Consider the following 66091-nt stretch of genomic DNA (forward strand, 5'->3'; position numbering starts at 1 on the left):
GAACAAACTTTTCCCTCCACAACGGTGTACATTCTTTTAACTTTGACAAAGATTTAGCAACTTGCATGATAGAGAATCTCAACATGCTGACAAAGCACAGTATATTCCCCTTTTACCGGGCCAATCCTTCAGAACACAAGCAGACAACATTCAATGGACATCCAAAACAGGGGAAGCTATGGCCAACCATTGGCTAGAACAGGGGTAGGCAAGTCCGGTCCAAGAGAGCCGCTGTCCTGCAGAGTTTAGCTCCAACCCTGAAAAAACACCCTCACCTGCCTTTAGCAATCCTGAAGAGCTTGATTAGCTTGTTCAGGTGTGTTTGATTAAGGTTGGAGCTAAACTCAGCAGGACAGCGGCTCTCTAGGACCGAACTTGCCTACCCCAGGGCTAGAACATTTAAACTGAAAGTAATAAAAAACGCAGAACCAAATTTACGTTTTATCACCAGCAGAAACAAGCATGCTTAATAAGGGACTATCCTTCATTCCATCACACTAACATACAAAAAGCAGTATATTTTGGAGCAAGAATCGACTCGGTACAAGCAGTGCCATTTTGCAATAAATCGACTTTGAAAATGAAACCCCCAACCCAACAATTACCCAACCAAATTTGGGATTTTGTATTTATTTTTTGACAGAAATGAGGAACAAGGCCTTCGACAATTACAGGATCAAGAATGTTACACCAAAGCACCACCTCCAACTTTCCAACAATCCATTCCCCGCATCAAACAAATTATACTACATTAAAACAGGGTTACATCCAACGGAAACAAGCGGACTACCTTATAGGAGAACATAATCCATGGCCAAGATGTTTTTACTTATTACCTAAAATTCATAAACCACAGGATAAATGGCCAACCCCTTTTGTGCCCCCCGGACGGAGGATTGTGGCAGTGAAACATATAGGAGAGCGGATTAGGCTGTGAGAGATTGTTTTAATCAAAACACAGACATTTCCAGACCAGATGAAGCAATTCTTCAACTATTGGAAATCAGCCTTACATGCAATGACTTTGAGTTTGCGGGCGAATATTATCTACAGATAAAGAGGACAGCGATGGGCAAGAAACTCGTCCCTTCATAAGCCAACATCTACATTGCACAGTGGGAAGAAATGGTCTTTTCTGCTATTATCAGTACCTAGATGACATATGTGGGATACGGCAACACGGCGATGAAAGCTTTGAAATCTTCCTACAAACTCTAAACAGCAATGATGAATCAATCAAAGTCAAAGTAAATACTAATGCTTCCACTATAGACTTTCTGGATACTAATATATATGAAGGCTCCGATTTAGATTGAAACAGATACACATGCCCTGCTCCACTATAGGAGTGTCCATCCTCGACACATTTGGGGCATGATTTGATCTCAGATCTTGAGATTCTCCAGAATTTGCTCTAAAGAGATTCATTTCAAAGAAGCCACAAAAATTATTTTCAGAGTCCTAAGGATAAGGAGTATTCACGATCAAGGCTTAGACAATGGTACAAGCAACATGTCCAGAGCCCTGCCTATACAAATCAGTTTCAAGTTCCAGCAATTGTCTATAATTAATGTTTAAATACAGACATCAGTAGCAGTATTAGTATCAGTGATGCTGGCCTTCATTCATAAAAAGATGCCATTAAACCAGTAATTAAAATATACTGTCTTTAAGTTGTTTCTACTTTAATTTGGAGAGTAACTCTGAAATTATTACAATATATGAATATTAAAAACAATGTGATTAATTACAGAAAAAATGTGCGAATATTATGATTTTGTAATCGACTGACAGCACTAATATTTTAACATTCATCTTGGTCTACTCTCTGCACCACCGTGCCTTTAACTAACCACTGACTGAACAATATCATCTTAATGGATATATATTGGTATCAAGGATCCATTAAAAAGATTTTAACATATTTGAATTATAAATAAATTAAAATTTAATAAAACTCAAATTCACTTGAGTAAGATGAGAAATGAGTGGCCTGTTAGTAGAGGAATTGCAGAATCTTAGGTAGGTGAGGTATAAATGTTAATGTTTGCTTCCATCTAGTGGTGATAATTTATTGGCAGGCTGGCCAAGAAAGACTGTTGACAGTCCATTTTATCGTCATCGCATTATAAATAAATTACATTGGTAGGAATAAAATACAAAAAGGTTTACTATCCATAAAAATGTTACTTTTAGTTACTTGCATAAATTGGCTTTGGCAACTTTATTAAGACTTTAAGCATATAGTTACAATATTGAGAGAATAATAATAATAATAATAATAACATAAGTTACAATTTATATATTTATTCAGCAGAAAATGTTATATAATTACATATTTAACTTTAAATGCAATAAAACTTTATAACTTATAAATTAATAAAACATTATTTTTAAAAAATATAAATAACCATATACCACTGAATGCAGAATATTTTAAATCCAATTAAAATCAGATTCAAAGGGCTTACAAGACTGACATTTTCCCAAGTAATGGATTAAGGTCTACATCACAGGGTTATTATTAACTAAACTATTAAAAACATTTCTGTTAATTGAAATAAAGCTGAAAAAAAAGGTTAGTTGAAAAACTTAAACTAAACGAAAATTAGAAAGGTTGCCTTGGCAATAAACTGAAAGTTGAATTTGAAGCACTAAAATGATTAACTGGATATAAATAAAATCAAAATCTGAAATAAAAATAAATTAAGTCTAAATAGCAATAATTAAAAAAAATGACAAAAGCACATAAAGAAACTAAAATTAACATAATTAAAATACTAATAAATTGAAAATATCAGAATAAACGCTAACTCAAAATACTAATAAAACTAAAATAAAAACACTGCTACAACTCTCCTTTCAGAAAATTATTACATGAATGCTTTTCAGTTCAGTTGAGCTACCAGGCAGATTATAAATTGATTATTTGGTTGTATCTACTGAAAGAAAAGAAAAAAATGCTCAGAAATTGCTAATAAATTTCACAAACAACAGCAAAAAAAAAAAAAAAAACAGCAAGCAACACATTGAATTAAACATGACATTTTCAAGGAGAAAAACAGAAGTAGTATTTTCTTTTATAACTGGTCTTTTATTTAACCACACTCCTTTAAAAAATCAAGGTTATTTATTGGCATATGGATGGTTCCATAAAGAACTTCTACCATCTTTCACGGTGCAGAAAAGTGAAGAGTTGAGTTGAGGATCTAAGCACAGTAATACTTTTATTAAATAAACAAAAGAAGATGATCCTAGAAGAATGAATGTTATACAATGTAAAAACATATCACAGAATAAGGCAGAACATACAAAAGTTTGGAAACATTACAATTGCACAATTGAAATATGTCTCTTCTGCTCACCAAATGCTGGATTTATTTAATTTAAAAAAAATGCAGTTAAAACAGAAATATTGTGAAATAGTATTACAATTTATATATAGCTGTTTACTATGTGAATATATTGTAAAGTGTAATTTATTCCTGTGATCAAAGCTGAATTTTCAGCATCATTACTCCAGTCTTCAATGTCACATGATCCTTCAGAAATCATTCTGATATGATGATTTGATGCTCAAGAAACATTTATGATTATTATCAGTGTTGAAAACAGTTGTTCTTCTTCATATTTGTGTGGAAACCGTGATACAATTCAAACATTTGTGGTAAGATTAAAAAAGGAGAAATTAATACTTTTATTCATCAAGGATGCATTACATTTATAAAAAGTGACAGTGTTAATAAATGCAAATAAATGATGTTGATTGAACTTTCTATTCATCAAAGAATCAAGAAAAAATATATGTATGATGGTATCCGCAATAATGTTAAGCAACTTTTCAACATTGATAATAATCATAAATGTTTCTTGAGCATCAAATCATCATATCAGAATGATTTCTGAAGGATCATGTGACACTGAAGACTGGAGGAATGATGCTGAAAATTCAGCTTTGATCACAGGAATAAATTACACTTTACTATATATTCACAGAGAAAACAGCTGATTTAAAGGATTAGTTCACTTTCAAATTAAAATTTCCTGATAATTTCCTCACCTCCATGTCATCCAAGATGTTCATGTCTTTCTTTCTTCAGTGGAAAAGAAATGAAGGTTTTTGAGGAAAACATTCCAGGATTTTTCTCCATAGTGGACTTCACTGGGGTTCAACAGGTTGAAGGTCCAAATGTCAGTTTCAGTGCAGCTTCAAAGAGCTCTACATGATCCCAGACGAGGAATAAGAGTCTTATCTAGAGAAAACATCACTCTTTTTCTAAATAAAAATTAAAATCATATAAACGTTTTAAACATAAATGCTCGTCTTGAACTAGATCTCTTCTTCTTCTTCTTCTCTATTAGAATTCCAGCAGTGTAGACACTGTTAAGTGTATTACTGCCCTCCACAGGTCAAAGTTTGAACTAACTGTTATATACTTGCACTAGCATATTGTATATGATAATTTAGTTCAAACTTTGACCTGAGGAGGGCAGTAACACACTTAGCAGTGTCTACACTGCTGGAATCTTGGATGACATTGGGGTGAGTAAATTATCAGTAAAATTTTCATTTGAAAGTGAACTAATCCTTTAATTTGTAATAATATTTCATTTTTACTGTATTTTTTGATTAAATAAATGCAGCCTTCGCAAGCATAGAGACTTCTTTCAAAAACATTAAAAAGGTTGTCAATTAGCATTGCATTATTCATATACTTTATTGTCAATAAATACCTTGAGATGGCTTGAAAAGCACACATAATAATCGAGTTTTTGTCTTCACGTTTCATCAGTCAGTGCGATTCTGCATTTTATTCAGCTGCTGTTAGAGTGAATAGCTGAATTACTTCTACGAAACCGTTTTGAATGAGAGAGCGCCCTCCGGCTTCCAGTATGAATAAAATATTACACGAGAGTGAGTGCTCCATAATGTTAATGTTGCCTCATTTTTGTTAAAAATTAAAAAGACAGGTATAGACTATCTTACCCGGAAAAAAGTGCAGGGGACAAATTTACGTTTTATTAAAACACACGTCCCGCGTATTCTACGCCCATGCTAGAAGATAATAATCTAGCTAATAATCAGATAGGGGGAACAGCACTGAAACAGCAAAGACAATAACCGTCAAGAAACAGAAGAACCTCAGGAGTACAAATACACAGGATGATAACTAACTGAACTAGAAACAGGTGTGAAACATAATCAGTAACCAATGTGACAAACCAGGGAATAATTAGCAGCCTAAGCAGCTCAGTAAACGGGAACTAAACACAGGAACGATAGAATGAAATGAAAATCAAAATAAGAGTCCTTGAACAGAAATCCTAGACATTCCATTAGATATCTTCAGATATAGAAAGTATATGAGTCAGTGTATTGACTCTCTCCTAACACAGGAGGGCACTGGTTTCCCTACTGTGTAAATAATCACCTACTACTGCACTTATTCTGTCTCGCCCTGACCAGCTAATATCTCCCGTCCCCCATTCGCCACAAAAGCAAATGACCTACTTTACTGTAATGCATACTAAGCACTTTGTTACACCTGGAAGCAAAAGCGTTTCTTTTAAAACGGCGTTCACATGTGCCTGTTGCTTGTGTAAGCACTCTCTGAACTTGACTCATTCCATAAAAGTTACTCCACATCTCTTAATACTGAGCATATGTACTGTGACTTTGCCCCTAATCTACCCAACAAATAGCCGAAGAAACATTACTAAAGGAAGGATATGTTGTCAATAAAATGAATCTATTGCCTATTGTCACAAAAGTGCAATGTGGGATTTGGGCTACAAATATTAATGCACTGTCATCCTTACGTACAGTATGTGTTTTGTAATCTGTAGAGCAATTGATCCACGTACAGTGTCTTGTTACATTTCGGCAGGCTCATGTGGAGGGCCATTTCTCCTCTGGCCACACGAAACAACATGGTGTGGTAATGATTCAGGCTGCATCACAAGTCAGTTTGTAGATTGGTATCATTCAGAATATTTCCTTCTGCTTGAAGATTGTGATACATCATGGTCATATGGTGGGGAGGGCTTATTGATTATGAGATTATGGATGCCTAGTGCCTTCCTAAAACTGGGGTTAGGATTATTGGAGTACATTTTGCAAGAATATACGGTCCCACTTTATATTAAGTGGCCTTAACTACTATGTACTTACATTTAAATTAATCATTTGATACAATGTGTACATACATGTTTTTACATTGTACTAATATTTTGAAAACACCTGCATGTAATGACATCTGTAATTAATTTCTGTAATTACATTTATAATTACACTGTTGACCCATCCCTTAACCCTTACCCCTACCCTTAAACCTACCCATACCACCGACGCTTTCCATAACCTTTCCCGTTTCCCACCTCAATAGCAGAAATAGTGTTTTGCAATTCAATATGAACCCAATACGCACATTGTACTTATTATTTGATGTAAGTACATAGTAGTTAAGGCCACTAAATATAAAGTGGGACTGAATATACAATCAAATCTTTCTATGTTGTTACTTTGTACTTGTTTAATTCAATGTGTTACTTGCCATTTCTTTGTAGTTATTTGTGAAATTTACTAGCAATTTCTGAGTGAAAATTGTTTCTACACCCTTTTTCAGTAATGACAATCTTACTGTATCACTCCACAATCTAAAAATACCTAAACAAGGTTCTATTTAATATTCGGTTGTTAAGTCTGACGTCATGCTTCCGGGTCCAAACGCTCCATCTCATACCACAAGAAAACAACAAATGGTGCTTATATACACGCACAATGTGGAGTAATACTACCAAAAAATTATAATCATAACCTTTATCTCCATACCAAAATCCCAGATGGCCAGACATTGATTTATATTTTATAAATCATTAAATTATTAATGTCTGTGATGCTGTGAGCACTGATGTATAGACTATAAGTATTTTAAATGTTTAACTTTAAAATGTTAAATGTTTAATATATAAATGACTGCGGAGATGCCATTCTCAAGTGAAACGAGTCAAGGCTTGGACCCAGAATCGTGTTCCTTATGTCACGACTTAACAAGCCGATAGTCTCTGATGTCATTATGTGTCATAAGCTCTTCTGAACAGCTCTGTTGGCCTGAAAATGGCAGGGTACAGGAGTAACGTGAACTATTAAATTTCAGATCAAATATCATGATTAGAAGATCTGGCATATGTCATATCATCAAGTACTAAGTGAGATATAAGGAACGAACCCCTGCCAGGGCATCTTATTAATCTGATGTATAATTTACATTCACAAAATTCACCATCAATGTATCAACAATGAATCATAGAGTGCAATGAGCAAGTTCTGTGGTTTTGAAAATGGACCATTTACTTAAGATTTGATGAGCAAAACCAGTAATTTTCTTGCCTGTAGCAACATCCGGTGAGTGAACTAGTAAGGTAACCAACACAAGCAGTCCAACTGAAACTCCAACTGAAACTATGCAGTGTCTAACGCCCACTTCAACCTCTGAAGTAATGGACTCCAACTGCTCCTTCTAATTTATATGATTTCACATAGGAAAATGACATCATACTGTGTGCAGCTGATAGTTTAATTATATTGTTTAATTAGGATACATACCAGCAAGAGCTATTCTAGACCACAGCTTGGGAGAAAATGCCTTTGCTCACACCGACAGGCTCCTTGGTTTCCATAAGGGCTCATTATTATCAACAGGGAACCTGCTACCTTTCAAGAGTAAATGTGTATATAGTAACAAAGGAGTAAACACATTATCACTGCAAGACTAACAGGAGGCATTTTGTACCATTGTCAAATTTCATAGCTGCTTTGGACTGCTGGCAGAAGAAGGTGGCAGGCAGGGCACTTCAAAAGCTGTTTGTCAAAGCTATGGGCTATAGTTGCTTCTCTCTATTTCCCAGTGTACAATTCTCTAATACTTTTCATGTGTGCACTCACACAAACAATTGTATCTCAGAATTCTCAAAAATACACCCTTTTGTTTATAGTATTTCAACAATTTGCAAAGACATAAACTCCTATGCATGTCTTCTAAATACACTTAAGGCCAACCTAATTTGACTTTTACCTTCTTTAAATATGAAGTGTCTAATTTTTCAGGGTTTACATACTTTCTCCTGTCCCACTTTAAGGTGCGGTGAACTACAGCATTGTTTGGGTCTGATTCAACAACGCAAGGATCTTTACGACACTAAAGCAACATCAAACTATTTTCACACAGTGCTGGTTTAGGTCCATAGTGCACACTTGCGAGTGTGATATTGCTTTTGTATGTCAGTTTAAAAAACAAGTACAAATACAATTAAGTATGGTACGAAAAACCAAACAAGCTCCCCAAAATTCCAACCTTGCACATCAGAACTTTAACCCTCTGGAGTCTGAGGCTGATTTGGGGCCTGGAGAAGTTTTGACATGCCCTGACATTTGTGCTTTTTTCAGTTGTTCATAAACATATTAATGACAAAGGTGTCATTACACTGTATTCAGCACAAACTAGGCATCAATAATATGTGAGGAACATGTATGCACATGTTTGTGTTTTTGAAGGAATAACGTTTATATGTGGTTATTGAAAAAACAAACAAAAAATTAAGTCACTGAAATAAGGCTAAAAATATATATTAAATCTGTGTTTACAAGACTTGTGGTTATTGGAGGTTGTAGGCTAGAGTTTTCGCTTCAAAATTATGTAAACATTATAATGCCTACTTGTTCATATAAAACAATATATTGATTTAGTTTTTGTAAGACTTTTTGTCAAGAAACAGAGTATGCGTGGAGGCGTGAATCATCATGAATAATGGCTCATTTACACCTGAGAAGACAAAAGCCTTTCAGTCAGGGGTAGGCTGTGAAAAAACCCCTCTGTAATCATGTCTCAGCTCAATTTAAAATAATGGTATTCTATTATATTCTTTAAAATATAATGTATTTCTGTGTTGCAAAGAGTCTGAATATAGGTTTTTAGTTTAAAAGCATGCACATTTGGAGAAATATTGATGGATTCTCATATGTTTATGTCAATTTTCTATACAGAGGAGTTATATTAATTATTATTCATTGTCTTCACTATGAGCACTGGTGTTCCCTTTTGATATTTCACTCGTACTGCGTATGGGGGGAAAAGTCTCCCTTTTTCCCCGCCACTGAAGCCTTTTCAATAACGCAGTGTAACTGCACCGTCATTGGTTCACTCATAGACAAGTTGTTGAACCAATGGCGGCGCGGCTCAGCTGCGCGGCCTATGAGAGGAGAGCGTGCGCACATTCCCGCCAAAAGGGGCGGGGTAATGTGCTATATAAGTGAGCGAATCGCCATAGGCCATCAGTCCTTTCTCCTTCAGCGACGACTGAACTTCTCTTCGCTGATCCTCACCGAAGCCTGCTCGCCGGGAAAGAAGCTCGCCGCCTAAGAAGACGCTTCGCCGCCGTTGAAAAGGCCCTGCAGCGGACCCAGCCGACTTGCCGGATCCCCGCAGCGCCCGCGCCCTCGCCGACTGCCGCCTTCGCGCTGTCGACGAGCCGCCGCCTCCCGCTTGCTGCGACCGGCCGCTTCTCAGCAGGTCTCCTGCCGCCATCCGGCGCGCCCTCTCTGCGTCCTCCCGCGGTTACAGTAACCGCTCTCAAGCATTTTTCCAGCGGTTTTCACCGCTTCGAGCACCGGCCCTCGCCGTCAGAGCCTCCCAATCGCCGTTTTCACGGCGCACAGCATTTCTAAATGCCACACCACTCCTGTGGTATGTGCAGAGCCCCTCTGCACGAAGAAGACGGGCACAACGAGTGCGTGGGATGTCTGGGCAAGTCTCACGCGGATAATGCGCTCGTTGGCGGCTCATGCTCGCACTGCGAGTCCATGAGTCTATCGTCTCTGCGCTCACGGGCCGCCTTCTTCAATCAAGAAGACCCCGCCGCTCGCGCCCTCCCGTCCCCCTCTCCTGTGAGGAAGAGACCGCGGGGCAGAGCGGTTCAGCGCATGGAAATGGGCGAGCCCACGTTGGCTCAGCACCCGCGTGCCTCGCCCTCTCCCAGCAGAGAACAATCCCCCGTCTTGTTCTCCCGCCCTGACCAGCGTCCCTCAGCAGATGCGAGCGACCTCGTCTCATTTGGCGGATCCGACGAAGAGCCCCTCTTCGACTCTGTGTCTATGGCAGCCTCTGAGCCAGAAGCTTGGGTTGGCGAGTCGGACGACCCCGCCCCCCTGCCTTTCTTGGAGCCCATTGACCACGGCACGGGCATGGACGCCGAGCTCTTCTGTGTCCTGTCCAAGGCCGTCGATGACCTCGACCTCGACTGGGCCCCTCCAGAGGAGCCATCGCGGAGCCGCCTGGACGAGTGGTTCCTCCCAGGTCGTCGTCAGGCCCCTCGCCAGCGCTCCGCTCCCTTCTTCCCAGAAGTCCACGAGGAGCTCACGAAGTCGTGGCGCGCCCCTTACTCTGTCCGCCTGCACACTTCGCACCGCTCAGCCCTCACCTCTGTGGACAGCTCGGAAGAAAAGGGCTATGAACACCTGCCGCCCCTGGATGAAGCAGTGGCTGCTCACCTCTGTCCTCCCGCGGCTGTGGGATGGAAGACGAAGAGAGCCCTCCCGCCCAAACCCTGCAGGACTACCTCCGCACTGGCAGGAAGGGCCTACGCCTCAGCGGGCCAAGCCGCTTCAGCGCTACACTCCATGGCCATTTGCCAAGTTTTCCAGGCCAAACTCCTCCGCTCATTGGACGAGTCCGGCACTGATGCGCCTGCTTTTCGGGACCTCCGCAGCGCCACGGATTTAGCCCTGCGGGCCACGAAAGCCATGGCCCAGGCCATTGGCAGATCCATGGCCAGCCTCGTTGTGCTGGAGCGCCACCTGTGGCTTAACCTGACGGAAATTAAAGATCAGGACAAGACGGCCTTCTTGGATGCCCCCGTCTCCCCGTCAGGACTCTTTGGGCCAGCAGTGGAGGGTTTCACGGAGCGCTTCACAGCTGCACAGAAGTCGTCTCAAGCCATGAGACACTTCCTACCCAAGCGCTCGAGCTCTGCGTCTGCTTCTAGCCGCCCCAGGCCTGCGCCAGCTCAGCAGACGAAGCCCGCTCCCTCCGCTTCCCAGGCAGCGCTTGCGCCCTTCTAAGCGCCCACCCTTCCCTAGACGCCAGGGACCCCGGCCCAGGATTGCGCTGGACCCGGCGACTCCGAAGTCATCCTGATCTGCTAAGGAAGAGGACTGGGGCATGTCCCGCTGCGGCCGGACCACCCCAGAAGCTCCTTCGTGCAAATTCCCCTCCGCCTCGTTCATTTCTGGGCGCGGGAATAACACAGCTTGCTGTCACGGGGCCCACAAGTATTGTGCCCCCTCCAACCGCCGTTTTCACGGCGACCATATTTTTAAATATTTCACAAAAGAGCAAATTTCCTCTTCCATCCCTCCCGGTGTCCGGTCCGCCCTCCCTCGGGCCATCACCAGACGTAATCCTCGCTCTTGCCACACGGGCCGAGGCTTGGAAAGCCATCCCCGGGGTGTCAAGATGGATTCTAAGAGTCGTAACCCAGGGCTACTCGCTCCAGTTCACCAGAAGACCTCCGCGGTTTGGAGGGGTCATCCAGACCGTGGTACAAGCAGACGACGTTCACGTCCTCCGAGCCGAGGTCTTAACTCTACTCAGAAAAGGGGCTATAGAAACAGTTCCTTTTCCGGAGAGCGAGTCGGGCTTTTACAGCCGTTACTTTCTGGTACCCAAGAAAGACGGCGGTCTCAGACCCATTTTGGACCTCAGGTTGTTGAACCTTTCCCTTATGAAGCGAAAGTTCAAAGTCCTGACGCTGAAACAAATTCTCGCGCAGATTTGCCACGAGGATTGGTTTTGCTCGCTGGATCTGAAAGACGCTTACTTTCACATCCAGATAGCCCCCCTTCACAGGCGATTCTTGAGATTCACATTTGATGGTGTGGCTTATCAGTACACGGTCCTCCCCTTCGGGCTCTCCCTGGCCCCCCGCACTTTCACAATGTGCATGAATGCGGCTTTTTCCCCTCTGAGACAGATGGGAATACGAGTTTTGAATTACCTCGACGACTGGCTCATCCTGGCCAGCTCGCGTTCGGAACTAGAACAACACAGATCCGTGCTCCTCAGCCACTTACAGTGCCTGGGTCTCAGGGTCAATCTAGCCAAGAGCTCACTACTCCCCACTCAACGAATTTCTTCCTGGGTGCAGTGTTCGACTCGGTCGGCATGACGGCCGTAGTCTCACCAGAGCGCGCTCTGGCCATTCAGCAGCTCGCGGCTTCCGTCAAGAACAAGGCCTACCTCCCTCTGAAGCTCTTCCAGAGGTTGCTAGGGCTCATGGCTTCTGCCTCCCCAGTGCTGCAGCTCGGCCTGCTTCGCATGCGGCCCCTGCAGTTCTGGCTGAAAACCCAGGTATGGTTCACTTTAGGAGTACCCCTGCAGGCAGTAACACGAAGGACAGTTCTCTCGACAGACACATCCAACTCAGGTTGGGGCGCACTGTGCGAGGGCAGCCTGGCTTTCGGCTCGTGGACACACGAGGAAAGCCACCTTCACATCAACTGCCTCGAATTATTGGCAGTGATACGAGCCTTCCAAGCCTTCCATTCTCGTCTGACGGATCGCCACGTCCTAGTCCAATCGGACAGTATGACAGTGGTCTCATATATAAATCGCCAGGGGGGTTTTTCGTCCAGCCGCTTATGCACTCTGGCGAAACGCCTCCTGGAATGGGCTTCCCCAAATGTTCACTCACTCAAAGCGACTCATTTACCTGGGAAAAGCAATCTGGGAGCAGACATGCTGTCTCGGAACAACATCCCCTCATACGGGCGGATGCTCCACCCCCAGACTGTTCAAATCATATGGGAGTTCTTCGGGAGAGCAGAGGTGGACCTCTTTGCCTCAGGAGACAACTCTCATTGCCCAACTTATTTCTCCAAGAAGGATGACGCATTTGCCCACGTCTGGCCCAATACCCTTCTTTACGCCTTTCCTCCGATCGCCCTGATCCCTCAGGTCGTCAGACGGATCAGAGAGGACAGACACAAAGTTCTGTTGGTGGCCCCACTCTGGAGGAGCCAGGTTTGGACCTCGGAGCTGTTTCGGCTTTCCACAAAAGCCCCATGGCCAATTCCCCTGAGACGGGATCTCCTCTCTCAGGCGAACAGAGAAACTGGCGAACTGTTCTACACACAGCATAGACCCGGAGGGATGCGAAGTATCTTCCATACTAACTTTCCTCCAAGAGCGACTGGACTCGGGACGAGCCCCTTCCACGCTCAAGGTTTACGTAGCAGTCATTGCGGCGTTTCACTCACCCAATCTGTAGGGCGGAACGACTTGATTATTAAGTTTCTGAGGGGTTCCAGGCGATTGCATCCTCCTCGTCCCCTCACCGTTCCCCCCTGGGACCTCTCTTTGGTCCTCAGGGCTCTTAAAGGTCCTCCTTTTGAGCCATTAAGTCTAGCAGGCCTCAAGCCCTTAACTTTTAAAACCGCTCTGCTACTTGCATTGGCATCGGTTAAACGCGTAGGCGATCTGCAGGCACTCTCTGTGAGCCCTGCATGCCTTGAATTCGGGCCTAACGACTCTACGGTCGTGCTTAAACCAAGGGTTGGCTACGTTCCCAAGGTGCTCTCTACGCCGTTCAGAGCACAAGTGATCTCACTCTCTGCGCTCCCCCGTTCACCGGACGAGCCAGAGCTAGAATCACTATGCCCCGTTAGGGCTTTGCGCGTCTACATCGAGCGATCACAGCCCTTCCGGCAATCTGATCAGCTATTCGTTTGTTTTGGTGTCCGCACCAAAGGGTCTCCGGTCTCGAAACAGCATCTATCACGATGGATCGTTGAAGCCATAGCCCTTTCTTACTCCTCTGCAGGCGCTACATGCCCCATTGGAGTTATAGCCCATTCCACTAGAGGCATGGCTTTATCATGGACCTGGTCCAGTGGAGCCTCTATCAAAGACATTTGTGAGGCGGCCGGCTGGTCCTCACCGTCCACTTTCGTCAGATTCTACCAGTTGGACTTTCCGACCTTGCATGCTCGGGTCCTTTCAGTGTAAAATTGCGGGCCCTTAATATTCCGCTTTTTGCACATCACAAACTCAGGAGTTCTCTCCTCCGTAGTGTAACAGGGTACGACGGCTTCGGCCTTCACTTGTCCTCGGCCCCTTCTGGTGCCTGCTTAAGTTCTGTCGCTCCCCAGCCGTGGCACGGCGTGGTTGAATTCGCTCCCCCATACGCAGTACGATTGAAATATCGAAAGGGAACGTACTCGGTTACTAACGTAACCTCGGTTCCCTGAGATATGGAACGAGTACTGCGTTACTTGCCGTGCCACGAGGCTGCGGCTTAGGTCGTCGCTTCAGTCGATATGGCCTGATGGCCTGTGGCGATTCGCTCGCTTATATAGCACATTACCCCGCCCCTTTTGGCGGGAATGTGCGCGCGCTCTCCTCTCATAGGCCGCGCAGCTGAGCCGCGCCGCCATTGGTTCAACAACTTGTCTATGAGTGAACCAATGACGGTGCAGTTACACTGCGTTATTGAAAAGGCTTCAGTGACGGGGAAAAAGGGAGACTTTTCCCCCCATACGCAGTACTCGTTCCATATCTCAGGGAACCGAGGTTACGTTAGTAACCGAGTACGTTTTCAATTCATACTTGGAATCGGAGGGCGCTCTGTACACCTTTAGTCCACAAATTATTCAAATAATTAAGAAGAAGAGGACATATCAGGAACTAACGGCATGTCTTCCAGAGGTCGCTAACCATGGCTTTTACATACAGATAAACACAGATAAACATTTTTCAAGACAATAAATACATTATTGAGATGATGTATGCCTGTATTGCCTCTGAATTTGCCTCTGAATAGTGCTGGCTCCGTGGGCGTGGCCGCATTAACGGATAATGAGCTGAATCACGGATTTCTGACATGGCTCTCTTTTCAAACAGATTAAATAAACACAGAATGTTTGTTTTCTATATGACTTACATGATTTAAAACCTGACATTTCAACGTGTCTTTAGACATAAGTCTATTTTTTTGTGATTAGTATTCACTAAGTTACAGTTCATTTTCTGAGAACTATCAGATTAAACTTTGTTCAGAGGGAGAGGACTGATCATGCATTATTTTAGTTTTCTTTATTTTGCAAAAAGCACAACATTGTGTTTTTACTCTGAGTGTATACAAATAAAAGAAGATATTCTATAGTTTCAATTGATATATTACTCATGTCTCTATGACAAAAAATGACGGAGTATTTTAAGTCTGTTTTGCTGCAATGTGAAAAAAACCCTGCAAAACGCGCCAGCGCGTTTTCAGACCTCAGGGAGTTAATATTGAGTAACTTATAATAAAAACATAGTAACTTATAACAAACATAATTTCAAACAAATTCACAGATGAACCGTTACAAAGCAAAGCAACGCAGTTGTGTATTGTTCCTGAATGAATCAGAGTTTTGAAAAAATCTGTTGAATTCATTATTCAAATAATTCACTCTTAGACTGTCAATGTCACCACCTACTGACTCATCGATGTAAAGTGCAAAAAGAGTCACTGTACCAGTGGTGGGTAAAATACAAAGAAGCCCTGCTGATCTGAGCAAAAACATTAAATAATTTAGAATGGAAGGGGATAACCTTGTGGAGAACCGATCCTGCAGGAACTCTAGCACTGTACCAACCAGGCAGTTAACTGGGTCCAGCTGACAATTTCTGCACCATGAAATGAACACTCTCCACTTCAGGGCATACAGTTTCCTCTTGGTGGGAGCTCTGAAGTGAGTACTTCAGTTGAGAGACCCGAGTCTATGAGTTGTGCATCCTCAGAGGCCAAACCCACAGCTTCCATAACTCTGGGCAGGGGCGTACATTTGAGACCCCTGCCTGAGACAGAAGGTCCCTCCTGATTGGAATCTTCCATGGAGAGCCATCTAGTAGTAACACAATATCTGAGAACCACACTCGGGCTGGGCAGAACGGGGCTACCAGCAACAAACAGCCCCGTCCTGACGGACTCTCTCCAGAACTCCAGAAAGCAGAGCAATCAGGGGAAATGCATACAGACGCAGCCTCGGCCACATCTGCATTCAACCCCAGAGGGAAGCATGATGCATGAGGGAGAACCAGAGTAGACAGTGTGTCATTTCCAGAGATGCAAATATGTCCATTTTCGCCTGGCTGATCTCCCTCCATATTTGCTCACCACCTCAAGTGGAGGTTGCATTCAATGGGCCTCAACCTCAGCCTCGACAGGATGTCTGCCTTCATCTCCAGGCAATTTATGTGCCACAAAAGATGATGTCTCCCCCACAGAACTTCTGTTGACCGACCGTTCATGATCACTCCCCAGCCCATGAAAGATGCATCATAAGCATTACACGATGACAAGAAGTTCCCAGCATTGAAGCCTTTGACAAGAACCAGTGTTTCTTCCACATCACCAAGGTACAAAGACATCTCCTCATAGCCTTGATCAAAGCAGAACAGGTTGCCCCTTGGGGAAAACCCCTTGGTCTTAAGCACCATTGCAAGGGTCTCATGTACAGCAAGCCAAAGGTTATCACGTTGGGTCCTGCTGCCATCAGACCCAAGAGTCTCTGAAACTCTTTGACAGTGAGTAATTGACGGCCGGTGCTGCTCCTGCCCAGCAGCCCCTAGAACTGAACCTGGTGACTGAGGTAGTGCTGGAACGCTACTGCTTGCTTTTTGGTCTCCTGGAACCCCTCAACGATGGTATTAATGGCATTGCCAAAGAGGCCAGAAGGTGACAGTGGAGCATCCAGCAAAAACAATTTAAATGTTTCTTTCAGGTTGAACAAATTCAGAAGGAGAGATGTCACTCTATAGCCACCAGGGCTGCCATAAAAGGCCGATGGCTGTGGCCATCTCTTTAGTGGCCCAGCGCAACTCCTTAACTGTGTCCGGACCTACTCCCTCGCCTTTGTCTAAGACTCAAAGCAGGTCGGCCTGTTACGCCTGCAACAAAGCCATTGTATGCAGACACGCACCAGCCTAACCTGCTGCCGTATAAGCCTTACCCACTAAGGCCTAAGTTGTTCTACATGGCCTCGTGGGTAATGTCGGGCCTTGAGGGAAGATGCCGTGTCAGGGGACAGATACCTTGCAAGTGTATGTTCCACCTTAGTCATTGCCCCATACCAGTGCTCTTTCAACCCCCTTATATTGAATAATTGGGGACTTGGTGACTGAAGAGTCAGGATGAAAACAGTCTCTTCCAAAAAAAAAAAAAAAAAAAAAAAACGCAGGCCCCAATGTGGAGGTTGTGATTATATAAGGAAACTATTTTGCTTTTGGGATGAACATCCTGCCTCTCTGCCAGCTAGTCAGTGTATAGCTAGGTCATGGAATGACTTATAACCTCCACCAGCTCCTCATAAGCAAGAGAGTGAGGTGGCGAGTCCTCAATCTCCCCTGCCTCAATGCTGAGCACATCCACCTTGGATAGCTGCAGTACCGAGCTCTGACTTTAGGTGGATGAAACCGCAGCCCGTGCCCCTGAACAGAAAAGTCAGAGACAGTTTCACACAGAACACCTTCTGAAGGCACAGAAGCTAACACTGTTCCAGATTAACTTTCTAACTTCCTGGTCATGACGTCACCCGCCTGTGACATGCCACCTTGCCTTTGGACTGATTTCACACGTAGCCCAATCACGCAGAGGCGTTCCCACAGCATGAATTCCCTCAAAAAGGGAATATACGAGAGAAGTGAGTGTAAAAACAGTGGCTGAGTTTTATATGACGACCTATGAATTCAGATACAATGTCTAGATTGCATTTCATTTGGAATGAGATCCAATCACAATGTGTGGGACACACAGATCAAATAACATTCTGAACACAAATCCATTTAAACTTTTCAATGCATACATAGATAACGTTCAGAGACAGGTTGCATGTTAATATATAATATGTAACAAGCAACACACAGACAAGTGGAGAGGTTCAAACAATCCGAGTGTCATATCAGCACTCAACTAATATTTGAGGACTGGAACGATTGTATAAACCGCACTCTTAAAAACAAAGGTTCAAAAAGTGGATTTTCGCAAGTATGCCATAGATTAACCTTTCAGCCTTTTAGTGAACAGTTCTTAATTCTTCATCAATGTCAATAAAGAACCTTTTTTTAAGAGTGTAAAACAGCAAAATTATATTTATCAGTCATGGGGATGCATGAAACTGGCTGCATACTGGCTTAGGCCCAGCATTGTCACAGGGCCCAGCTGACCAATCGCATGTAAAAACAGCACAGGAATAGATTAGTGTGATATACTACACCCCAGTCAGATGGTACACCCATAGAGGCACTGGAGCACAAAGAGATTAGGATAATAAGCCAAAGCCAAGAAAGAGCTTTCAAGAGAGAACGTATAAGATTGCAACCTGCTATCAGGTTGGCTCTGGTTCGCCCTGGATGACATTGTGAAAGGTGTCAGTCTGTAGACTGAGTTACACGCTCATTTATATTTACTGTAACCTCAATTCTGTAACCTCATTTTTTGGAAGCAAATCATGCAAAACTTTTAGCACAAAAAGAAAAAAAAAGTTATATACAGTGGCCAAAAGTGATGTCCAGAGGGTATATTTGTTTTTAATGACCATAGAAGTTCAATAAAATCATCAAAATATGAGGAAAATATTTTAGATTTTTTAAAAATATTTTAGATATGAGGGAAGAACAAAACACTAAACTAAAAAAGGCAAACTACAGCTACATGTTTAATTTTACTATGCACAAATAAATGCATAGAAAACAAAAAGCTGATAGGAAAAAGCATTCATTGACTACAGCATTCACTTGTGGTCAGAATTATTGGCACCCTTGGTAAATAATATCAAAGATGGCTGTAAAAAATAAATCTGCATTGTTTTTCCTTTTGATCTCTCATTCCAAAAAATCGTAAAAATCTAACCTGTTGAAGTAAAAGAATTGAAAGTGGGGGAGAAGAAATCACATTATCGTCACACTGTCATGTTCTGTTTGTTTTGGTTTTCGTTCGTCACATGTTCCTTTGTTCTAAGTTCCCACCACTCATTAGTGACCATGGACACTAACTCATCATCACAGCTGTTCATCAGTGGTTCATCTTCTACTCTGTTTATATCAGTTCCTGCTTGTTTTCAGTTCAGTGTCCAGTCTCGTACATGTCATGTGTGTGTTGCTACCTGTTCCCGAATTATTGTCATTAAACTTCGTATTGGAATTACCTTTCCTCTTCTTCGTCTGTTTGCCAGCAACCACGCGTTACAATTATGAAAAAAAAAAATATATATATATATATATATATATTCTACAGAACACGTTGGCCACAATAATTGGCACTCCTAGAATTTTTTATAAGTAAAATATCTCTGGAGTATTTTCCCATTCATTTTTTAAATTTTTTAGCACAACATGGTGACTAGGAACATGAAATTGTCCAGCCATTACTTCTTGTTCCACAGGAGAATAAACATGAGGAAACACAAAGGCCAAATTCCCGTAATCATTCTTCACAATGCGAAAAACCAAAGAATATAGTTCTGATGTGCAGCAAAAGATTGTTGAGCTTCACAAAATAGAAAGTGGCTGTAAGAAAACAGCTAAAGCATTGAACAATTCCCATTTCCACCATCAGGGCAATAATTAAGAAGTTCCAATCAAATAAGATGTTACAAATCTGCCTGGATGATGACATGTGTCTATATTGTCCTAATGCGCGGTGAGGAGGAGAGTTTGAGTGGCCAAAGACTCTCCAAGGATCACAGCTGGAGAATTGCAGAAATTAGTTGAGTCTTGAGTCTCAGAAAGCCTAAAAAAATGATCAAACAGCACCTATATCACCACAAGTTGCTCGGGAGAGTTTCAAGAAAAATCTTCCTCGCTCATGCATAAATAATATCTACAGCATATTCAGTTGTCAGACAAGGCTGGAACTTCAAACAGCTTCTATGGTCAGATGAAACTAAAAAAAAAAAGCAAACCCACCAGATGGGTTTGGTGCACACAGGAATAAAAAGTATCCCATGCCCATGGTTAAACATATTGCTGAATCTTTAATGTTTTAATGTTGTGGGCTTATTTTTCTGCTGGAGGTCTTAATCAGATACATGGCATCATGGATTCTATCAAATACCAACAGATATAAAATCAAAACCTGACTGTCCCTGCTACAAATAATATAATGGGCCATGGTTGGATCTTCCATCACATCAAAAATGGGTCACTGAGCAAAAAATGAAGCTTCTGCCATGGTCATCCCAGTCCCCTGACCTGAACCCTATAGAAAATGAGTGGGGGGAACTGAAGAGAAGAAACACCAACATGGATCTGGGAATCTGAAGGATCTGGACAGATTCTGTATGGAGGAATGATCTCTGATCTCCAAACTCAACAGGCGTTATACTTGAAGAGCTGTTACCTTGGCAAAAGGAGGTTGAAAAATGTATTGAATAAAAGGGTGCCAATAATTGTAGTGTGATGCTTTGGGCAATGTTCTGCTGGGAAACCTTGGGTCCTGCCATCCATGTGGATGTTACTTTGACACGTACCACCTACCTACCTACCTTGTTGAGACCATGTACACCCTTTCATGGAAACGGTATTCCCTGGTGGTTGTGGCCTCTTTCAGCAGGATAATGCTCCTGCCAAAAAGCAAAAATGGTTCAGGAATGGTTTGAGGAGCACAACAACGAGTTTGAGCCTTCAAATTCCCCAGATCTCAATCCAATCTGCATCTGTGGGATGTGCTGAGCATCCAAACAACTTTTTTTTTTTTTTGCCAGGCATTTATCAGTGTATTTATCAGAGGTGATTTTCAACTTCTTTCAACCACATGAGACTTTGATGACAGCAATGAAATCATCAGTCATGACAATAAACCACTCAAAACCTCCAATAGGCACACTATTAGGACACAATGTCCACTGCATTACAATGACACCATAACATACAGTTTGATCGGTATTCAAAGAAACATGAATATTTCAATATATAAAGTATTAAGGTTATGCAAAATGCAATAGAACATTAAAGAGGAGGTCTTATCTACTGTATTCTATATTCTACTGTATATACAAAAACCTTATACAAACCAAACATTGTGGTAGAACTGTGTTTATTCAACATATATGATTGTCTTTCATTGTCTAATGATGCATAAATGTCTGTCAAGACAATACGAATGAAGCTACCTCATTGTGGATGACGCATGCAACACTGATTGGCACCACTTAATAATTTATACCATTTCACTGGATACAGGCAACTTTAGACCTTAAACGTATACCTTACAAACAGCATGTCTTATTTATGAGCTGATTACTTTAGTTTGACTTTTCAAAAGCGCTTGTATTATGTACTATCTACTAAAGCATTGTTGATGGAAGAGACACAATGCAGATGTTTTGCTTCTACATTTTATCATTTTCAACATGGTAACAGAAGGCATCAATTAATGCATCGGTGAAATGTAGACTTAGACATACCAGTAGAAACTGACACACATTTTATCTTAAAAAATAAGTTTTTTTTTTTTTTTTTGTATTTTGTATTATTATATTTCTTTATAATTTACCTAAATTATTTTCAATATTTTAAACAATTTTTTTCTGGAATTTCCCGAATAAGCTGAACCAGTATCACATTTCAGTACATTTGCATTGTAGATTACCACATGACACTGCTGGTTTGCCAAAGCTACATGTCGTCAGCTAGTCTGCAAGTTGCAGTTGGAACAAGACATCATCAATTATTGAAGCCAGAGTCAGTTTGATTTGTATCCTGACAATTACACATGCTTCTGTTCAAGTATCTTACAGTTGATGCAGACAGTTTTGAGGCAAAATTATATTTGAAAGAATGATTCCTCAAATCATGTGTGTTGTTGAGCAGAGTGTGCTGTTACTAAGTGATCAGACCCACCATTGTCACCTTGTGGTTCATATAACAGGTTACTTTTCTCAGTGCAGATGAGGATATTACACTCTCATGCTCGATTATAAAAGCAATGTGTTTGCAAGATAACACATTGTATTTAACTATTCTACATAGACTGATTTCCAGTTATTTTCAAGACCCAGCTCTTGTGTTTATAGGTTAAAACAATGATATTTTTAATTGAAAAAATGTACAAAGTGAGAGACAAAAAAGGAGTAGAGAATCCTTGGTTACACTATTTTAAGGTGACTTTGTTATACTTTTAAGTACAGAGTAATATTAATTAAAACCTGTACTTACTATAGGGTTAGGGTTTAATTGTTATTTAGTTGTTAATACAGTAATCACGGTGATATTGTGAAATGTGAATATTTTGTAAAATGTAATTTATTCCTGTGATCAAAGCTGAATTTTCAGCGTAATTGCTCCAGTCTTCAGTGTCACATGATCCTTCAGAAAAATATGAAGCAACACTACTGTTTTCAACACTGATAATAATCAGAAATGTTCCTTAAGCAGCAAATCAGCATATTAGAATGATTTCTGAAGGCTCAGACTCTGAAGAGACTCTTTCAAAGAACATAAAAATCCTACCAATCCCAAACCTTTGAACAGTAGTGTATATAAAAGTAGTGTATATCAGTACAACATGTTGCTTCTGCAGTTTACTGTTTAGTTGCTTTTTACCTGGTTTGTTACTCTGAGGATATGGCGTTATATAGTGGTGGCTTGTCAAAGTCCCACATGATCTCTCTCATCAGGAACTAGTTCTAGTTACCAGTGTCTCGGGTTCAACACTCATACACTATTCATGGCCATATCACATCTCTCCTGACCATCTTCAGGCTTAGTCCAAACCAGACTCTTTTTGAGTTACTTTTGTGGCCTCTCTGTTTCTGTCATCCAAATGTCAATAATGAGTATGTAGGCAAGTTATTTTAAAAGCATCTCAACATTGGAATCAGTTTGTTCTTCCTGCAAACTCCTAGATGTGATTCAGAAGAATCAGGAACCAGCTGCATTGGACGGTAAGTTTGCAGTCTCTTCAGACTTTACATGTGAGACGTTTGTATGCGTTGTGTGTCGTGGAAAACCAAACATTGCAACCCTAATGGCTGTAACATGGCTTTCAGATTTGGTATACCTGTTTGTGGTGTTGGTGTATTAATGAAAACATTAAACATAAAGGGAAATGTATTCTTATAAAAAGTTAATTCACATTTTTAGGATTCACAATTAGGATATTTCAGTGAAAGGGTATAGTTAAAAACAGTAATATTTAAATGTATCCAAAAATGCCTTCATATTGCAATGGGATTATTTCCTTTAGGGTATAAAATCTTAATTTATAATTGGTGTTTAAACTATTAGAAGTTATAAAAAAAAATCTGTAAAAAGTATTGGTTTGTTTATCCCTGTAGCTCTAAGTATCCATAGTTCTCAGAGTTGAATGTGTAGTTGGTAATAACCGTTGTTGTTCTTTCTGTCTTTCTTGCTAATTTTCAACATTCAGCATTTTCATTGTTTGTTTTAAAAACATTAAATTCCTCATGTATCTGCTAAATATTGATGGGTTAGTTGGGGTAATCAACTTTATTGAATTACTGAAGGCAAATGACCTGGTTATTGCTGTTGTAAGTTAAATCGAAATGGAATGCATGAGAGAATAAAGCAACACAAAGAGATTAACGTTACATTTAAGATGTTTATGACAGATGTTTAACTTTTATTTTCCATTTCTTATGTTCAATACGATCATATATCCAGAGGATAACTCAAATTCATAACAATGAAGCGTAGCAAACATCGTGCCTCCAAGGAAGATGGCAAAGGTCAAGGTGAAAGCTTTTATCAACTGAAAATGTTAAAATTATCATGAATTCTTTAACATTATTATTTAAGTGTTATTTATAGTGGATAATGTATATATTGATATCATTATATAATATTTTAATAGGATTATATTTAATAGATTATACTAAGCATTTTATGTGTGAATGCAGTAAAAAAAAAACAAAAAAAAAAAACCCATAGTGTTGTTCATAATGACATTTCATCATGTTTGACTTGTTAAGATGAGCCGGCCATTCTTGAGACCGAGGATATGAGGATGCCAGACCCGGATACCATCTCACTAGCATCAGTCACTGCTGTCACGACCAATGTCTCCAATAAGAGGTGACCAAAAATTATTCACATAAATATCAAATATGATATTCTACATTACATTTATATATTATTTATGATATGTTCTAACATGATATATTAGTATATTCTAATGTAGTAGGTCAATCAACACTGTATTTTCTTCATCCAAAAATGCTCTAAATATTTTAGATCAAAGCCTGACATCAAGATTGAACCTAGTGCTGGGAGACCAATGGATTTCCAAGTATGTAAAACAGAAAGAGAAATAAATAAATCTCATCAAACACCCAATTAGCCACTCTTACAAATGTCAGTTACAATTTATTTTGTCCCCTTTATACATTCTGTCAACTATAAGTAATGTAGCACCAACAGGTCATCTAACTCATTAGTGTATTAGTTGAGCATTAGTAGACTGTTATACTTGCAAAGTTACTCATAATCAGTAGAATGTCTGTTGGGGGACCATTTAAATAAAGTGTTAGCAGATATTTAGCACACAGTCTACTAATACTCTAAGGAGAGTTAGTTGACGTAGTAGAAGTAGAATGTCTAAAGGGGACCATCAGAATAAAGTGTTACCCAAATATCGTCTTAGATTACAACTGTAACCATGGTTCCCTGAAAAGAGAGCGAGGTGATGGGTTGGAGTATCATCACAATGGGAACACTGCTGCATGTTTGCGTCTTGAACATCGTGTGACATCATGACCAGAAAGCTCTATAAATTGCTCCTGGGCCAAACAATTGCAGTTTCTTATAGGCCGAAGCTTGTCGGTCACAGCTATGCAGGAAGTGTGGCTGCACTTCATTCCCTTCTCAGGGAACCATGGTTACAGTCGTAACCTGAGCTGTTTCCTTTCGAGGGAACCCACACTGTATTGGAGTAGCAACACAAAAGGGACATTAATACCCTCTCCACCATATTAACAAGTGCCTGTCTAGTGAGAATGATTTGAGGACAACTAAGACATGAGCTCCCGGGATCCCAGTGTGGAGTCAATATCCAGGTCATAAAACCTCACGAATGTGTGTGACGATGACCAACCCACCGCATCACACACTTTCTGCAGGGATACTTCTAACCATAAAGCATTAGAAGCCCCCATACTTCTGTGCCCTGACAGCCATAGGTGAAGGCACACCTCATAAGCAGGAAAAATAGCATCGACTATCCACTTACTCATAGTTTGCTTGGTTGCTGGAGAATCCTTCCTAGGCGACCCAAAACACACAAACAGCTGATTAGATTTTCTCCACGGAGCAGCTTTGTGGACATACACATCTAGTGCTCTCACTAGGCACAAAAAATTCAGCAAATTAAGAGGGTGCCACGAGAGACCCCTCCACAAACTTTGTGTTGAGCGACCCTCTAGGATCACTCTCCAGCCCATGAGGGCGTCTGATGTAAGCGTTCTGCGATGGTCCGACATCTGAAATGGAGGAGGACAAAAGGCTTGCAAGGTTATTGATCGTGCAGAAATGATTCTGGTGCCCAGGGATGTACACTGCCCTCAGGGAGAGCAGCTTGCCACAGGAGGATTTATGTGCCAAGAGAGATGATGACCCCCTCCACGGACTTTGTGTTCCCTCTAGGATCGCTCCCCAGCTCAAATACCAAGCCGTGACTTTTACATGGATTGCAGGCCTCAATCTCATGGCACCATGTAGGAAAAGAAGGTGTCTTCCCAATGACTCACCATCCAAAAGTATGTGGTAAACAGCTATGGCCTCCATGTACACCTTTAGAGTGGAGCCCTGCGGAGAACCAATCCTGAAGGAACTCCAGTTAACTGGGTCCAACTGGTGATTTCCGCACCACAAAGTGAAGACTGTCCACTTCAAGGCAAATAGTGTCCTCATGAAGGGAGCTTTCAAATGTGGAAACAACCTCAGTTGAGACGAGAGTTTAGGAACTGGTCCCCCTCAGGGGCTAGACCCAAAGTTTCTACAGATTTAGGTGGGGGTGAAGGATTGTGCCCCCTGCCTGAGATAGAAGGTCCCTCCTAATAGGAATCTCCCAGGTTGAGCCATTGAGGAGAGACATCAGATAAGTGAACCACACTCAGGCTGGCCAGAACGAGGCTACTAGGAACTCTGTCCTGAGGAACCCTCTCTAGAACTCCTGCGATTGGGGGAAAAGCATACAGACGTAGTCTCGGCCATGTCTGTACCATGGCATCCAACCCCAGCGGGATGCATGAAGGAGAACCAGAGCAGACATTGGGTTGTTTCTTCCACCTGGTCAAACTCCTTCCAGATCAACTCCACCACATTGGGCCTTAGCCCCTGCCTCAACAAGATGTCTGCTCCCTAATTCTGGTGCCCAGGGATTTACACTGCACCTCAGGGAGAGGAGTTTGCCCTGAGCCCACAGGAGTAATTATGTGCCACGAGAGACCCCTCCACGAACTTTGTGTTGAGCGACCCTCTAGGATCACTCTCCAGCCCATGAGGGCATCTGATGTAAGCGTTCTGCGATGACAGGTTTGGCCCGAAGATCTAAAAATGGAATGCAACACCCTTCATTTTTTTTTTAACAAAGAAATACCACAAAGAACAAAGAACAACCGAACTGACTCCTCTATAACCCTCCTCGGAGGGAGGGAGTCAGTGGTGCAACATCTTCAGGTAGACACTGACAACCGAAGTCACTGGAAACCACTGTGCCCTGATGCACCAAGGATGGCAGGGTAGGCAGAACAATCCCCTGAGGGCACTGAGGCGAAGCAGGCACCGTATGATGAGGTGTGAGCCCTACAGAGGGGGCTGCCCTCAGAGGCATCACCTCTTAGCTGAAGCCTTCTACTGATTTCACACATGCTTCAAGACACAAACATGCAGAGGTGTTCCCATAGCATCACTACTCTGACGCAGCGCAAATTCTTTTAAAAGGAAACTGCATGTCATTGCATTAGATATCAAAGCATATCAAAGCAGGGGCATTTATTGTAAATAAAGAGAAGTTTGTTCGATTTGAAATGCTAAAACAATAGATGTAGTGCTGAAAATGAAGGAAGTCAATATTGTGTGATTTTTGCATTGGTGAAGCATTAGTGGAATAGGTATATAGTTAATGTGATTTAAAAAAAAAAGTGATATACTACACCCGCAGATACAGATACTTGCTTTAATATTTTGCATGTTTCTAATTGTGGTGATTTGGGGCCATTGTATATGTAGATACGATATACCACATACAGTATTTTGTAAATTTGTGTTTTGCCCCACTTTCCAGGTTAGTGTCACTGTTATTGAGGCTAGACAGCTGGTGGGGTTGAACATGGATCCAGTGGTGTGTGTGGAAATTGGTGATGATAAAAAATACACTTCAATGAAGGAGTCGACCAACTGCCCTTACTACAATGAGGTATGGGATTGTAATATTGTCCAGTGGAAATTTAATGACTAAAGCAATAATTGGTTTGTAACAGTCTACTGAACTGTAATGGTTATCTTAGCATTGTAAATTAAATGTTTTGAGAAAATTCATACTAAAACATTATATTATATGCATACTTTTTTGTAGTATTTCGTTTTCGACTTCCACGTTCCTCCTGATGTCATGTTTGACAAGATCCTGAAAATATCAGTAAGTATCGTAGAATAACAGTTATAGGGTAGTTAAAGCCTCACCTTGTGAAAAGACAACAAATGAAAGACTAGAACTCAAGCAAAATGGTGACAAAAAAAAAAAAAAAGACTGAAAACTAAACAAGACAAATTTAAAGGGGGGGTATCACACAGTTTCTGCCAATCTCATGTTAGAGCTTTTGCATAGAGATCGTCTGCTAGCTGCAACATCATTATAAATAAAAAGGGAACAAAAACATTAATGTTGTTTACATTATATGCATTTGCGCACCAATTGCCAACAAAACACAGACATGCCGCTTTACTCACCACCCGCGATCTGCAAATCCAGTGCCGAACTGGGACTTGCTTACAAAGCATTCATCACCGAAATCCCGGAAACAAACAAACATACTTCTAAGATCTGAAGTACACTACAAGTGCACCTTCAATACAATTAAGCACACTTCTTTTTCACAAGGGTGAGCTTTTTGAAAAAAAGTTGATATTTTTAGTTTAGCATTAAGCTTCATTTTAAACTTGTTTTAAACTGTTTCAAAATAATGTGTCCTTTCAGGTTATTCACTCCAAGAATCTTTTGCGAAGTGGCACACTGGTTGGGAGCTTCAAGCTTGATGTGGGCACAGTATATTCACAACCTGGTAACTGGTTTTACATGTTTCTATATGAAGCTCTCAATTTCAGTAAAGACTACAGATTTTCAGCATTTTTGTTTTTCCTTTACAGAACATCAATTCTTCCACAAATGGGCCACTTTATGTGATCCTGATGACATCACTGCAGGATGCAAAGGTTACGTCAAGTGTGACATCGCAGTTGTTGCAAAGGGTGACACAATCAAAACTCCACACAAAGCAAATGAAAGAGATGAGGATGACATTGAGGGGTAAACACCCTATCCTAAGTTGTTAATGTTATTATTAGTGTTGTTTTCTAAGGCTAGCATCACTGTTACTGTTTCTTACACTGAACAGACTCTAAACTCCAGTATTCCCAACTTGTTTGGACAGTCCTATGAACTAAAAATTTACTGCATTTTAAACATACATTTGTATTCAATTTAATTCAGCTTTGGCCATCAGTGGTGAAAAACGTTCAGAAAACCTTAGCAATGCCCTGGCAATCGTGGCAGTGACTTTTTCACCATTCACAATTTCTGCAGGAAATGTGAAATACAAGTTTAGTATAGTATTATATCTGTCATACACGATAAAAATGCAGAGGTCTCCCAGATATTTCCATATAACAGTAAATTTAAAGGCAATTCTATTTGCAGAAATGCATATCACTTCTTTTATTAATTTCTCTTCTTGTTCCAGAAACCTTCTGTTGCCGGAAGACGTCCCAGCTGAGCGGCAGTGGGCAAGATTTTATGTCAAAGTATACAGAGCCGAGGGGTTACCCAAAATGAACACCAGCATTATGGCAAATGTCAAAAAAGCTTTCATCGGAGAAAATAAGGACTTGGTCGATCCTTATGTCCAAGTGCTATTTGCAGGACAGAAGGTGGGCAGAATTCTTATTAATATACAGTGTATATACACACATTAAATTCTGTATTTTTTCCATCACAGCTGATTCACTATGTCCTTCTTGTTAGTCAGGTGGTATTAGAGGGAGGGATATTCTTATTCTAGAGAACATTTGATTGAACAACAACCTAGTTCAAAATGACCCTTGTGACAAAAGAAGTACACTTAATTGTACTGAATCTGCACTTGTAGTGTACTTCAGATCGTAAAAGTATAAAACTGTACTAGCAGATAATATAATATTAATGAAATAAAGGCCACTTAAGTGTATGTGAAGAGAGTACACTTTCATGACTGTTTCATAACACACTTAAATTCACTTTTAAAAAGTGCACTTTGTAGTAATGTAAAAAGTTTTAATTGAAAGTACATTTTAAATCGTTGTGTTTTAATAATATTTTGTCATGCTTTAAATAAGTACACTTATTTGGATGTGTTGACTAACATACTAAAGCACATGTAAAGAAATTGGTTATAATTTTAACTGTATAATGTGTTATTTGACTACATTTAAAGTTAAGGTTACACTTTATTTTATAATTACATGATGTACAGTGTAATTAAACATTTAGGTACCAAGTAATAATTAAATGCATGTACCTATAGGGTTAGGATTAGGATTGGGGTTTAGTTTAGGATTGGTTGCATGTAATTATGCATCATTTAATGTGTAACAAGGACATTGTAATTTGGTAACACTTTATTTTACAGTGCCATAGTTACATTGTAATTACTCAAACAAGTACAGAGTACAATTAATTAACTACATGTACTTACTATAGAGTTACAGTTAGGGTTAGGGTTTGGTTTAGGGTTAGTTACTTGTAATTATGCATAATTTACTGTTATTACTTTAATAATTACATGTAGTAATGTGTAACTACAGCACTGTAAAATAAAGTGTTACCCATTATTTTACAGTCCTGTTCCCCATGTACATACTATGTACTTATTATAGTAATTGCAATAACGGTAATAACTAGGTACTAACCCTTAAACCTAACCTTAACCAATGTAGTTACCTTATATTACCCAGTACTTTCTTAGGTAAGTACACTGTAAATACATGTAAGTGCACGTACTGTAAAATAAAGTGCAACTGTAAATTTTAGTGTTACCAAAGTTAATATATTTTAAATGTACTAACTTGCAACTTCATCTTTATAAATGTGTAAATACATGCCACAAGTTTCAATAGAAATTACATTAAAGTATATTTTAGTTTACCATAAATATTTGAGAGTACATTTGACATTTTTGCTTTAACCAAATTTCAAAGACAATAAAAGTAATTATGAAATTACATATAAAAATGTACTTAAGTCCTACTTAAGTGGGACAAAAACACTCCTTTTACTTCTTTTCACAAGGGCAGGCATCAGTATCATTGGTCCACTGTCCTTTGAGAGAAAGTTAGGTTTTAGCCAATATGCACAATTAAAATGTAGTCTACATTTTAATTGTGCATATTGGCTAAAACCTAACTTTTAAAAGTACACTGATATTTAGATGACATCAAATCTAACAGACAGTTACAAAACTCAATTTCATGGGGTCTTTATTGGGCCAGGTGGACACAGGTGATGCAGACATAAGAACTGATATTTTAATCTGTCCTCAATGCAGGGAAAAACTTCAATTCAGAAGAGCAGCTATGAGCCGATCTGGAATGAGCAGATCGTTTTCACTGAGCAGTTTCCACCACTGTGCCGGAGAATGAAACTCCAGATCCGCGATTCAGATAAAGTGAACGATGTGGCCATCGGAACGCACTTCATTGACCTGCGGAAGATTGCTAATGATGGAGACAAAGGTAACAAGTCAGCAGAAGTCTGCAAAATAATATTTCCTTTGTCTGCCTTATTACATTTTGCTTCAGATGCTCAATCACAGAAGCCATCACTACACTGCCGTTCAAGATCATTATAAAATTATTGTAATGCAGTAAAAACACTGACACTATCGGATGAGAACAAAACTGTATTGAGCTAAATAATAAAACTATTGTTTTCTGTACAACTGTAACAAAAAAATATAACTGGTTTTATTCGAGCCAAAATATTATTTAATATTGCTGAATCAACCTAAATACATTAATTTATACCAACAAAATGGATTCTTATAGGTTAAATCAAGTAAAAAAAAACATCTATTGATAACAGTTGCAGGTTACCACTTTTTGCAGTGTAGCTGAATCGAATTAGTTTCATAATTGAACTGAACTGAATCAACATTGATCTGGATTGAACTGAATAATAGAGCTGCTTTACAACTAAACTGAACTCATTTTATAATTGATGAATTCTAATCTAGTTATTGAACTGACTATACAAAAAGTGACTTGACTATCATCTAGAAAAGTAATTGAATGTTATTGATCAAGAGGTCAAAGAAGGAAATATTAATCCTGCTTCCATTCGTAGGCTTTCTTCCAACTCTGGGCCCGGCTTGGGTCAACATGTACGGTTCCACACGCAGTTACACGCTCATGGATGAGTACCAGGACCTGAATGAAGGACAAGGCGAAGGGGTGTCGTTCCGGGCTCGTCTGCTGATCAGTCTGGCTGTAGAGATACTGGACACCTCCTCTCCTGAAGTAATGACCTCCACTGAGGTACAGGTGGAGGGGATATCCAACATCTCAGATGTAAGTGATCCACTGACGGGGAGGTTCAACAGGCCAATTACAGTGAATAATTAATTGTCTTTATTTATCTCCCTTCATTATTCATTTAGCAGTAATACTCATAGTAGTTCTTTGTGTGCAAGATAATCATCTGCACAGCCAAAGTTAGGCTTCATTCTGCATGTGACTTGCTGTTAAAAATTAATCATTCGGAGAAAAGTTTCACAATTCCTCCAGAATTATTTATGAGCACAATGACTTTTTTTTTTTTTTTGTCTAATCTTAGGAAGGCCCTCATATGCACAAAACATTATTTAATCAATTGTTTGTTGCTTATATCTAGAATGCCACAGGAAAAATTGAGGAATTCTTCCTCTATGGATGTTTCCTTGAGGCCACTATGATTGACAGGAAGATTGGAGACAAACCCATCAACTTTGAGGTTACAATAGGTAAATCTATGGTAGACTAGTTATCCGCCTTTAAAGTTATATGTATGAATTTGGCAGATGCTTTTTTCTGAAGCGAATTACACTGAATTGAAGGTCTATACTTTATCAGTTAATGTATTCCCTAGGAATCAAACCCAGGACCTTGACGTTGCTAGCGCCTTTATCTACTCATTGAGCTACAGGAATAGCTATTGCAATAATCTGCAGTCAGAGTTGACTACCGTTCTGAATGTTACTGAATTGAGCAAGTAAACAGGATGCAGAATTAAACAGAAAGTAGAATTAAAAAGGTATTAATTATTTAAACGAAATTTAGTTTATGCAGTTTATAGTCAATATGAATGAAACAATCTTTATGTTTTGGTTTATTCAAAACAAATTCAAACTCATGAATAAAATTGTTTACATGCAAAGAGCATTAATTGGCACTAACTAAGACAAACTAAATATATGCATTGTTGTTCATCCAGCTTATAAACAGATTTGGAATGTTAATGGAAATGTTACCAAATATCATCCAAAACTATCATATCTAGTCACTTATTTACTCGTGAGAAATATTGACCATGTTAATAGGGAGAAACTAAGAACAATAAGTTTGTCTTGATATCTAGGGCCCTTTTTTATCCTCTTAGGGCATGTCCAAATCCTCTTTTGCTAGTTTAATGATGGAAAATTTTTTGACGCGCCAGGTGCATGGTTCAAAAGGGTTGTACCTATTCTCTTAATGAGTCATGGGTGTATTTTGGGCATAATGTGCAATAAACCAATCAGAGTCTCATTTCTCATTCCCTTTAAAAGCCAGTTGCGCTCGCACCATGGTGGATTCTGAGTTTTGGAGTGGGAAACCTGTTTGAAAACAATCATAATTTTTTGTGGCACAGAAATGATACACTTCACCTTTATGCAAGTAATGAAATGAATCTGGGAAATGTGTCAGATACCTACCTCTTTAAACTATCGTCTCAACTCAAGGAAACTACGGCAGTGACCTTGATACTCCAACCAAGCCAAAAACAAAGAAGAAGAAGGGTGGCGATGGCGATGAAGAGTCGGAGCTCATTCAGGGCTCGAGTGACGAGGAGATGGATGATGGTGAAGACATCTCTTCAGTTTCCTCCACCCCTCCAATGAAACCAGTCATCACCGACAGGTTTAGTCACTGATCCTGCTAATCCAAAACTCATCTATTTTATTTTGCCTTTTGCTGCAAATTCATTTATTTATTCTGCAGAAATTATTTCCACCTCCCCTACTTTGAGAGGAAGCCCTGCATCTATATCAAGAGCTGGTGGCAGGACCAAAGAAGACGGCTTTATAATGCAAACATCATGGACAACATTGCAGACAAATTGGTAAAAAACAATGAATATGGGTTATATTAGTGGCTGAAATATTGATATTTTTACTGTTTTTACTTTTATTTTAATCTTAAGGCAAGCTTCTAAAAGACTAAAAATATTTAACTTAACTAATTTAACTAATTAATATCACCATACTTTCATACGTGCATAAATAAAATAGTTTTGTATTCCAATTTTTCTGAAATATGTTTAAATGCAAATTAGACACTAAATAAATATGCAATAAGTTTCATAATGTGTATAAATTGAAATCTATAGATTAAAATAGACAGTGTAATTAAATAAACATTTAAATGTGTATTTTTTTTATATGTTTTATTTCCACTAGTCTTAAGGAAGACATGTTATGGAAGCAAAATCTCAAACTTGACCAGTGCATGAAAAAAACAATGGTTTTGCCTGTGGTGTCTTGCCTTAAATCTAATTTTCATTGTAATATATAATAATAATCCTGGTTACAGTTAATCTGTGGAAATACATCCATACGTTTACATTGCAGCCTTGCTCTGTATCATTTTGTAGGAAGAAGGGTTAAATGATGTGCAGGAGATCATCAAAACAGAGAAGGCCTATCCTGAGCGCAGACTCAGAGGAGTCCTGGAGGAGCTCAGCAACGGCTGCAGGTTAGCAAACATGTTTTTCTGCAGATCATGAGCCAGTTATAAGTTGCTCTCTGGAAATGGTGTCATTTGTGCTTCATTCCTGTGACATGTGGACTTAATAAATTCTTATCTTGAGCAAAATAAGCAAGCTGACATTCAGTACAATCTATATATTTTATTTTTAATATATACAAATGCCATTTACATCTTTTAGTTTGTCAAGAGATTTAAAGTCATCATGAAATCAAAATTGATCCTATTTACTTTGTTAGTGCATATTACTAGTCTTGTGGTGAACAATTAATCTGTGCAAGTTACACAGAAAAAAAAAAAATAGTTTGTCATGGTAATCTTTAATCAAAATCTGCTTCCGATCTGGAATGGCGTTTCTTCTCTGATGACGTCAGTTTGACGGCTTGGGTTGAAAACACGTTTTAAATTGTCTTTAAAAACTCTTTTGTGAGGAACTACTTCCTTCCACCATGGATTCAGATCTCAAGTTGACAGTTTAACAGTTGAGCCCAAGATCCGTTACTAATTCTAAAACGTCACTTCAGAACTAATGAAAGAGCATTGAGTCTCTTCATTGAAACTCATTGTAATATTTAGAGTATTATGGGAGAGAGATTGCCTGAATGAGTACTTTACCTGCATCTAGATGATATTCTTCAGGTCAATCTTATATTCATAATCACAAAATAAGTTTGAATGTCCACTGAGGAAAGCGATATCTTTGTCTTTGTCCTTTTAACATTTAAGAGGATTTCCCATGATAGCGCTAGTCAGTGCATTTGTCGGTTGAGTCTCGTAAGATGTTTAAAGTAAAAACAATGTCATTGTTTCCTTGTTTCAGTCCATTTCAATATAAAAGTCTTTGCTACTGACTGACTCGCTCATAAAGACAGTCTTTGCCATCATCCATCCAATGGCGTATTAATGAAACTTTCACTGAAGTCGAAATCACAAATTCTTTCTCAATACCAAAAAATACGGTGTTATTTATATAAAATATAATTTACTGAACAATAATATTTAAATTAACAATAGCCATTATAACAATATAAGAAGTAAAATAGGAAATAAACACAAGAAAACAGTTCAGTCAAACGTACAAAAGCAGCGCTTTAGTTAGTACAGGATTTAATTTCAATGTAAATAAAGTTATGAAACTTAATATAGCCCATAAGCCAAATCTATTAGCTCTGGAACAAGTAATAGATTAAAATCAAAGATTGCCCCGGTTTGAGACACCCAAAATGAATTATACATCATGTTTAACTACTATCTACATAAGAGCAAGGGGGTGGATGGCTGGAAAGACCACTTAGCCAATCAGATTTGAGAACCAGAACGAAATGTTGAATAAAAATAAATAACTAATAGTACTTTGCATGGCTTTAACCACATATTTATGATTGGCCATTGGAAAACCCATATTTGTTGACCACAAATCTTGGGTCAGCTATATTGAGGAAATTGCCTCCCCATATTTTTACATATACAGTAGGGCTTACTTGTGGTTTTCTTTGGTACATTTTTAAATGAAATCCTGAAATTTTGAGGCACAAACGGCACCTGATAACGTTTCCTGAGAACAACTGTTATATTTTCACAAAACTTTATCATTGCACAATTTTTGATATCTCTAGAGGAAGGATACATTAATAGTGAATTTCATATCTCTTTCAGTACCTTTGTAACTTTGGCAAACAATGACCAGAATCAGGCCGGGAAGACTAAACTGGACAGGGAGAGGGTGAAATTATGCATGCAGGAACTGGTAAAACACTCAGCAGCTGTTACAAATAAATGCTATTAATAACTAATGTTAAAATATGACTCTGATGGCTTTTTTTATGTCTGTTGCTGACAGGAAAATATGGGCCAGCAAGCAAAGACCATGCGGTCACAAGTGAAGAAAAGCAACGTGAAAGACAAAATAAAACTTGCACAAAACTTTCTCCACAAGCTGAGATTCTTGTCCGATGAGGTTGTGCACAAAATGTTATATGGGCATATAGATGAATTGAAAATCACAGTAAAAATATTAATGTAAATTCTTTTGGTTTTTCGTCATAGCCACAACATAGCGTTCCAGATATTTACATATGGATGATAAGCAACAGCAAACGCATTGCATATGCCCGCGTTCCCTCCAAAGACATCCTCTTCTCTTCTGTCGAGGAAGAAACCGGAAAGGACTGTGGGAAGGTCCAGACAATCTTTTTTAAGGTTGGTATGAATGTGCTCTGAACATGTCTTAAAAACTGTAGTTACCACATTATTATGCCAGAACACTTATCCTGAAAGGGGCCATATCATGGGTAATCCAGTTTTCCTTCATGTATTATAAGAAAAACAACTCAAGACTCACTCCCCTATTGAAGCTAAGCTGCCGAAACAGCTTTTGATGAACGTATCAGTGTTTGATTGCATTACAACAGGAATCAGGTGATCAGAAACGTGTCCTGTTCAATCACAGTGAGCTAATAATGAATAAATATGATGCACGGTATTATTCTTTAACAACTGATACGAGTGAAATGAGGTAAAGAGTGTTAAAGCTTGTGATGTTCCCGTCTATGTGAGCTGCTGCCGCTCTGTAGATCCTTCTGAAGAATTCAAATGTTACAAACTAGCGACTCGAGTGTACTTGCAATAAGATTTCTGATCATTAAGTGAGTGTGACATCACAAACCCTAAAATTTGCATAAACCCCGCCCCCAAGAACACCCAACAAAGGGGGCGGGGCCATGTTGGGCTGCTTTAGAGAAGAGGAAGAGTTGTTGTAGTAGAGTGTTGTTGTCATGCCGTCATTTTAAGCCGGACTGCTTCACAAACGAGGGTCAGTTCAACACAAAAGATGAACATGACGGCACATGCTAGTGGATGAGTTGAATCAACTCCACAGCAACTACATCAATTTATCCACTAACCATTCAGAAACGTCTAAAAGTTGTAACTTCTTCCTGAGTCTCTCCATCAATGTCGACTCCGGTTCGAACAATGTAAGGCTGAACACCGTTACTGACAATCCTCATTTTGGCTGCTTGAGATTCTCCAGCTTTGTTGTTGTTGAGCTGTTAAAGCTCCACCCTCTTCTGGAAAGTGGAGCTCATTTGCATTTAAAGGGACACACACAAAAACGGCGTGTTTTTGCTCACACACAAATAGGGGCAAATTTGACAAGCTATAATAAATGATCTGTGGGGGATTTTGAGCTGAAACTTCACAAACACATTCTGGAGACACCTTGTAAAAGAGGCATGATAGGTCCCCTTTAATATTTCTTTTTATCAGACTTTATAACTCGCAATTGGAACTATTTCTAATTAGACTATTACTAATTCTGACTTTATTCTCAGAATTGAGATTCTGACTTTATAACAAAAACAAAAAAAGTTAGAATTGCGGTTTATAATATTGCAATTGATTGGAAAAAGTCAGAACTGTGACTTTATTTCTCGCAATTCTGACCTTGTTTTTCAGAATTGGGATTCTGACTCAATTGTGAGTTTATGTCTCACAATTCTTAATGAAAAATCTGTGAGAATTGTGAGATATAAACTTGGAATTGTGCAATAAAAAGTTGCAATTACCTTATTTATTTTATTTTTTTTTATTCTGTGGCGGAAACAAGCTTCCATAAAAAAAGGCAACATAAAACAAGCCATTTAAATGTAAAAGGAAAACAACATAAAAAATAAATATATACGGCCTAATCCTAGCTTAATCTAAGCCCTGTCTGTGGAACCAGGCCATACCTTAGCATCAAGTACTAATTTACTCTGCTCTTCCTCTTTCTAGCTTCCTGGTAAGAAAAGTTTTGGACCTGCAGGCTGGACCGTTCAGGCTAAAACTGAGCTGTACCTGTGGCTCGGCCTGAGCAGGCAGCGCAAAGACTACTTGAGCGGGCTTCCTAATGGCTTTGAGGAGAACAGGGCAGTAAAAGGGCCTGGCGTACAGTCCTCGCCCCCCATCAGCCTGATGTACACCAGTAAGACACTGATGCATTTATATGATTGGATTCAGATTGTCTAGGTAATAGATAGTTGATGATAACTCTTTTATTTTATCCCAAAAGTGAAGCAGATCTTCCAGCTGAGGGTTCACATGTATCAGGCTCGAAGTCTGTTTGCGGCAGACAGCACAGGCCTGTCAGACCCGTTTGCCAGGGTTTTCTTTTCTACTCACAGTCAAGTCACAGAGGTGAGAGAAAAGATTCATAGCAATTTGTCAACATGCAATTGACATTTTACCTTAATGTGCAAAGGGGAAGTGTTAAATGCTGTATGATAAAATTAATATTAATAAAACTACACTTAAAAAAGTTTAATTAAATTACAATTCCACATCGTGTTTGCTACGGTACATCAACTCAAGTTTCATATTCAGGAACCGAAATCGAAAAATAGATTATCAATTATGTTCCTAATGGTGCGAAATTGAACTGTTTGAGATTTGATGTAGTACATCACCACACCAAGTTTAAAGACATTCGAAGGAAGATGTAATAGCTGATTATTTCTCTCAGATCCTGAATGAGACGTTGTGTCCTACATGGGATCAGCTGCTGGTGTTCGATAATGTGGAGCTCTATGGCGAGGCTGGTGAACTGAGAGACGATCCTCCTATAATCGTCATCGAGATCTATGACCAGGACACTGTCGTGAGTGTTTTTCATTCCCTTCTGCTTTTCATGCTGTAACGTTCATAAATGTGCTCCAATCTCATTCTGCTTCTCAAGGGAAAAGCTGACTTCATGGGTAGGACATTCGCTAAACCTATAACCAAGATGTCAGATGAGCATTACGGGCCGCCACGCTTCCCTCCTCAACTGGAGTACTACCAGATCTACCGTGGAAACGGCACTGCAGGAGAAATGCTGGCTGCCTTTGAACTGCTACAGGTGCATCTCACAGTGCCAAGAAACCTTAGTCTGTGTGTGTGTGTGTGTGTGTGTGTCTGCATATATATCATGTACTGTGGAAATCTTTCAGATTGGACCAGCTGGAAAAGCTGACCTGCCTCCAATAGATGGACCTTCAGATATTGATCGTGGTCCAATCCTGCCTGTTCCTATTGGCATAAGACCCGTCTTGAGTAAATACCGAATCGAGGTGAGTTGCTCGTAGTAGTACAGCTACTGCACAGGAACCATTCAGAATCTATTTCTAATTCTTAAATATTATTTGTACACATCTTGTAAAATATGAAATAATATTGTAAAGAGTTGCACAGTCATGCATGACCTAATTTCACCAAGTACATCATGTTCCTGGAAAACAACTTTATTGATCCTGGAACAACATTCCAATCAACCAATCAGATGCGAGGGACAATTCTTAGTTTATGTCAAGTTTAGGTTTACAACCAGGGTTAGGTGCTTCTACATAAGTGTTATTTATCTATAATTTCCCTCTGATTTTAGGGATAACTTATAGGTATGGTTAACTTTAGGGGTAGGGATATGGTTAATACTACATTTTTGTAGCCTGTCGTGGTCATACTCAATTCTAGTCAGAATATGAGTCTGATACTGCTCCATTGGGCTTTGATTATGGGGGCGTATTTCAATCGATCCAGGAAAGACCTCAATTGGATAGACTTACAACCAATCAGAGCTACAGAGTAAGTGACGTATGTTGAGCGACGCATAGTTGTCAACAGAACTCTTCTTAACGACCATCGGGGCCAGCTGATAAATCAAACTTTTTCCGAATCCCGTAGGAAGGATGGCAGACATATTTCCCATCGACAAATGGCTTGATCGCGGTCCTCTGTTCCTCTTTTAAAATTAATGCACTGTCGATATCTTCTATAACGGACGCGATGGCGGAATCTACACATCTCAGTTCTTCAACAGCCATCATTGTTGTAAACTAATTGACCTTTCGCAAAGACTCGTCCGCCTTAGTTACTGTTGCTTTGTCCGACAAGCCGTGGCGCTGTCACGCCACACAGAGTGGAAAATACATTGCGGAGCAAAGAAAGACTGACAACACATCGACAGACGAGACAGAGCAGGTTACTTATGATATTAAACAAAGTCACAGCTTTCAAACTGTGTAGTTATTAAAAAAATTCAAACAATAAAAACCATTTTGTGGCTCTTTAATGTGTTGTGATCATGATCGTGACAGATTGCTGTAGCGCCTCAGCTCAAGAGGCTCGTTAACCGATCATCTCTAACTACGAGTCCATTTATAGCATCAAATAAACATGAATGAACATGAGAATGAATGTTGTTTCAAATGCGGAAAGACGTCAATATGCACAATTTTTCAAGTTTAACTCCACAGATGTTAATCTTCTAACTCCTGACTGCTTTGTCGGACAAAATAGCGGATGCGGCATTCTGATTGGTTAGATCGCTTGTCAATCAAACTCCCCGTCTTTGATGACGTGGCTGATGACGTTTCTGGTGATAATCTGTCAATCATCGCCCTGACAATGTGATTGGTCCGAACAGTTTCTGTTCGGGCATAATTACTCCTCTACGGATCGAGTCTAGACCGAACTCCCCGACCTCAAAATGTTGTGGGCGGGGCTAAGTTCGGCTGGCATCCAGGCTAGCATTTTTGGACAGGAATGTTGTTCCAGGATCAACAAAATATGTTGACCCAACCAAAGACTATAGAATAACACGTGTCACTCGTGTTATTTTGAATGGGAGAAAGTGTAACGCGCAATATGGCGGAATAAGTCCCGCCTTCTAAATAAGAGCCAATCGCCGACTGCTAAAGCCATCGCGTCACTTCAGCAGCCGTTAGAATCACCGGAGAGTAGCGCATTTAGGTCTGCGCATGCGCATTAGCTTGATCCAGCCTGAAGAATACAGTTTTTTTGTCATGATTCGAGCGTTTGGAAACTAAATTTATGAGCCGGTTGTTGTTAGATTTCATTGGTGATTTCAAATATGAAATTAAATTGTAAGATTGGCGAACAGTTTTGGAGAATTTGATGTTTCCCCATTCAAAGAGATTGCATGAGGCCCAGGATGCCCGAGAGGCGTTTCAAAGATGGCTGCCGAGTGAAATGACTTGTCTTAAAGGGGCTTTGACCCAACTCAGCATAATAACTCAAGATGTGCCACAGTTATTATGAGATGGCACAATATATATATATATATATATATATATATAAATGGATATAAAAATAAAAGTTTTCGGAAAATAAAAGTTTCCGGTTATCATTCACACAAATAGCTGCACCAACATATATCTATATATGTGTAATTTCGAAGCCTAGGCAACTTCCAAAGGACAAAAAATAAATGTTATGTTACACGATTATTGTATTTAGGTGCAAAATTCATTGCCTTTTGGTGAATTTCATCAATTTGAAGCCAAAATATGTCAAATCAAGTAAAAATTATCTGTGTAGCGTTTTTTTCCAATACACATTGCTTCAAAGTAGCTTTATAGAAATCATGATGGTGAAGTCAGCATAAAACATCTCAGTTACGTATGTAACCCTCATTCTATGAATTGGGATCTCAACAGAGGATCATGATGATCAGGTCGTGCCTACCCTCGGATTTACACTCTACTGCATTGTGATGTGCGGCAAAAATTAGAAATGAGAGTGTCTACCACGACATGGGGGAGATCACCTAAGTCCTCCGCATCACATTCAGAGACCAGACATGGAGATTCCAGAGGTCTGGACACGGGTGCCATAGGGTGCCCCGTCTTTAAGAAAGTGGGTCCTTCCTCAGAGGAATGCACCAGCAAGGGGCGGTCGAGAGGATCATGAGTTCTGGAAACCAGGTCTGGTTGGGCCAACAGGGCGCAACTAGCAATACCTGCTCCTCGTCCTCCCTAACTTTGCACAGTGTCTGTGCAAGTAGGCTCACTGCGGGAAACGCATACTTGCAACAAGAGCACCCTTGGGTCAGGGAGTAGAACAACTGGCAATGGGACACCAGGTCTACTTGTGTGGCTCCAAAGTATCTCCATATCAGCTGGGGATGGAGTCTCCATTCTCCCTGAAACATAGGCTCTCATGAGAACCGTCACTGGTGCCCACTTAAGAAAAAGTGAGGTGCACTCACATACAAACATTTTGGATATATAAATGAGCAAAATCTTTGTGCAGGTTCTCTTCTGGGGCCTGAGGGACTTGAAGCGGGTGAACCTGGCTCAAGTTGACCGTCCCCGCGTGGACATCGAGTGTGCAGGGAAAGGCATTCAGTCAGCGCTCATTCAGAACTACAAGAAAAATCCCAACTTCAGCACTCTGGTTAAGTGGTTTGAAGTGGTGAGTTTTCACACTTTTATATCTCATGATTTTCATAATGATGTTGATTGCACTACAAACATTTGATAACACTGATGATTTTTCCCTAGGACCTTCCTGAGAACGAGCTTCTCCATCCCCCTCTGAACATTCGGGTGGTGGACTGCCGGGCGTTTGGCCGTTACACGCTGGTCGGCTCTCATGCCATCACATCTCTACGCAAATTCATTTACAGGCCGGCGGACAAGAGTGTCAATAGCTGGTCTGCTATGGGTGTGTGTGCAAGGCTGAGATGAGAGCTGTTAAATATGCATCTTTAGTTGATAAACTCATAGCATCTATGGCATAGATGTGAACCTTCGTCTAAGAGCATTTAAACAATAATACATTTGTCATGTTTGTTAAATAACGGAAATGGAAAAATGTTTGAACCTAGATTTAGTAACTTCTGTAATCCACTACAATCCAGGATATGGACTGCGAGAGGCTGCAGCTAAGGCTGCAGATCCAAACTAAAATACACTGATAAATATGTGCCCATATTTAACAACTGAATATATACTAACAGTTACAAGTTTGGAATAATTAGGATTTTTTTTTTTTTTTATGTTTTTAAATTAAGTCTCTTCTGCTCACCAAAGCTGCATTTATTTGATTTCAAAAATACAGTAACAATAGTAATATTGTGAAATATTACAACAATTTGAAAATAATTTTCTTTTATGTGATATCCCTGTGATCAAAGCTGGATTTTCAGCATCATTACTCCAGTCTTCAGTGTCACATGATCCTTCAGAAATCATTCTGATATGATGATTTGATGATCAAGAAACATTTATGGTTATTATCAATGTTTTACTGCTTCATATTTTTGTGGAAACTGTGATACAATAACATTCAAACTTTGCGGTAAGATCAAAGAAAAAAGAAAAAATAATAATTTCAATATATTTCAAATAAATGTTGTTGTTTTGAATCCTGAAAAAAATATATAATTCACAATATTGCTGTATTTATTTAATGCATTTTTGATCAAATAAATACAGCCTTGGTGAGCAGAACTTCTTTCAAATATATATATTCCAAATAATTATTCCAAACTGATAGTAGTGTATACTTTTATATTCCTTATTTCTCAGCTACACCAAGCACAGCTAACATTGTTTTTCCTCTACAGAGGAGGTTGTGATCCACACAGAGCCAGAACCTGCCGTGAAGAAGATTGAGACAGTGGTCAAACTTGACTCAGTAGGAAACTTTACAAAAAGTGTCTATTAACTATCAGTCAAATATTTGGACACACATATAAATGTACTTTTTTTAAGGTGTTGGATTGAATAGTGACACCAAAGCATCCAAGTTTGCAGTGATGCATATTTCTTCTTCACTATTGTTTATACCATCAGATAAGAGATAATCATTTGTGTCACATGTTTTCATCACTACATCATGCAGACTTTTTTTTTTTTTTAATGACTGCACTATTAGATATTATAAACAATAAGTAGTTGTTTCCAAACTTTTGGCTGGTACTGTAAATCATATTTGTTCATAATAGGGATTAAAAAAAATATATTGTTTAAATTTAAAAAGAGATTTTGCTTTTGAACTTGTTCATTTTATTGAATCTGTTTCAGGCGTCTGATGCTGTGGTTAAAGTTGATATGGTATGTATACAGATATCAGATGTGTTTCTTTCTTTCTTATTATTTTCAGTGCCTGTAACATCACCAGCTAACAAAAATATGTTCAAAGAACATTTTTCTAATGTTCCCATTAAGTTATGAAAACATTATTTCTGAAAACGTCCAGTTGTCATTTCCATTTTATCATTTTGCAAACATTATGTGAACGTTACTTTGGAATGTTCTCTGAACTTTCTGAAACAAGTAACATTTAAAAAATGTTAGAAGAACATTCAACTAAATGTTTTTGTGCAAACGCTTTGAGAACGTTATTAAAGACCAGATAACTTTGAATGAACGTTTTATTAATGTTACTGGAAGTTTGTTCAGAACTGTGAGAGAACCTTTGCTACGAACATTCCCTGTTAGCTGGGAAAACATTAACATTCATAAATTCATTATTTTTGTGTAAAAAGGGCTTTTTGAATTGTGTGTCTTGAACATTTTGACAGCCAGATGATGAGAAAGGTGGGAAAGGGAAAAAGAAGCGCAAGAAGGGTGAAGAGGTTGAAGAGGAGGAACTGGATGAAAGCATGCTGGACTGGTGGTCCAAATACTTTGCCTCGATTGAAACACTGAAAGAGGTGAGAGCTGTAGAAGAATGGCATTATTATAAATAAATTATGAATCCATAAAAATGCATGATTGTTTTTTTGAACTGAGAAAACTGTATACTATTTTATGAACGATTTAGATCATCAAAGCACAAGAAGCAGAAGCTGAAGAGAAGGAAGAGTTTGACTCTGGAGAGGGTGGAGGTAACTGAAGCAGTGTCTCTTATTATATCTCTAACACAAGACACCTGTAGAAATATAATAACATCCATCAATTTGCAATGCATCAAGTTTTTTTTGTTGTTGTTGTTTTTTCCCCCTAATGGAACAGTTTATCGAACCTTTAGACAAAATATTAAAAAAAAAGAAGAAAGTTTGCATGTTTATATTGCTCATACTTTGTTGAGTATCATATTCAAATCAGGCTTTTATAGCTCATATAGTTTGATATAGTGCGAATATGGAGGGAAAAATAGCTTAATTTTATTCAGAGCCCCAAACTGTGCAAAAATATGCAATTTGGTGCAGATGCTGATATTAATATGGATAAAAAGTAAGAGGAAATTCTGATACTTGGTAGTCATGTGCCTCAACAAGTAAAGACATAACATAATGATACATTTTCAAATCATTAGTTAATGATTAATTAAAACAGACAACTGGAAGTTGAAGTACATGGCTTCAACCCTTTGTGGTAGTTAACACATTAAATTACACTATTAGTTAATAAAATATGTTATTAAGGAATTAATACATTATGACACATTTAATTAATAACAATTCATATATTACTTAATCTATTAATCATATAGAAACTTTATTAGTTGCTGATACAGTAATCATTAATTAATGGTTTAGTTCTTCTTGAGTCTTACATTAACACATGATTATCTGTGCATTAGTTAAGCATGAATTAATGCATATTAGTGCACCCATATTGTAAAGTGTTACCAATATATTTATGCATAAGACAATTTATTCTGTAAGACATATCTACATATCTGAAAAATATATTTTTTTATAATTCATAATTTTTTAGTACTGCCCAGATATGTTATTTGACAGATATTAACATATAATCCATATTTACTACATAAATAGTCCTGTAAATAAAAGTTTGTATGCCCTCTATTGAAAATCAATGCTTGTTTGTTCTCTTCTGTTCTTTACACTGATGACCAAATATGTTCTTATCGCCTCTGATTTGAAAGGCAACAAGAAGAAGAGAGGAAAGGGAAACAAGAACAAAGCCATGCCCGGGGAGGGTGCACCAGAGAAGAAGAAGCACAAAATAGAAGAGCTGAAGGTACATTTGTGGTTAGGTCTTTAAAAACAAAAGTACTTTTGAAAAGAGAAGGCAGAGGTAAAGTTGTTCACCTCTTTAGAGAGCAGATGGGTAGGGCCGTTCCAGTCTGATTTTTTTTAATTCAGATTCCAGGTTCTGGAATCTATGGGCTCGATTTCAAGAATTGATTCCTCACTGTTGTTTGTGATGCTTTCTTTGCAATCAAAAGATTAGAGAAACATGTTTACATAATCTAGCCATGAACACAAGATAGGAAGGTCATAGAAAGTAGCCTTCTCCTAATATGAAGGCTCACAAAAAAGAAGATAAACGATACACTTATTCAAGGACGTGAATTTAATGCATGGATGGTGCAAGAACATAAAATCTTCTAAAGTCTAAAATGCATGTGCACAGTTCAGTTTAATGATAAAGACATATATTATGTCTTCATGTAGTCTGAGCGACATTCAAAACCTTCAGTTATGGACAACATAAACCAGATTCACCACGTAACACTAAATCGTTGAGTTTGTTTCCTTTGTTTCCTCTACAGGTGTACAACAGAGAGCTTGAATACGAGTATGACACCTTTGAAGATTGGCTTCACACCTTCAACCTGTATCGAGGGAAGTGTTCTGATGATGCTGATGTTGAGCAGAATGCAGCAGATGAAGACAGACTTATTGGCAAATTCAAGGTTTGTCATCACCCATTGCCCAGTGCCATCTTTTCATTGCTATTTCTCCATGTACATTTAGACACATCTACTGCTTTATTATTGCTGCTGATTTCTACATGTTACATTAATAGTAACTTAATCGAAACTATGAAATAACACAGAATGGAATTATGTAGTGACCAAATCTAATCAGAACAAATGTTTTATTTGAGCTTCATCAAAGTAACACTTTAAAATATGGTCTCATTTGTTTATATTATTGCATTAACATGAACCATGAACTTTTTTGATCTTAAAAATGTATTAGTAAATGTTGAAATTAACTAAGATTAATAAATGCTTTAGAAATACTAAATAATTACTAAATAATGTTCATTGTTAATTACACTTACTAGGGATGTGCACAATTTCTCTGCAATGACAGTAATAATCGGTAATGTAAACACTTATCAGTGATGTGATGTGACTTTTGCTGAATTCAAAATTCAGTAACAACTACAAAAACAAGTCAAGATTTTCTTCACTTCTTTCTCAAGAGAATCTCTGTGAATCTGGCCCCAGATGATTTCAATTTCAACAATATGAAACTGTATATCAGTGGTCTATGAAACAGATGTCTTTTCCAGTTTGATACAGTAAATGTCAGTCAAATTTTCATACGATTTGTAGTTCATTCAGTTCATTCTACCATACAAAAAGAGTGACCCAAAGAGTTTATTTGCTGTGTTTATCGTAGGGCTCCATGTGTATCTATAAAGTCCCTGTATCAGATGAGGCGTACAGAGAAACGGGATTTGATTCCAACATGGGCATGTTCCAGAACATTCCACATAACGATCCGATTAACGTCCTCGTCCGGGTCTATGTCATCAGGGTATGTAGTACCACAGACCTCAGAGCAATGCATTGAGTCTTTTTCTGTTTGGCCATTTGAATAATTGTTATGTCTTTGTCTCAGGCAACAGATCTGCATCCCGCAGACATCAACGGGAAGGCCGACCCATATATCGCCATCAAGCTCGGAAAGTCAGACATCAAGGACAAAGAGAATTACATCTCTAAACAACTCAACCCTGTGTTTGGAAAGTTAGTACTGATTTAAAGTCTCCTCATTCATTACTAGGTAACATTAAAGCTAACATCAACTGCTTTCAAACTCCCAGATCATTTGATATTGAAGCGACACTCCCCATGGATTCTACCCTCACTGTGTCCATCTATGATTGGGATTTGGTGGGAACCGATGACCTGATTGGGGAGACGAAGATCGACTTGGAGAACCGTTACTACAGCAAACACAGGGCAATATGTGGTATCAGCTCCAGCTATGCAATGTATGCAATTCTTCTTTTAAACACATTGACACTTGGTGACTACTGATGGGGGTCGTGTTCAGAGGTGTTATTATATTAAAGTTTTTATTAACATTTTAATTAGTTTTTATATTTTTGGTTTAAAATGTTTGTAATTTTGTCATGTTTTTGTCTTTTTTTTTTTTTTTTGTCTATAAATTTCAGTATTATTTTAGGGATGCACCGAAATTTTGGCAAAACAGCTCTTTTCGTTTTTTTTGGCTAAAATAGTTTTGGAGGATGACACAGATGTTTAATTAGCACTTAATTAGGCATGTTTTGACTGTGTTCAGTATCTATTTCATGCACACAACGTGGATAAGCTACAACAGTTAAACATGTCAGCTGTTTGGACACTAGCTCTGGATTGATATTAATTTCTCAATTTTAATTGGTAATGATATGGTTTCTTAAACAGCTGTAGCGCCTCAGTTCAAGTGACAGCACGGATCATTGCTACTAGTTACAGCAAAAAATAAACATGGGTGAATATCAGAAACAATCAGCGTTTCAACTGGAGAAAGACGTCAATAAAACAGCTCGGAGACTAGACTTTCATTTAACATCACATTTACCTCAAGAAAGCTATTCAGTGTCCATAAACGCATTAGCTAGCTGGAAAAAATAAATCTAGAGAAGAGCATTTTGCTAAATGTATGCACTGTATTGATATCCAATTTCAATATATATAAATACTCAATGAAACTCAATTATACTAAAATAACTCTGTAATAAATCTTATAAATCACTTATAAGCATTATTATGAAAGGGAAAATGTCATGATCTGAGGTAACAATATTGCTTCAAAATATGATGGGTGGATAAAACTTTTCCTACTGTTTTTCTTTTAGTCATGGCTATAATGTGTGGAGGGACCCATTGAAGCCAACGCAAATCCTTGCCAAACTCTGCAAAGATGGAAAAATGGATCCGCCCCAGTACGGCCCAGGAGGAAGAGTGAAAGTTGCGAACAGAGTTTACACAGGACCCACTGAACTCGAGGATGAAAATGGTATGTACGTTTTCACAAAGCATTTCGAAAGGGAACAAGTATAATGGTGGTCATCTTGGTAGATTAGCAACAATCACCTTGTTCTGAATCGCTGAGTTCCCATCGGAGAGCAGCACATCAGAACAAATGCACATACTTTTCTACGGCAGGACTGAAGAAACAGACGGACGAGCACCTGGCTCTTGCTGTACTAAACCGCTGGGAAGAAATTCCACGAATAGGCTGCAAGCTGGTTCCAGAGCACGTGGAGACAAGGTCTCTCCTGAATCCTGATAAACCTGGGATTGAGCAGGTCAGGAAAAATGTCCCAAAAGCATCGCTGTCAGATAACGAAATGACGATAATGAACCGTTAGTGAATGTGAGTGCTTGTGATGTAGGGGAGAATTGAGATGTGGGTGGACATGTTCCCGAAGGATATGCCTGCACCGGGACCAGCTATTGATATTTCACCTAGGAAGCCAAAGAAGTAGGAATCACGTGGTGAAAGTTTTTGGCCAAATAAAGATGACTATTTTATACTCAAAATACGTTTTCGTCATTGACAGATTTGAGCTCAGGGTGATCGTGTGGAACACAGATGAAGTCGTTCTGGAGGACGATGACATTTTCACAGGGGAAAAATCGAGTGACATATTTGTTAGAGGGTACGGGATCTTTTTCTCTTTTTTCTCTGAAAAAAATAAAAGAGCTGACTGTGACTTTTTATTAATAATTTTGACTTTATTTCTTGCTACTTTTTTTTCTCAAAATTGCGAGAAAAAAAGTCTGAATTGTTAGGTATAAACTCACAATTATATTTGCAAGTTTTCATTTCAGAATTTTGACTTTACTTTTGAGTTGTGAGAAAAAAAATAATTGCAAGAAATAAAGAATTGCGAAATATAAACTCGCAATTCATAAAGCTAATTGTGAGCTTATAACATAACATTTCAGACTTTTATCACGAAATTCCAAATTTTTTATCTTACATTTCTCACTTTATTTCATGCTATTCCGACCTTATTCTATAAAAGTCTGAATTGTTAGGTATAAACACACAATTACATTTTTAATTGCGAATTTATATCACAATTCTGAAGGAAAAATAAGTAAAGTCAAAATTGCGCGATATAAACGCGCAATTAAAAAAGCTAATTGTGAGTTTATACCTACCAATTCAGACTCTCTTGCAATTCTGAGTTTATATCTCAAAATTCAAACTTTTTTCTTGTAATCACCAGTTTATATCTTGTAATTTTAACTTTATTTATTGCAATTCTGAGTTTCATTCTCAGCATTGTAAGATATAAACTCAAAATTGCAAGAAAAAGTCTGAATTGTATGAGATAAACTAGAATTTAAAAATGTAACTGCGAGTTTATTTCTTGCAATTCTGAATGTTTTCTCAATTCTCTTATGCTCACCAAGGCTGCATTTATTTGATGAAAAATGCAATAAAAACAGTAACATTGTGAAATATAAATGTCACGTGATTCTTCCGAAATATATATAGCGTTTATGATCAGAAGGGTACCAACTAACTGTGCCATCACTATGCAACTTGTGACCAACAGATGGCTGAAAGGCCAACAAGAAGACAAGCAGGACACAGACGTCCACTATCACTCGCTGACTGGAGAGGGCAATTTCAACTGGCGCTTTGTTTATCCCTTCGACTACCTACAGGCCGAAGAGAAGATCGTCATCTCAAAGAAAGAGTCCATGTTTTCTTGGGATGAGACCGAGTATAAAATTCCTGCCCGACTGAATTTGCAAGTGTGGGATGCAGATCATTTCTCTGCAGATGACTTCTTGGGTGTGCTGTTGTGTTTTACTAATCTTTTTATATTCAGGCTCAGTCTTAATGGCCTTCATTTATATGGTCACATGTGTGTTTGCTTTTTGTTTCAGGTGCAATCGAACTTGACCTGAATCGATTTCCTCGAGGTGCAAAGACAGCGAAGCAGTGCTCCATTGACATGGTCCTTAATGAGCAAGATATGCCCATGGTCAACCTCTTTAAACAGAAGAGAATTAAAGGCTGGTGGCCGTTTGTGGCTCGAGATGAAAATGATGAGTTGGAAATTACAGTAAGTGACCTGCAAATAAAATGGCTGCACATAGACAGGTGTTGCTGGGGAGGAGGAGGATGAAAGTGATGTGAACACAGTGACACTAGTACTAGACAATTTAAATGCATGCAAGTTCATTGGCTGAAAGATCACTAATAACACGAGGCAGTTGGCTGGTAGATTTCACATGAAGCATGACTACTATATGTGAAATATTTCTTGTTGAAATTTTCCCCTTCCATGCTTTCAAATGCCAAATCTTACACTTCTGCATATTCAAACTCAATTGCATGATACACAACATTCTGAACAACAATGCAAATCATATGGACTACAGTAATTATACTTTTTGACATTTTTGGAGCTTAGTAGTAAAAATCATCTTTCAACTGTGCTTTGAACATTCTTCAGAGTATCTTGCTTTGTTTCAGTAAAAGAAAGAAAATCATACAAATTGTAAATGCATGAGAGTGAGTAACTTTTTTTCTCACCTTTTTTGCATGATATTAACCTGTGAATGACAAAATGTTACTCCTAAACCATCAGTGGGCACTGGCAGCATTTTTTGCTCAGCTCTGATGTCTAGTTTAATGGGTTTTTTATACCTTAAGGGAAAAGTAGAAGCAGAGCTTCACCTGCTGACAGGTGAGGAGGCAGAGAAGAGTCCTGTTGGCGAAGGACGCAATGAACCAGAGCCTCTAGAGAAACCAAAGTAAGATCAGCATTCACACCAACTTTTACATCCACATCTACAATATTTCAGTCATTTGCCACTTACAGTTTTTCACTTTCACTAGTCTACTAGTCAACTTTTTGTTTGTTGAACTACTCATTATACATCACTTTATATTTATAATGCTGAAATATTATATCATACAATTTTTTTAAAGAGATTTTTTACCAAATTACCCCCCCCCCCCCCCCAAAAAAAAAGTCATTATAGTTTGTCAATTGCAACGGTTTGATGGGTTTTGACTTATTTTGATGAGCTAAAACATTATGTATGACCAGTCACAGGTGAAGCAAATATCGTTGATCATCTTCTAACAGGGCCACATATTAAGGTCTGGTTAGATTAGATGGTCAGCAGACAATCAGTTCTTGTAATCAACATGTTGGATGCAGGAGAAATGTGCCGGAATAAAGATCTGAATGACTTTGACAAGAGCCAATTTGTTATGGCAAGGCTACTGTGCCAGAAATGGCAAGGCTTGTGTGTTGCTCCTGGTCAGTGATGAGAATTTACTAACAGTGTCCAAGGAGGGACAAACCACAAACCACCAATCATCATCGATGCATGAGGCCACAAAGGCTATCCCGTCTGGTCCGAGCCAACAGAAGGTCTACTGTGGCACAAGTCGCACAATATTTTAATGATGGTTATGGGAGGAGTGTGTCACAACAATCAGAGTGCCTATGATGACACTGTCCACCGTTGATAGCACCTACAATGGGCATGAGCGTTGGAACTGGACCTTGGAGCAGTGGAAGAAGGTGCCCTGTCCGAAGAGTCCCATTCTCTTTTACATCACATGGATGGTCGTGTGTTTGTTGCATTTAGCTGGGGAAGTGATGCACCAGGATGCACTGTGGGATGACGACAAGCCGGTGGAGGCAGTGTGATGCTCTGGCCAGTGTTCTGCTGTACATCCTTCATGACAGTGGTGTTCCCTGGTGGAATCCTTTCATCACACTGCACTCATTGTTTAGAAATGGTTTGAGGAAAATGAAGAGATAAAGGTGTTGCCCTGGCCTCCAAATTTCCCAGATCTCAATCCATCTGTGGGATGTGTTGGACCTACAAGTTCGATCCTTGGTTGCTTCACCTCACAACCTACAGGAATTGAAGGATCTGCTGCTCATGTCTTGGTGCCAGAAACCACAGGACACCTTCAGGGTTCTGGTAGAGTCTAGGCCTCGTGAGTCGGCAGTGTTTTGGCAGCACACGGATGACCAACAGCATTTTAGGCAGGTGGACATAATGTTTTGGCTCATCTGTGTATATGTTAGATTAATGTTTTCCTGTTATTAGCATACATCATCATCACGTCGCATGAGCAGCCAGGGCTGGTAGCACCGATCTCGTCATGCGAAATGAATGACCACGGCCAATGGCAAGGTTCCATTCATTTAGGAGGGAGGAGATGGATCCGTCCCCAATCTGATAAGGGCGACCAGGTGGTCTGCTTCAGCTGGTGGGAGCATGTCTTTTCGGTGTGGCGGGCAACAGTGCTGGCTAGGTCAGCATGGGCAGGAGTATGACTTTCAAGCCGGGCCACATCCAAACAGAGCCATGTGGTGACAAGTAATTATGTCTGTGATTGTTGACAAACCGGTGTGTAGGGTGACAGCCACATTTGTCATGAATTTGAACCAGCAAACACAAAGAATTTGACATTGGCAGCACATATGAAATGACTGTAGTCTTCTGGCGTCTTGCAATTGAAGAGTCCAAGTCTCGGAACTGTACAGAAGGATTGGTAACATGAAGGTAGAATAGAACTGGAGTTTTGTACTAAGCTGGGTCTTCTGTTGACACCAAAGGTTCTGAAAAGACCTCATTGCTGAAGCAGCCAGACTGATTCTACGTGCAGCCTTGCACATTCCATCTGATTTTTGTACACTACCTATATACATGAACTGTGTGACATTTTCCACCTGCTGACCCCAGACAGTGGTATTCCCAATATTGGATCCACTGCCCAAGCTCTGCAGTTTTTTTGTTTTTTTTTTGCCATGACATGTGTAGGCCCAGGTGGGAAGCCTTTCGCTTGAGATGCTCAAGAGATGTTGCCTCATCTCAGCAAGACTCATCAAGCAACAAGACATCATCTGTATAGTCTAGGTCAGTGAAGTCATGCTCTGGCAGCTTAACAGCATTCCGTGATGCTATTCGCTCAAGGATCCAATCCATGGCTCTGCAGAAACGTGCTGGAGCCAGAACACAGCCCTGCCTGACTCCAGAGGTGGTTGTGATTTCTTCAGAAAGTGAGCAGTTAACCCTCACTCTGGCAGTAGTGCCTTAATGGAGGTCCTTGAGATCTAGCAGGAAAGTTGGTATACCGATGCCCCAGTGCGCTCCATGGTGCTTGATGATCAACAGAGTCACCTGCTTCCTTAAAACTGACATAGGCTACTATGAGTGGATGGATGAACTCACAGAGTATTTCTGATAGAAACCAGGATAACGTCTGTTGTAGATCTGCCTGAAGTAAAACCTTATTGTTGAGGGCAGCGTTGAGACAAAAGAATCCTTGCTAACAGGACGTGAGCTTTCCAGGAACTGACAAAAGTGTGATGGGCCTATAACAGAAGCATTCATTCCTTGGCCCCTTACCCTTGTTCAGAGCCACAATAATTCCTTCTTTCCACTGAGCTCAGAAGACCACACCTGCAAAAACATTTTTTTGGAGAGAGTTGATGCTGCATTTCAGTCGTTCTGGTGGAATTCCATCTGGGCCAGCAGCACAGCCATGATACAGCTTTTGAATAACTATGTGGACCTCGTCCAATGTTAGAGCGTGAGGTGATATACTTGAATCATCGAGAGCTGAATCGGATTCAGTGGTCAAATCCAAATAATGGTATAGCTGGTGGGTGATTTGGTGCATTTGAGAAGTATTCCTGCCATCGATGCAGGATATCAGATTGACTAGAATATATTGAGCCATCTGCTTTAAGGATCGAGGTGGTGCCTTGAGTCCCATGTGAACCCTGTATCTTGCTGATGGTCCTGTATGCTGCCTTTAAATTGTTCTGATGTAGCCCATCCTCTACTGTGAAGCATATTACCAGTCCCTAGCAAATGAGGCAGTGCTTGGCCTTAAAGATTCCCTGAAGCAACTCTGCCTTGTTACCGGCTAAACGGACTCAAACTTTCGCATCAATTGTATCCATTGCTTCATGGGATAGCCACAGTTTCCGATGAGATCTTCTGTAGCCAAGGATGTCTTTGGCAACTCTGCGGATATGAAATGACTGTAGTCTTCTGGCATCTTGCAATTGAAGAGTCCAAGTCTCGGAACTGTACAGAAGAATTGGCAACATGCAGGTAGAATAGAACTGGAGTTTTGTACTAAGCTGGGTCTTCTGTTGACACCAAAGGTTCTGAAAAGACCTCATTGCTGAAGCAGCCAGACTGATTCGACATGCAGCCTTGCACCTTCCATCTGATTTTTCTACGCTACCTATATACATGAACTGCATGAAATTTTCCACCTGCTGACCCCAGACAGTGGTATTCCCAATATTGGATCTTTGAATATTGGAATTAAAGTTATTAAAGTTTGTTTTTTTGCCATGACATGTGTAGGCCCAGGTGGGAAGCCTTTCGCTTGAGATGCTCAAGAGATGTTGCCAGTTTTGATGCAGACTCATCTAGCAACAAGACATCATCTGCATAGTCTAGGTCAGTGAAGTCATGCTCTGGCAGCTTAACAACCTTCCGTGATGCTATTTGCTCAAGGATCCAATCCATGGCTCTGCAGAAATGTGCTGGAGCCAGAACACAGCCCTGCCTGACTCCAGAGGTGGTTGTGATTTCCTCAGAAAGTGAGCTGTTAACCCTCACTCTGGCAGTAGTGCCTTAATGGAGGTCCTTGAGATCTAGCAGGAAAGTTGGTATACCGATGCCCCAGTGCGCTCCACGGTGCTTGATGATCAACAGAGTCACCTGCTGCCTTAAAACTGACATAGGCTACTATGAGTGGATGGATGAACACGCAGTGTATTTCTGATGGAAACGAGGATAACGTCTGTTGTAGATCTGCCTGAAGTAAACCTGATTGTTGAGGGCAGCGCTGAGACACAAGAATCCTTGCTAACAGGAGGTGAGCTTTCCCGGAACTGACATAAGTGTGATTGGTCTATAACAGAAACATTCATTCCTTGGCCCCTTACCCTTTGTACAGAGCCACAATAATTCCTTCTTTCCACTGAGCAGGAACATGCTCAGAAGACCACACCCACAAAAACTGCATTTCAGTCGTTCTGGTGGAATTCCGTCTGGGCCAGCAGCACAGCCATGATACAGCTTTTGAATAACTATGTGGACCTCGTCTAATGTTAGAGCATGAGGTGACATATTTGAATAGAGTCTTTGGCAACTCTGCGGATAGTATCACTGATTGTTGCCCATGCAATCTCAACATCCTCTGATAGGTCATCCAGCACTAAGAAATTATACTTGATGGTGACATCATAGCACTGGGCCATCACAAGCTTGTCTGTCAGCATCTGCACACTGAATGTTGGCTGTGGCTTATGCTTGTATATGGGTCTAAAAGGATTGCAATAGCCACAATAAGCAGGTGGTGATCACTATTTGCTGGCGCCTTGGAAAACTCGGTAAGATCTAACAATGTCGAGAGGTCATGCCAGGATGCGATCTAGTTCCTTCCTTGTGCAGCTATCATTGGATGTCCATGTAAACCTGTGGATAGCTCGTCTTCAAAACCACGACCCAGTGGCCATTATGCCCTCAAAGGAACACAGAGAAAGAAGATGGCCTGAACTGTCATTTGTAGGACCCACACCGAATGGTCAGACATCATCTTCGAAGCCAGCAGTCCGTGGCCCTGTGTTTGCATTCACGTTGTCAAGAATGAGCACTTCGTTGTGTTTTGGCAATGACTGTATTGTGGAAGCCAGCTGATGGTACAAACCGTCCTTTGCCGTGGCATCAGCATTCTCTGTTGGTGTGTAGGCAAGTATAAATGAGAGTTGTCCTTGCCGATGGAGAAGCCGTGCATACAGGAGTCTCACAGGACTACACTACCTTTGTGTGATCAATGCCGCACGAGAGCAGTATGGTAGCGCCATTGACCATTCGCTGTTCATGGCCTGCCAGCCACGCCTTGGTAATACCGTCATTGACAAGTGCCACCTGGTAACCAAACAGTTCAGGGTGATGATGTTCCAGATTGCAAAGTGGGTAACTGATTGCAAATCGACTTTTGGAGCTCTCTGCTCAACCTTCATCCGAGAACTGCCATCCCAAGAAGGACTTGACGGTCCACTTCATAAAGGTGCGATCTTGCAGAATTGATTTAAAGAGTACAATAAATCTAATAAATAAATAAATAAACAAATAAATAATAAATAAATAGAAATATGCCAAAAAGCCAAAAATATGGCTTTGCATATTCTGATTTAAAGGTAATCTCTCCTGTTATTAAAGGGTTAGTTCACCCAAAAATGAAAATTATGTCATTAATGACTCACCCTCATGTCGTTCCAAACCCATAAGACCTCCGTTCATCTTCGGAACACAGTTTAAGATATTTTAGAATTAGTCCGAGAGCTTTCTGTCCCTCCATTGAAAGTGTATGTATGGTATACTGTCCATGTCCAGAGAGGTAATAAAAAACATCATCAAAGTAGTCCATGTGACATCAGTGGGTTAGTTAGAAGTTTTTGAAGCATCGAAAATTCATTTTGGTCCAAAAATAACAAAAACTACGACTTTATTCAGCATTGTATTCTCTTCCGGGTCTGTTGTCAATCCGGGTACACGACGTAAGACGCTGCTGATGTGTTATCCGGTGCGCCCGAGCTTCGTTTACAGTCTGAGGGAGACGCACGCTGTATTCAAGCTATTCTACACTGTTTGTATTTTGGTATTGCTATTTTTTATTTATTTTTTTACTTTTTTAAATGGTGCGTAAGTGTGCATGTCGCGGATGTCCTAATCGCCAAAAACAACGACGTAAAAGTGCATTACCAACGCCAACAGATGAAAGGATTCAAATTAATCAATTCAATGGAATCAATTCAATGGAAAGGATTCCGGAAGGTCTTACGGGTTTGGAACGACATGAGGGTGAGTCATTAATGACATAATTTTCATTTTTGGGTGAACTAACCCTTTAATACCTTCAAGAAAATGAATGATACTCCACCTTACATTAACATGCGTGTCCTGTTTTTTAAAACAAAATTAGAATCATACCCCTTTCAGGTTTTAAATGATAGATCCCATTTTCTTTCATTTGTCACAAAATCTGTAAAACATGCATTTTTAAGTAAATTCTGTCTCCCCAGATATCAGCCTGCTACGAAGTTTGAAGCATTTGATTATGATATACTTTAAAAACGTTACCTAACACTAACCTTCTACCCAGAAACCTTGAGAAGCAGCTGCCAATTTAATTAAATTCACTTTACATTCCAGTTTATTTGTAAACCTGATTCTTAAATGGGAGGTAAGTTTATACAGGAATCTGGGGCCTCATGTATAAAACGTTGGGAGGAAACCATCCTAAATTTGATCTTACAATAATTTCTCCCACGTGCGTACATGTAATTCATGGAATGAACGTACACACAGAAAATGAGCGTACGCCTCCCTATTTAGATTTGAAATCTATAAATCACAAATGAGCTTGAACTTGCGTGCAGCTGAATGTTTTCAGTTCTCTGCGTTTTAAACAACACATAATTAAAATAATTTACATATAAAAGATCACCATTCATTGTCCAAATCCTTGGCGAGCTGCAAGAATAGCTTAGATTTCCAAAAACCTGCAGTAATCTGACCAGGAAAAGTGTGTACGTCTGCTCAGACCCTGATGTGGCTCTAAGCACTTTTCCACGTCAAGGACGTTTTTATAAATATGAGCGTTGGCGTTGATTTAAGTGTATGCACACTAAGATCAAATCTGTGCGTACACACGCTTTATAAATGAGGACCCTGGTTACTATATAATGTGTCTTGTGATCAGAACAGACATGATTATTTTTGTTTTGTGGGTTAGCAAAAGAGTTTTATTGGCAGTCAGTATAATGACAAATTTTTTAAAGCTAATATGTGCTTGTTTTCAATTTTTATATTCATTGACAAGGCTTTCAATAAATTTTGGGCTAGAGGGTAAAATGGAAAAATATCTGAATATATTTATCAAATGACACTAAACGTGTGGACAGTGTTAACTGTCTGTGCATCATAAATATTATATAATATATAAATAATATCTTGAAATATATCACTGCCATTGTTTCGACTCAAGATTCACACCAATAATGTTTTTTTAAAGGCACATTTATAAAAGCTACTTAAATGTCTTAATTGAACAAAGGCCTAATCCTGTGAAACCCTGTCTGTGACACTAGGCCCGGATGTACTTAAATCACTTTAAGTAAATTAAACATTTCAAGGGGAGCTGTCTGTGTTGATAAACCATTTGGTTATGCTATTTACAGAAACATTATAATAATAGAAATAATAAATCCCCCATTAAACATGTCTGAATAAGTTGAGAATAAATCCCAACGCGTAAAGACAGCTAAAGTTCGCCCTCTGCTGTGCCGCAGACTTTTACCATGAGTTTTTCTTTGTCCCACCAGCCGTCCTGACACAACCTTCCTGTGGTTCCTTAGCCCTCTAAAGGCAATCCGCCATCTCGTCTGCAACCAATACAAGTGGCTGGTCATCAAAATTGTGTTGGCGCTGTTGATATTAGCAATGGTGGGCTTGTTTCTGTACAGTATGCCAGGTTACATGGTGAAAAAGCTTCTAGGTGCTTAAAAAGCTTTCCCAATGCCTGCAGTATTTGATAATATTTCAATGTTATTTCACATGGAATGATGTATTTGTTTGTTGAAGTCATTTGTTAAAAATCCTTACTGCTTTAATGGGCAAAGCCCAACTGAGAACAAAGTTCATCAAACTCTTTTTGAAGACTTTTTGGGAAACGCTATAAAAGCATTTGCAGTTTTGGCTTTTCAAATTTTAAGTGTTACTTTCCAACCATAGTTGTTAGCTTTTTGTGTTTCAAAAAACATTTGACTGCATAGCCAATGCTGATGTAAAATGTTTTTTGCTTGTTTTTTTTATATCAATTAGTTCGTTTCTGGGGTTATCAGATTGTTGGAAGTTATTTCTTCACTGAAAGATGTGTTATTGTGTGCTTTGGCTGCTACTAATAAATCAACAATAAATAAATAAATAAAAACTAAACGTGCATTTTATTTATTAACAATGAAAATCTTGCCACTTTTCATGCTACATTTTCTGCACCTATACTCAAACCAATCCAATCGTGAATTACCAATATTTTGCAATAAACGGGCACATTTAAAATCCATTTGTAAGCATAAATTGAACAGCCATCCTTGTTTTCCATTCGAGATTCAACCTTTTGTTTTGTTGAACAGCTACTCAAACACTCGAGCTTATGCATGAGCACTAATGTGCACTATTACACATGAAGGCATTTTAATTACTGCTCTGAACCTGCCAAAAGTGCATGCCATCAGAGAGACATGTAAAAATTGCCTATGTCCACAATATTTAAAAGCATGTTCAATGGTTTTGTCCCACCAGCCGCCCTGACATTGCATTGCTGTGGTTCCTTAGCCCGCTAAAGGCCATCCGCCATCTCATCTGCAACCAATACAAGTGGCTGGTCATCAAAATTGTGTTGGCGCTGTTGATATTAGCAATGCTGGGCTTGTTTCTGTACAATATGCCAGGTTACATGGTGAAAAAGCTTCTAGGTGCTTGAAAAGCTTTCTCAATGCCTGCAATATATGATATTACTTCAGTGTTATTTCACCTAGAATGATGTATTTGTTTGTTGAAGTATATATAGGGTGAATTCAGGTTGACTGGGGCACTTTTTCCAAGTCATCTCAATGGCAAAAAGTGTCCCAATCACCCTGAATTCACCCTACTTATTTTGTTAAAAATCATTACTGCATTAATGGGCAAAGGCCAACTAAGTTCATACATTTTTGGGAAATGCTATATTTGCAGTTTTGGCTTTTCAAATTTTAAGTGTTACTTTCCAAACATAGCCGTTAGCTGTTTGTGTTTCAGAAAACATACACAATCTAAAAACATGTCTCATTTCTCTGCATTTCCAATGCTGATGTAAAATGTTTTTTTTTTTTTTTTTTAAATATCAATTAATTTGTTTCTGGGGTTATCAGATTGTTGGAAGTTATTTCTTCACTGAAAGATGTGTTATTGTGTGCTTTGGCTGCTACTAATAAATCAATAATAAAAAACGAAACTTGCACTTTATTTATTAACAGCTGGCGAAAATCTTTTCATGATTCATTTTCTGCACCTATTGGAGAACCAGTCCAATCATGAATCATCTGAGCGCAATTCCTGTCTATTCAATACTTTGCACTAAACAGGCACATTTAAAATCCATTTGTAAGCATAAATTGAACAGCCATCTTTGTTCTTCTTTAGTGATTCAACACTCAAGTTCTAGGCGGTTTCCTTGAACAGCTACTCTTGAACACTCGAGCCCATGCATGAGCACTAATGTGCACTATTACACATGAAGGCATTTTAATTATTGCTTTGAACCTGCCGACAGTGCATGCCATCAGTGAGACAAACATGTAAAAATTGTCAATGTTCACAATTTTTAAAAGCTTGTTCAATGGTTTTGTCCCACCAGCCGCCCTGACATTGCAATGCTGTGGTTCCTTAGCCCGCTAAAGGCCATCCGCCATCTCGTCTGCAACCAATACAAGTGGCTGGTCATCAAAATTGTGTTGGCGCTGTTGCTTCTGGCCATTCTGGCACTGTTCCTCTACAGTATGCCTGGTTATATGGTCAAGAAACTCCTGGGGGTCTGAGAGGAGAAAACAGATTCATTTAGTAGCTTAATGGAATAGCTCCCCCAAAAATAAAAATTATCCCATAATTTACTCACCATGATGGATGGGATGGGATGGGATGGATGGATTCAAGCTTTATAATGGAAGCCCAAAAAAAGTGCATCCATACTGCTACAGGTGGTTAATAAAGGCCTTCTAAAGTGAAACAATGAGTTTTTGTAAGAAAAATATCCATATTTATAACTTTATAAACTAGAACCACAGACTTCCATCCGTGAGTTGATTCCAGTGGAAGAGCGACCTCTAAGCTGATGCATGATGTATTGACAAATGCAGAAGGGCAGAGGATAGAGCAAAACAAAACACTGGTCACAAATATCTATCAGTGTCTAAAATGAGAAATTTTAATGAGAAATGTTGGAGGAGCTTGAGTTTGTTGCCCAGCCATATTTGTTTAAACCGAAAGAAGCATCTACTCGTACGCCGGAACTCGACTCTTTCGTGAACGCACGTATAGCTGTTACCAGAAGCTAGTGATTATCGTCTATAAAGTTATAAATATGGATATATTTGTCTTATATAAATGCATCGCTTCAAAAGACCTTTATTAACTCCAATTGCGTTTGGCTGAAAGAAGAAAGTCATACACCTAGGATGGCTTGAGGTTGAGTAAATCATAGGATAATTTTCTTTTTTGGGTGAACGATCCCTTTAATGTCTTCTACATCATACGTTTGAAATGCATTAATCGAAACATGATTTGTATGTCTGCATTTGGCAAAATAAAGACATCAGTTAACAGTCTTCAGTCTTTTATTGGCACATTGCGATCATTGTTTTAGGTTGGGGTGAGTTTGTCTTATTTTCAGTGGAGAAACTTTATCATACACAACTCACATAGGTTTGTTACAAAATTGCCAAAGCAATCCAGTTTGTAACAATAAAAAAAAAAAAAAAAGATGTTACTACCATTAATGAATAGGTGAATAAAGTACAATTTTAAACAATGTATTTATTTTATTTTGTATAAGCTTAACTGAATCACTGTAAACTTCCCTAAATCTGTCTTAAAGTCCCCCTCTGGTGAAAATCAAGTTTTTAATGTTGTTTAAATGTCTTTGTGGTGTTTTTAATATGCTATCACAAACTACCTTGTAACCAATCACGTCAACATGCTGGCAGGCATTAGCATATCATTAACTATGCTATGAGGCAGGAGAGTCTCAAGAGAAGCCAGGTATATTTTTCTGTTATGAAAAATCGTGTACATTTAGCAACATAGCAGGTGAATTACGCATATGATGCATATAATACGATGTTATGATGAACTTTCTCCACTGATGTTCTAAGTTTTTCAAAGTGTTTCTAAGGATACTGATTTGTAGAAGACAGACTGAGATGGCAAACAGGAACAAGACATTATTAGCTGTTTGATGACCTAGTCAGGCAAAAGGCTAATAAATATTAATTATCGTTATGTGTCCGACGTTGTAAATACCATTGTGCAGCATTTACTACAACCTAATCTATGTATATTGACATGCAGCCAGGAATCGTGTTTCCTGACATTTATATGTGCCTGATCTCAACACCGGGGAAACAAAGCAAATTTGCCTTTTAACCAATTCATATAAATACAATATAGGTAGATCTAAACTGTATGATCACTTATATCAGTGTTATATACTGTATCATCCAGTCCTAAAAATTTTATAGTTTTTGTTACTTTTTTTTGTTAAAATATAAGATGTTATACATTGTATTGACAAATAATCAATGAAATATTTACCAATACAATATATAGGGTATGATTTTACCCCAAAATCCAACATTTTGACAAAATAACTGCAAATCCACGTTTCGCTGCTTGGAGTCCAGTTGTTTCTGTGAATTGCAGTGATCCATTTGCTTCTTTTTTCTGTAGCTTTCGGCAGTCTGTAAAAATATACCTCAGATTTCTTGTCAAATCTATTTATACAGTCGCAAAGCTCTTTCTCGTTCTCGTTTTGGATGTGCTGTGTGTGTTTTCCGTGGCATTCACACTGAAAACCAATGCTGCCACTCAGGCTTTTTGCCACGGTGACATCACGTGCACACCCTCTATTCTGAGCTGGTGTGATTGAGTGGAGGTGGGGCTAATTTGCATTTGCATGGTTCCGTGTATACAAAATGAAGCAAGGGTGTAGAGTTACATTCAAACTATTTTAAGACATGAATTATTTTTCACAGGAAAAAAAAAAAAAAAAAAAATTTAAAGTCCATGTAAAGCAATATAAAAATGTGTTCTGATTTTGTCACACCACAGCAAAGAGTTGCATTTTCATGCTAAACATGGCCAAAGTTTCAAAACACGAATTGGACATATGACTTAGTATTTCTGTGCCAAATACACTCCTTCTGGATTCGGATAAGTTTCTGAGGGTTTTTTTTTATAAATATTTATATCGCTAATATTAATATTTATAATAAAGGGCGGAATTCCTTATATGAGCACTTCTCCCTGATAAGAATGCACACACATCATCCAGGGGTGTGTTTCCCAAAGCAAACTATTGTCGTAAGTTCTGTCGTTACCAATAGAGTTCAATGGGACTTACGTCCATAGTTGGCTAACGATGCTTTTGGGAAACGCACCCCTGAGCGAGAGCAAGATCGCCCATCAACTTGCTTCGTTCAGGTTACGGAAGCTGTGAGATTTTTCAACAATCTCACCAAAGAAGTGCGTTTCTGGTTGTGAAGGAAAGAACCTTTTTCAGCTTACCAAAGAACCCAGCATTAAGGGAACAGAGGATGCAGTTTATTTTTACGGGGCAAAAACGGAGTTGTGCACATGTTTGTTTGTTCTTGGAATTTGGGGTGACAAATGTTTTGTAAACAAGTCCCAGTTTGACGCTGGATTTGTAGATTGCGGTTGGGGAGTAAAACTGCAAACGTCTGCGTTTTGTTGTCAATCGGCATGCAAGCACATATAATGTCAACAACACAATTGTTTTTGTTCCCCTTTTATTTATAATGATGTCGCAGCTTGCAGGCGATTACTACACAAAAGATGCACATGCTCATCACTCTTTGGCATCTCTCTTTTATAAACATGATAAAACTAAAGACTTTTCTGAGATATTAAGGATGCTATATTACTCTATAGGTACTCAAGATCTCACCAGTCTCACCAGTGTGTGTCATGTACCCTTTTAACCACCCAACCAAATTTGAATAGTTAAAAAAAAACTTGCTAAGTTATTAAATTCTTGAAAAAATAATCTAATGAGTCAAACATATTGATGCATATAAACAAAAGAATCACGTTAGAGGGTTGCAAAATTTAGTAGAGTTCCTATGGACTACCTACTTATAACAAACACACAAGGCAACTTACAAATTGGTGGGCATGTACTGCTGACTGTGGCACCAGATGTCGGTGCAACAAGACGGGAGGATGGGAGATATTGGTGAATGGGGCCGAGCCGACTAACAGCGGATTATCAGAGAATCCCAGCAGTCTCTGATGAAAGTTTGTAAAACTATTCGGTGTTAAATTATCATTGCAGAGGTGGGTGTTGGTGGTGATTGTCAGCTCCCCATCAGGATGTCTCTTCACAAAATTAATTCACCTCTTCTTCATATTTTTAAATAAGGAGACCCAGCTGTTTTGTATATTGTCAGAACCAGGTAATATGCATTTGCGTGACGAAGGCATAGCTATAGCTAGCAAAATGTAGTCTGTAGTAACTAACGGTAATGAACTGGCAATTGAGTGGGTAGTTATAGTGGCTCCAGTGCATCATCAAGCCACCATTTTAGCCCCGCCCAAACATTCCTGAACACAGAATTGGTGAAAAACAATAGGTTACTATCGTAACCCCGGTTCCCTGAAACATCGAGTGGAGAGATCAACTTATGGGAAGGGCATCCTTACCTGACCTCTGCAGAAGCATCCAATTGCACAATGTCGGGCTAGATAGACAGATGCACGCAGCCAATGCCAGGTAAGGCCCCACCCCCTTACCTGAGAGCATATGGCCTGCACACGCTGCTATTCTCCAGTAAGTATATTCGCTTCTCGTGCGGCAACCGGGGCAAAGCTGTTGGATCTCTCCACTCTATGTTTCAGAGAACAAGGGTTACGACAGTAACCTATTGTTCTTTCACCATCTCGTGTTCGAGATCCACCTATGGGAAAGACATGGACAGCTCCCTGATTGCCCAATACACTCACAGTGAGGTTCTGTAAGCCAGAGAAGGACGGTTGGCACGTCCCATAATCATGCACCTGGCAGCCCCGATGCACACACATGATTGTGGTGCACAGGCACGACATGAAACATGAGGCCCACACATGTAAATAAACCCAGCAACACATATATACACACCCAGGCAGGA

General features: G+C 39.4%; 1 protein-coding gene across 1 annotated transcript; it reads left to right on the forward strand.

The window, feature by feature from the left end:
• The first annotated feature begins 23739 nt into the window (after positions 1-23739).
• LOC137006126 (otoferlin) lies at positions 23740-59657 on the forward strand. Its single transcript, XM_067366626.1, has 41 exons — positions 23740-23788; positions 24026-24128; positions 24288-24342; positions 27337-27468; positions 27628-27690; positions 28249-28333; positions 28419-28578; positions 29012-29198; positions 30851-31037; positions 31648-31871; positions 32194-32302; positions 33278-33455; positions 33537-33657; positions 34189-34289; positions 35958-36048; positions 36142-36258; positions 36348-36500; positions 38076-38265; positions 38353-38477; positions 38803-38937; positions 39016-39177; positions 39269-39388; positions 42369-42530; positions 42620-42782; positions 43687-43757; positions 44147-44176; positions 44647-44778; positions 44889-44946; positions 45960-46054; positions 46590-46733; positions 47452-47589; positions 47674-47801; positions 47879-48049; positions 48920-49080; positions 49230-49372; positions 49460-49548; positions 49628-49726; positions 50636-50877; positions 50973-51151; positions 51745-51845; positions 59477-59657. The coding sequence occupies exons 1-41, from the start codon at positions 23740-23742 to the stop codon at positions 59655-59657; spliced, it is 5334 nt and encodes a 1777-aa protein (XP_067222727.1).
• The last annotated feature ends 6434 nt before the right edge of the window (positions 59658-66091 follow it).

The sequence above is a fragment of the Chanodichthys erythropterus genome, chromosome 18, assembly GCF_024489055.1.
Source record: "Chanodichthys erythropterus isolate Z2021 chromosome 18, ASM2448905v1, whole genome shotgun sequence".
Taxonomy (NCBI): domain Eukaryota; kingdom Metazoa; phylum Chordata; class Actinopteri; order Cypriniformes; family Xenocyprididae; genus Chanodichthys; species Chanodichthys erythropterus.

Bases quoted from the DNA above. Each gene is read 5' to 3' on its own strand.
- LOC137006126 (XM_067366626.1), top strand. From the start codon at position 23,740: ATGAAGCGTAGCAAACATCGTGCCTCCAAGGAAGATGGCAAAGGTCAA. The intron at 31,872-32,193 runs GTAAGTGATCCA...GCTTATATCTAG, and splicing joins GGATATCCAACATCTCAGAT to AATGCCACAGGAAAAATTGA. The intron at 49,081-49,229 runs GTATGTACGTTT...TTTCTACGGCAG, and splicing joins TGAACTCGAGGATGAAAATG to GACTGAAGAAACAGACGGAC.